The sequence below is a fragment of the Triticum aestivum genome, chromosome 1A (assembly GCF_018294505.1).
Source record: "Triticum aestivum cultivar Chinese Spring chromosome 1A, IWGSC CS RefSeq v2.1, whole genome shotgun sequence".
Lineage (NCBI taxonomy): Eukaryota > Viridiplantae > Streptophyta > Magnoliopsida > Poales > Poaceae > Triticum > Triticum aestivum.
In genome coordinates, this window is record NC_057794.1 from 133,258,009 (window position 1) to 133,330,097 (window position 72,089).

Here is a 72,089-nt window from a genome sequence, read left to right on the forward strand (position 1 = left end):
ATGAACACAGTCATGTAATGTCGGTCTAGGCCACTACATCCAACAATACCGCCGAATCAAAGTAAGACATTGTTGGTAAGCAATATGACTATTATCACCCACAACTCATTGTGTTCTACTCGTGCATATAACATCTATGCATAGACCTGGCTCGGATGCCACTGTTGGGGAACACAATATTTCAAAAAAGTTCCTACGATCATGGAAGATCTATCTAGGAGATCCATAGCAATGAGAGGGGAGAGTGTGTCCACGTACCCTCGTAGACCGAAAGCGGAAGCATTTAGTAACACGGTTGATGTAGTCGAACATCTTCGCGATCCAACCGATCCAAGCACCGAACGTACAGCACCTTCGTGTTCAGCACACGTTCAGCTCGATGACGTCCCTCGATCTCTTGATCCAGTTGAGGATGAGGGAGAGTTCCATAAGCACGACGGTGTGGCGATGGTGATGAAGAAGTTACCGATGCAGGGCTTCGCCTAACCACCACGACGATATGACCGAGATGTGTAATTGTGGAGGGGGCCATCGCACATGGCTAAAAGATCAACTTATCTGTTCTAGGGTGCCCCCCTCCCCATGTATATAAAGGAGGGGGGATGGGAGGGCCATCCGGCCCCTAGCGCATGCCCAAGAGGGGAGTCCTACTAGGACTTCCACCAAAACGGAGAGAGGGGAAGGAAGGAGAGGGAGAGAAGGAGAAGGAAGGAGGGGGGCACCGCCCCCTCCCTAGTCCAATTCGGACTAGCCCATGGGGGCGGCCTGCCCTTGTGGCCCTTCCTCTCTCTCCCCCTAAGGCCCATGAAAGCCCATTAGTTCCCCCGGGGATTCCAATAACCCCCCGGCACTCTGATAGTCATCTGGTACCCCTCGGATCTCATCGTTGTCCGCATAACATCGTCTAATACATCATTCTTTATGTCTCAACCATTTAGAGACTCCTCGTCATGTCCATGATCTCATACGGGACTCCGAACAAACTTCCGTTCATCAAAACACGAAACACATAATACAAATCGTCATCGAATGTTAAGCGTGCGGACCCTACGGGTTCAAGAACTATGTAGGCATGACCGAGACACATCTCTGGTCAATAACCAATAGCGGAACCTGGATGCTCATATTGGCTCCTACATATTCTACGAAGATCTTTATCGGTCAAACGGCATAACAACATACGTTGTTCCCTTTGTCATCGGTATGTTACTTGCCCGAGATTCTATCATTGGTATACCTAGTTCAATCTCGTCACCGGTAAGTCTCTTTACTCATTCTGTAACCATCATCCTGCAACTAACTCATTAGTCACCTTGCTTGCAAGGCTTATAGTGATGAGCATTACCGAGAGGGCCCAGAGATTCCTGTCCGATACACGGAGTGACAAATCCTAATCTCGATCTATGCCAACTCAACAAACACCATCAAAGACACCTGTAGAGCATATTTATAATCACCCAGTTACGTTGTGACGTTTGATAGCACACAAGGTGTTCCTCCGGTATTCGGGAGTTGCATAATCTCATAGTCAGAGGAACATGTATAAGTCATGATGAAAGCAATAGCAATAAAACTAAATGATCATTATGCTAAGCTAACGAATGGGTCTTGTCCATCACATCATTCTCTAATGATGTGATCTCGTTGATCAAATGACAACACATGTCTATGGTCAGGAAACTTAACCATCTTTGATTAATGAGCTAGTCTAGTAGAGGCATACTAGGGACACTCTGTTTGTCTATGTATTCACACATGTACTAAGTTTCCGGTTAATACAATTCTAGTATGAATAATAAACATTTATCATGATATAAGGGAATATAAATAAAAACTTTATTAATGCCTCTAGGGCATATTTTCCTTTAGTGGCTGCTTCGTGGCTCTTCTGACTTGCACTCCAAGTCTCCTGGGTGTCTTCTGGTCCACGAAAAATCATCACGAAAGTTTTATTATGTTTGGACTCCGTTTGGTATTCCTTTTCTGCAAAAACTCTAAAACAAGGAAAAAACAGAAACTAGCATTGGGCTCTATGTTAATAGATTAGTCCCAAAAATCATATAAAATAGCATATTAATGCATATAGAACATCCAAAACAGATAATATAATAGCATGGAACAATCAAAAATTATAGATACGTTGGAGACGTATCAAGCATCCCAATCTTAATTCATGCTCGTCCTCGAGTAGGTAAATGATAAAAAACAAATTTTTTGATGTGGAATGCCACCTAACATATTTATCCATGTAATTCTCTTTATTGTGGCATGAACGTTCAGATCCGTAAGATTCAAAACAAAAGTTTAATATTGACATAAAAATAATAATACTTCAAGCATACGAACAAAATAATTATGTCTTCTCAAAATAACATGGACAAAGAAAGCTTATCCCTACAAAATCATATAGTCTGGCTATGCTCCATCTTCATCACACAAAATATTCAAATCATGCACAACCCTGATGACAAGCCAAGAAATTGTTTCATACTTTTGATGTTCTCAAACTTTTTCAATTTTCACGCAATACATGAGCGTGAGCCATGGACATAGCTATATAGGTGGAATAGACGATGGTTGTGGAAAAGACAAAAAGAAGGAGATAGTATCACATCAACTAGGCGTATCAACGGGCTATGGAGATGCCCATCAATAGATACCAATGTGAGTGAGTAGGGATTGTCATGCAACAGATGCACTAAAGCTATAAGTTTATGAAAGCTCAAAAAGAAAACTAAGTGGGTGTGTATCCAACATGCTTGCTCACGAAGACCTAGGGCAATTTGAGGAAGCCCATCATTAGAATATACAAGCCACGTTTTATAATGAAAATTCCCACTAGTATATGAAGGTGATATCATATGATAACCTCTATCATTTAGATCATGGTGCTACTTTGAAGCACAAGTGTGGTAAAAGGATAGTAATATTGTCCCTTCTCTCTTTTCTCTCATATTTTTTTGTTGGGCCTTCTCTCATTGTGTTGGCCTTTTTATTTTATTTATATTTTTTGTCCGAAGTCTCATCCTGACTTGTGGAGGGATCATAGTCTCCATCATCCTTTCCTCACTTGGGACAATGCTCTAATAATGAAGATCATCACACTTTTATTTACTTACAACTCAAAAAATACAACTCGATACTTAGAACAAAATATGACCCTATATGAATGCCTCTGGCGGTGTACCAGATGTGCAATGAATCAAGAGTGACATGTATAAAAATGATGAATGGTGGCATTCCCACAAATACGATGTCAACTACATGACCATGCAAAGCAATATGACAATGACGAAGCATGTCATAATAAACGGAACGGTGGAAAGTTGCATGGCAATATATCTTAGAATGGCTATGGGAATGCCATAATAGGTAGGTATGGTGGTTCTTTTGAGGAAGGATATGTGGTGGGTTTATGGTACCAGCAAATGTTGTGCGGTACTAGACAGGCTAGAAATGGTGGAAAGGTGTGAGTGCGTATAATCCATGGACTCAACATTAGTCATAAAGAACTCACATACTTATTGCAAAAATTATTAGTCATCAAAGCAAAGTACTACATGCATGCTCCTAGGGGGTAGATTGGTAGGAAAAGACCATCGCTCGTCCCCGACCGCCACTCATAAGGAAGACAATCAATAAATAAACCATGCTCCAACTTCATCACATAACGGTTCACCATACGTGCATGCTACGGGACTCATAAACCTTAACACAAGTATTTCTCAAATTCACAACTACTTACTATCATGAATCTAATATCACCATCCTCATATCTCAAAACAATCATAAGGAATCAAACTTCTCATAGTATTCAATGCACTTTTATATGAAAGTTTTCATTATATCCCTCTTGGATGCCTATCATATTAGGAATAATTTTATAACCAAAGCAAATTACCATGCTGTTTAGAGACTATCAAAATAATATAAGTGAAGTGTGAGAGTTCATCAATTTCTATAAAATAAAATCACCGCAGTGCTCTAAAAAGATATAAGTGAAGCAATAGAGCAAATATGCCTAGCTCAAAATATATAAGTGAAGTGCATAGAGCATTCTAATAAATCACGATTCATGTGTGTCTCTCCCAAAAGGTGTGTACGGCAAGGATGATTGTGGCAAACTAAAAAGCAAAGACTCAAATCATACAACACGCTTGTCGGTGTCAAAACCGGCGGATCTTGGGTAGGGGGTCCCGAACTGTGCGTCTAGGCGGATGGTAATAGGAGGCAGGGCACACGATGTTTTACCTAGGTTCGGGCCCTCTTGATGGAGGTAATACCCTACGTCCTGCTTGATTGTTCTTGATAATATGAGTAGTACAAGAGTTGATCTACCACAAGATCGAAGAGGCTAAACCCTAGAAGCTAGCCTATGGTATGATTGTTGTTGTTAGTCCTACGGACTAAACCCTCCGGTTTATATAGACACCAGAGGGGCTAGGGTTACACAGAGTCGGTTACAAGGAAGGAAATCTACATATCCGTACTGCCAAGCGTGCCTTCCACGCCAAGGAGAGTCCCATCCGGACACGGGACGAAGTCTTCAATCTTGTATCTTCATAGTCCAACAGTCCGGCCAAAGGATATAGTCCGGCTGTCCGGATACCCCCTAATCCAGGACTCCCTCAGTAGCCCCTGAACCAGGCTTCAATGATGATGAGTCCGGCGCGCAGATTGTCTTCGGCATTGCAAGGCGGGTTGCTCCTCCGAATACTTCATAGAAGATTTTGAACACGAGGATCGTGTCCGGCTCTGCAAAACAAGTTGCACATACCACCGTAGAGAGAATAATATTTTCACAAATCTAATCTGCCGACGCATTCCCAGTGTGACATCACACCACAGCCAGGTCTTTATTTGAATCATTTTTCATAACCAATCTCAACGTGTTTCGCGAGGCGATTTCCTTGGCACGTCTGGTCGAAGCAGAGATCGTGTCCCCTTTATTACAGGATTCTCATCAATGCGGACGTGGGTAACCCAACCGTGCTTATTGGTAGGACCCCTAGATCTTAGGCAAGTCCCAAACGGCTACGAGGAGGACGCTTGATATTCACCCTCTTTATAAAGGGGGACAAGGCTTTTTCTTTTTTCCCTCTCGTGCTCAATCAAATCCTTCCCCCGCCTCGAGTTCTAACACCCAAAGCTCAGGTCAGGTGCTTCAGACCTTCAACTATGTCCAGATCCAACCTTCAAGGTCGGTGGATGCCTTCCTCCGTCACGGAGGAGGACATCAAGAGGTTGAGAGAGGCCAGATATTTGACCGCCAAAATTTCGCATCGGCTGCCCGCTCGAGGGCAGGTCGTCCCTACTCCCGAACCCAACGAGAGCATCGTGTTCGTCTCCCACTTCCTCCGAGGACTAGGCCTCGCTCTGGATCCCTTCGTTAGGGGTCTCATGTTCTATTATGGGCTAGATTTTCAAGATCTGGCCCCGGATTCCCTTCTTCACATATCGACATTTATTGTCGTATGTGAGGCCTTCCTCCGCATTACCCCTCACTTCGGCATGTGGCTCGACCTTCGATGTGAAGCCGAAGATGATCGAGGGGCAGCACGCAGCGTGCGGAGGTGCTTTAATAAGCAAAATCGCTGATGCTCCATGGCCTGAGGGCTTATTCCCAGAGGTGTCCAGATTATGGCAGCAGAAGTGGTTCTACATCACAGCTCCCCGAAGTGCCAAGTGGGTAGCTTCCCCCACCTTTTGCTCAGGCCCCCCACCACAACTGATGTCATGGATCAGCAGGGGCTGAGCTGGGGTCCAGCCAAGGACGTGCCAATACTGCAAAGCCGTATCCGAGATATCTTTGAGGGAGATTTCAGTCTGGTATGGTAGTGCAAGTTATGCTAGTCCGTCAAGTCCAGCCTTGCAAACGTCGGCCCCTTCGCATGTGGGAATTCAACCCGGAAGGACCGCGAGCTATTCAACATTTCCTCGGCATGAAGCACGAAGAGATGTAAAAATTGTTCTTCAGACCACAAATAATGTGTCCGGACATCACTGAGGATGCAGGTCTGAGATGCAATCGCCCGGATACCCAAGTAAGTAGCCCTGCATCCGAACACACTGTCTGTTTATTTATTGCAACATTGCCCTAAAAAGCCGCTCTTTGACCCAGGATTGGATAGCGAAGGCAAAGTTGATCAGGTGTCCGGCCCCCCTCCCTGAGACCTCACCAAATCTTGTGCTAACCAGGATGCTGGAGATTGCGCCTTGTCAAGCGCCCTCAGGAGAAGATAAAGGGGGGAACAAGAAGGCTAGCTCCTCCGTGAAGGAGGTTAGCCGGGGAGGAGGAATTGCAACTTCCTCTCCTCGGGGAAGGAAGAGAACCGCCTCTAAGGACCCGGAGACAATGATCTCCAAACGGGGGAAGAAATCTCCGCTGGAGGTTCCTGCCCTGGGGGATACCCTGGCCGCACTATTCCCTCAAGGGGATCAGCCCTCCACCAAGCTGTAAGTAAAAGGGTACTTCATAATGAAAATATCTCGCTTTACTTTTGTGGAAAATAATCGAAGCGTTTATCTTGCAGTTCGGATCTTAGCCCTTCCCAGTAGAGCTCGTCTTTAGGGGATCTTCTTCTAGAGATGACGGAGAGCGAAACGCCTCCCCCTGCCACACCGCCTCACGAGGCGGGCGACCCCGAGGTGTCGTCGCGGATGGTTTCTCATGATCTGGCAAGGCCAGAAGGTAATCCTATGGCCACCCGAAGTCCTCAGTATCCGGCTCTTGAAGAGAGCAATCAAAAGAGTCCGGCACCGTCTGGTGTGCGGTCGGACGTACTGAGGGATCTGCTAGAGCAAGCGGCTATCTCATAAGAGCACCACACGTTGATGGGTACGGTGATTGAAAGGATTTCGTCCGCCGAAAGCGGGTTGCATGAAGCCTTTATGAGTCTACTGTCGGGTTTTGAGGTACACGCAACGATGTACATTGTTGACAGTACCGCACATTTTTAGATGTGCCCTGTGTAGAAAGTAGCCCCTGAGACTCTGGTTGTCGTCAAAAACGGCGGCAAACAGAGGATCATAGTCCCAGGTAATAACCAAACCGCCTTTATGTGCAGGTGGTTGAAGCTCCGATGGCTAGCCGGACTGATGGGTTTGCCGAACTAAAGCGGCAGCTGGATGCGGCAGATGCCGACATCGTGCTTGCTAACAAGCGGCTTGACGAGGCACGGGGTAAGTGATTTTTCTGGTGATTGTCACATAATAAGAGTTGCATGATGCCAGTGTCTTTAATATGTTGTGACTGCAGATGGAGCTACCAGCATGGAGACCCTTCGGGCAAAGCTTGCCCGGGCCAAGGAGCAAGCAAGGAGTAGCAATGCGGCCGCTTTAAAGGCGACCGAAGAGTTAAGGGCCCAACAAGCCGCGCATTGCGAGACCAAAGAAAAAATAGCCAAGATGGCTATAGAGTTAAAAGATGCTGCTGACCGTTACCAGCTTCTTGAAGAAGAAAACCGGGCGAAGGCGACGGACCTGGAGAAGGCCTGGGTTGCTGCCAAGGAAGCCCGCTCCAAAATTAGAGCGACGAAGGAGGAGCTGCATCAAGCTGCGGATATTGTATCTGGGAAGCCCTTCTTGTTGCGGACTAAGTTCGGGGATCCAAAGTATGCACCTCTAGACCGGCTATGGAGCTCTGCGGACGCCTACGTGGATTTGGCTGCAAGTGCTGCTGATGCGGTCGAGTACTTCAAGGATCAGAAACATCACGAAGTGGAAAAATTGTTTTGGTCACAGTTTCATGCTCCAGCCCGTTTGCTGCTGTTGAATGAGCAAATGGCCGAGTGGGCCGGGCTCCATAGATTATCCAGACTTGCCATGAGGTCCGTTGTGGATCATCTGTGGCCGAAAGGGCCAAGGCCGAATAGCTACTTTAGCTTAGTGCAACAATTCCTTGGTGTTGTGCCACACATCGATGCTGTAAAGAGGTCGGTATGTATAGAAGGCTCGCGGATGGCCCTTGCCCGTGTCAAAACATACTGGGCGGAGATGGATGCCACCACTGTTACGGCACAGGGTTCGTCCATAGGACAAGTGGCTGCCGAGCACTACTTTGAAGAAGTTCTTGAAGGCGCTCGTTCGATAGAGGCTCAGTGCTCGAAGAATATTATGTTTGAGTGACATGTATTCCCATTGTAAAAACAATGTTTTATTGAGTTTATCAAGGTTGTATTTATACTTTTGCCCGAAAGTACTATGATGCCTCCTGTGCGGCCATTTATGTATATATGTATATAACTTGAAAGATGGCAGTCATCGGCTTCAGCCCCCACGCATATAATGCGGGGGTGTTCGTAGAAGACGCATGTTCACACTTGATCCAACGTCTTGGTCCATTAAGGAGGTGATAGCGCAGCGAACTAGGCAATCAGACTATAATGCTTTAACACTTTCACTTAGCCAGAGGAGTTTGACAGTGGGACTACTATATAGGCCTTGGTGGCTCCGCGCTCATCCGAATTCGGGGTGCGTACATGCTTGGCCGGGAAATGGCCCTTCGTTAAGGCGGAGGAATCCCGAAGATTCAGCTAGGTCATCGAGTGGTTGACCAGTCTCACAATATATCATGACAGTCAGTTTTCGGCTTTCTTTACTGAGGTGCTCGTCCGGATGAACCAGGGCACAATTGCAGTAGTTCTCCTGGTGCCGCCTTAGCCGATAGAGGGGAATGTAAGGCAGCAAAACACAGGAGCCGGGCAAACCCAACATTTGACCAAAGACATGATTTGGAGCTGATGCATATAAGGCCAAACTCGCGACGTCGAACACTCCCTAAGGTATTTGGTCTTTATGATGTAAACTGGGCTAGACAGTGCCCTTTGTAATAAGCCCGTAGTGTCCAGGTACATGCAATATTCTGACGTGGCCACATGCCAATACGTCAACATCCTTCTCAATTATACCGAGAATCCGTGGGATGTGTATCAAAAAGAGACAGTAAAAAAGGTTTACGCAGGGTCTTAATCTAAAAAGAATCCTTGGAACGGGTCCCTGCTGCACGTCTACGCCTGTGTCTCCGTTGTGCCGTATCCTGGACGGGTGTAGCACGATGGTCATCTGTAAAAGAGAGGAACTTAGTTGAAAAGTTGTCGTGCAAAAGGTAGGTTATACTAAATAAACCATGTACAGTTCAAGATGAGTAAAGTTGAGCCTAATTGTCACTTGTTTACACGCGTTGAGCCCCTTGTATTGTTATAGGGGTATAGCCATCAAACCTGTATCAATTATATATAGCTGCACCGGACTCGTCTAACCGTGTCCGTGGTCTTAATGACCTGTCAGATGCTCTAGTTGGTGAGGCCGTTTAGTGTGCGGCTGCCAAGGCAGCCGCACGGTCTCCCGCGTGCAAGGAGCACTCAATAGTTCCATTTACTGTAATGATGCCACGTGGACCGGGCATCTTAAGCATGAGGGAAGCGTAATGCGGTATTGCGTTAAAGCGAGCGAAAGCTTCGCGTCCGAGTAGTGCTTGATAGCCACTTTGGAACGGAGCGATGTGGAAGGTTAAATTTTCGCTGTGGAAGTTATCGGGAAAGCCGAATATAACCTCTAGTAGCAGGGAGCCCGTGCATTGGGCTTCTAGGCCTATCGTTACTCCTTTAAAGGTAGTATTGCTATGGCTAATTTTTGTTGGGTCTATCCCCATTTTGCGGACTGTGTCCTGATATATCAGGTTGAAACCACTGCCGCCGTCCATCAGGACTTGTGTGAAGTGGTATTCGTCAATTATCGGCTCTAACACCAAGGTAGCCCATCCTGCATGCCGGATACTTGCCGAGTAATCCCGATGGTCAAAGGTGATCGGTTGGGACGACTAGTGGCAGAACTCCGCGGTGATAGGCCCTGGGGCACGTGTCTCTAGGAGTTCTCCCCTTCATCACGTGTAATACGTTTACTGTTTTGACTTCTGGTGGGAATTTCTTCTGTTCCCCAGTGCTTTGCTTGCGAGGCTCGTCCTCGTCTTCGCTTGGTGTATCCTGCCCCTTGTGTTCGGTGTTGAGCTTGCCGGATTGCTTGAAGACCCAACATTCTCTATGGGTATGATTTGCAGGTTTATCGGGGTGCTGTGGATCTGACATATTTTGTCTAGAATCTTGTTCAGGCTGGACAGTTCATCTCTGTTGCCTTTGGAGGGCAGCTTTTGCTGACCTGGCCGAGAGCTTCTGAATCCGGCGTTTACCGTTGTGCTCTTCGGGCTGTCTTCTTTATTCCGGCGCTTGTTTTTGATGCGTCGTGGTTTCCCTTTTCCGTCCCTGACTTCGGATGTACTTGGGTCGCTGGTGCTGCATCGGGCTAACCAGCTGTCCTCGCCCGCGCAAAAGCGGGTCATGAGGCTTGTTAATGCTGCCATTGTTCTCGGCTTTTCTTGGCCGAGGTGTCTGGCAAGCCATTCGTCTCGAACGCTGTGCTTGAAAGCTGCTAAGGCTTCGGCGTCCGGACAGTCGACTATTTGGTTCTTTTTAGTGAGAAACCTGTTCCAAAGCTTTCGGGCTGACTCTCCGGGCTGTTGAGTTATATGACTTAAATCGTCTGCATCCGGTGGTCGGACATAGGTCCCTTGAAAATTTGCCCGAAAAGCGTCTTCGAGCTCTTCCCAGCTTCCAATGGAGTTTTCGGGGAGGCTTTTAAGCCAGTGCCGAGCTGGCCCTTTGAGCTTGAGGGGTAAGTACTTGATGGCGTGGAGATCGTCTCCTCGAGCCATGTGGATATGGAGGATGTAGTCCTCAATCCAGACCCCAGGGTCTGTCGTTCCGTCGTACGCCTCTATGTTTACGGGTTTGAATCCCTCTGGAAATTCATGGTCCAGCACCTCATCGGTGAAACATAGGGGGTGTGCGGCACCCCTGTATTTGGGTGTACCGTGGTGTTCGGATTTTTGTTGTGTTGCATTGCGTGCTGGAGCGCGCTTGCTTGGCTCGTAGATGGATCTGGTTGCGCCGTCCTTTTGATGCGAGCCCTCACGTGGATCGTGTACTGGCTTGTGTGTGGTGTCGTTTGCCGCTCTATGTTGGCCACGAGGTCGTCTATCCGACCGGATGGCTGTTTTGTTTTTTGATTGCGGGGGATCTAAGGCCTCCTCATCGAATTCAGGTAGCAGCTTTCGGTTCGGGTAGATCTTTGTGTGGCGACTACCGCCGTACTTTGCTGCAGTGTTGAGTACTTCACTCCATCTAATTCTGAGTGTGTCTTGTGCGGCCATGAGCCTTTGCTTCTGCTTTTTCAGACTCCTCGCAGTGGCAACAAGCCTTTGATGGGTATTCTGTTGCTCCGGGTGCCTGTCCGGTGTGATGTCATCCGGACTGTTATCTTCGCCGGAGTCGGGTTGTTCAGTTTGATTCTCCGTGTTGCCGTGATCGGACAGTGGTTCAATGCCGTGTTTGTCGTCCGCTGGCTCACCCTGCTCTATCGTTGGGTCTATATGATCGATGTTTCTGCTGAGGCGGGATTTGGAGTGGCGCTTACGTCGCCGCTTTGACTGCTTCTCGAGGGATCGATCCTTCGGTGCGTCCTTCCGTTCCTCGTCGTCGTTTTCTTTGGGTGTGTACACCATGTATACATCATATGATGAAGTGGGCATCCAGTGCCCTGTGGGCAGTGGCTCCTATTCGTCTCCTGCATCGTCGTCCATACCGTCGACGTCTTCGGAGTCGAAGTCGAGCATGTCGGTCAAATCGTCGACAGTGGCTACTAAGTGGGTGGTTGGTGGGTGGCAAATTTCTTCGTCAGCCGCATCCCAATCCTGCCGGACATAGTTCGGCCAGGACTCTCCTGACAAGGAGAGAGACCTTAATGAGTTCAGTATGTCACCGAAGGGCGAGTGCTGAAAGATATCCGCGGAGGTGAACTCCATGATCGGCGCCCAGCCAGATTCGATGGACATGGGCGCAGGCGGTTCGGAGTCCGTGGTCGGGGAAGAATCCAGCAGTTTAGCGTCACGGCTCCAGTGAAGGGTAAGGTCGATACTCGGCTCGATCGCCGCTGAGAATGCGACCTCCGTGATGGGGTCTATCCACCCGTCAATGGATGGCGCAATTGGCTCCGAATTGAGGGTCGGAGAGGTTGCCGGTGCGGTCTCCTGAACACTGTCTGATGGCAGAGCTAAATCATGCTCATCGTGATCGTGCGGCGCACTTGGCAGGGGCTCGAATCTGTCGAAGATCAAGTCTCCATGGATGCTGGTCGTGTAGTTTAAGCTTCCAAACCTAACCTGGTGGCCAGGGGCGTAACTCTCGATCTTCTCCAGATGGCCAAACGAGTTGGCCCGCAGTGCGGAGCCGCCGGATACAAAGATCTGTCCGAGGAGAAAAGTCTCACCCCGGACTGCATCGCTGTCGATGATTGAAGGAGCCATCCAGCCTAACGCTGACGACACAGAGGAACTCTCAATGAAAGCACCAATGTCGGTGTCAAAACCGGCGGATCTCGGGTAGGGGGTCCCGAACTGTGCATCTAGGCGGATGGTAACAGGAGGCAGGGGACACGATGTTTTACCCAGGTTCGGGCCCTCTTGATGGAGGTAATACCCTATGTCCTGCTTGATTGTTCTTGATAATATGAGTAGTACAAGAGTTGATCTACCACGAGATCGAAGAGGCTAAACCCTAGAAGCTAGCCTATGGTATGATTGTTGTTGTTGTCCTACCGACTAAACCCTCCCGGTTAATATAGACACCGGAGGGGCTAGGGTTACACAGAGTCGGTTACAAGGAAGGAGATCTACATATCCGTATTGCCAAGCTTGCCTTCCACGCCAAGGAGAGTCGCATCCGGACACGGGACGAAGTCTTCAATCTTGTATCTTCATAGTCCAACAGTCCGACCAAAGGATATAGTCCGACTGTGCGGATACCCCCTAATCCAGGACTCCCTCAACGCTCCAAGCAAAACACATATCATGTGGTGAATAAAAATATAGCCTCAAGTAAAGTTACCAATAGATGAAGACGAAAGAGGGGATGCCTTCTCGGGGCATCCCCAAGCTTAGGTTCTTTGGCCTCCTTGAATATTACCTTGGGGTGACTTGGGCATACCCAAGCTTAGGCTCTTGACACTCCTTATTCCATAGTCCATCAAATCCTTACCCAAAACTTGAAAATTTCATAACACAAAACTTCAACAGAAAATCTCGTAAGCTCTGTTAGTATAAGAAAATAAATCACCACTTAGTACTGTTGTGAACTCATTATTTATTTATATTAGTGTAATATCTACTGTATTCCAACTTTTCCATTGTTCATACCCCCCGATACTAGCCATAGATGTATCAAAATAAGCAAACAACATGCGGAAAGCAGAATATGTCAAAAATAGAATAGTCCATAGAAATCTGAATATTTTGAATACTTCTGTAACTCTAAAAATCCTGAGAAAATAGGAAGTCCTAGGCAATTTGTTTATAAATCTTCTGCAAAACAAATCAGTATTTTATCACTTTCTTGTTAAAAAGGATAATTGTTTTCGTGAGCGCAAAAGTTTCTGTTTTTCAGCAAGATCAAATCAACTATCACCGTAGGCTATCCCATAGGTCTTACTTGGCACAAACACTAATTAAAACACAAAACCACATCTAACTAGAGTCTAGATGAAATATTTATTGCAAAGCAGAACCTAAAAATCAAAAACAAAAATAAATTGGGTTGCCTCCCAACAAGCGTTATTGTTTAACGCCCTTAGCTAGGCATAAAACATGAATAGATCTAAGTGTTATCATCTTTGGCATGCAAATCTTTAATCACACACTTATGAATTTTAGGAGATTCTTTAGTTTTATAAATGATCAAACCCTAAGCAAGAAATCAAGAGATTCATTCATGACAATAGGTTCCCTAAAAATATCGAGAAAATTGGGGTGAATACTAATTAATTTGAGATCTTCATTTTCTTTACTAGAAGATTCACCCTTATTCTTAGGAACATAAGTAAACTTGGCAATCTTAGTAGGAGGAAGATTTTGAGTAGTTTTAATGGAGGAAAAAGTGGAACCCAGATTGGTAATAATATCTTCTAGCTTGTCAATTCTAGTAGAATCTTGATCTATCTTTTCGTTAACTATTGGTTCCTTTTCCCTAAGATTCTTTAAAGTAACTCCTACCTTAGATCCATATTGAGTAATCTGATTATGAATTTTTTGTCCAAATTTTCAATCAACTCTACGGTAGCAATTTTTTTATCAATAATATCCAATCTTTGCATTACATCTTCCAAGGTTAAAACGGTTCCATTAACCAAAAGAGGTGGTGGGCCTAGCAAATCTATCATGGCATTGTAAGAATCAGAAGTATGGCTCCCCAAGAAATTTCCCCCAGTAATGGTATCTAGAACATATCTATTCCAAGGAGTAATGCCTACGTAAAAATTGCGAAGAAGAATGGAAGTAGATTGCTTTTGAGTAGATCTATTTTGAGCATTGCAAATTCTATACCACACATCTTTTAAATTATCTCCTTACCTTTGTTTAAAATTGAGAACCTCATTATCGCGAGTGCGAACAAGGATAGGAGGACTAGCCATAGAAGCAAGATAAGCACAAAAAAGCCAAATGAATGAAAGAGGGGCGAAAAAAAAGGCGAAACTTTTCGAAAATCGTTTTAGAAGTGGGGGCGAGGAAAACGAGAGGCGAATGGCGAATAATGTAATGCGAGGGATAAGAGTTTATGATGGGTACTTGGTATGTCTCGGCTTGGCGTAGATCTCCCCGGCAACGGCGCTAGAAATCCTTCATGCTACCTCTTGAGCTTGTGTTGGTTTTTCCCTTGAAGAGGAAAGGGTGATGCAGCAAAGTAGAGTAAGTATTTCCCTTAGTTTTGAGAACCAAGGTATCAATCCAGTAGGAGACAACGCGACAAGCCACCGAATACCTGCACAAACAAACACCAACTTGCACCCAATGTGATAAAGGGGTTGTCAATCCCTTCACGGTTATTTGCAACGTGAGATCTGATAGAGATGGATAAACGGTAAAGTAATATTTTCGGTATTTTTGGTTTACGGAACAGAAAGTAAAAGATTGCAAAGAAAGTAAATAGGAAACTAGAATTGTAGATCGGAAATTTATAAGATGGAAAATATACCCGGGGACCATAGGTTTCACTCGAGGCTTCTCTCAAGATAGAAATTATTAAGGTGGGTGAACAAATTACTGCCGAGTAATTGATAGAAAAGCGCAAAGTTATGACGATAGCTAAGGCAATGACCATGAACATAGGCATCACGTCCGTGTCAAGTAGACCGAAACAATTATGCATCTACTACTATTACTCCACACATCGACCGCTATCCAGCATGCATCTAGAGCATTAAGTTCATAAGAACATAGTAACGCTTTAAGCAAGATGACATGATGTAGAGGAATTAACTCAAGCAATATGATGAAAACCCCATCTTTTTATCCTCGATGGCAACAATACAATACGTGTCATTTCCCCTTCTGTCACTAGGATCGAGGACCACAAGATTGAACCCAAAGCTAAGCACTTCTCCCATTGCAAGAAGTACCAATCTAGTTGGCCAAACCAAATTGATAGTTCGAAGAGACTTGCAAACATATCAAATCATGCATATAAGAATTCAGAGAAGATTCAAATAATATTCATAGATAAGCTGATCATAAATCCACAATTCATCGGATCTTGGCAAACACACTGCAAAAGAGTATCACATCGAATATCTCTCCAAGAACATCGAGGAGAACTTTGTATTGAGAATCAAAGAGAGAGAAAAAGGCATCTAGCTACTAGCTATGGACGCGTAGGTCTGTGGTAAAATACTCACGCTTCATCGGAGAGGCAATGGTGTTGATGTAGAAGCCCTTCGTGATAGAATCCCCCTCCGACAGGATGCCGGAAAAGGCCCCTAGATGGGATCTCACGGGAACAGAAGGTTGCAGCGGTGAAAAAGTGGTTTCGCGGTTCCCCAGGAAGTTTTTGGGGTATATGAGTATATATAGGAGGAAGATCTAGGTCAGTTGGTCATCGAGGGGCCCACAAGGTTGGGGGCGCGCTGCTACCTCTTGAGCACTGCGTTGGTTTTCCCTTGAAGAGGAAAGGGTTATGCAGCAAAGTAACGTAGGTCTTTCCCTCAGTTTTTGAGAACCAAGGTATCAATCTACTAGGAGACTACACGCAAGTCCCTCATACCTGCACAAACAAATAAGAACCTCGCAACCAATGCGATAAAGGGGTTGTCAATCCCTTCACGGTCACTTACGAGAGTGAGATCTGATAGAGATAATAATAAGATAAATATTTTTGGTATTTTTATGATATAGATTGGAATATAAAGATTGCAAAATAAACGGCGCCAGAAATAGCTAGTTGACGGGAGATTAATATAATGGAGAATAGACCCGGGGGCCATAGGTTTCACTAGTGGCTTCCCTCAAGATAGCATAAGTATTACAGTGGGTGAACAAATTACTGTCGAGAAATTGATAGGAAAGTGCATAATTATGAGAATATCTAGGCATGATCATGTATATAGGCATCACGTCTGCGACAAGTAGACCGAAACAATTCTGCATCTACTACTATTACTCCACACATCTACCGCTATCCAGCATGCATCTAGAGTATTAAGTTCAGAAGAGCAGAGTAACACATTAGGAAAGATGACATGATGTAGAGGGATAAACTCAAGCAATATGATATAAACCCCATCTTTTTATCCTCGATGGCAACAATACAATATGTGCCTTGCTGCCCCTGCTGTCACTGGGAAAGGACACCTCAAGATTGAACCCAAAGCTAAGCACTTCTCCCATTGCAAGAACGATCAATCTAGTAGGCCAAACCAAACTGATAATTCGAAGAGACTTGCATAGATAACCAATCATACATAAAAGATTTCAGAGAAGAATCAAATATTGTTCATAGATAAACTTGATCATAAACCCACAATTCATCGAATCTCGACAAATACACCGCAAAAAGAGTTATATCAAATAGATCTCCAAGAAGATCAAGGAGAACATTGTATTGAGATCCAAAGAGAGAGAAGAAGCAATCTAGCTAATAACTATGGACCTGAAGGTCTGTGGTAATCTACTCACACATCATCGGAGAGGCTATGGTATTGATGTAGAAGCTCTCCGTGATCGATTCCCCCTCCCGGCAGAGCTCTGGAAAAGGCCCCAAGATGGGATCTCTTAGGTACTGAAGGTTGCGGCGGTGGAAATAGGGTTTAGTGGTGCTCCCGGATGTTTTTGGGGTAAATGGACATATATAGGATGAAGAAGTAGGTCGGTGGAGCCACGAGGGTGGGGGCGCGCCCAGGGGGCAGGCGCTCCTCCCTGCCTCGTGGCCTCCTTGTTGATTTCTTGACGTCCACTCCAAGTCCTCTGGATCACGTTTGCTCCGAAAATAACTCTCCCGAAGGTTTCATTCCGTTTGGATTCTGTTTGATATTCGTTTTCTGTGAAACACTGAAATAGGCAAAAAAACAGCAATTTGCACTGGGCCTTGGGTTAGTAGGTTAGTCCCAAAAATAATAGAAAAGTGTATAAATAAGCCCATTAACATCCAAAACAGATAATATAATAGCATGGAACAATCAAAAATTATAGATACGTTGGAGACGTATCAAGCATCCCCAAGCTTAATTCCTGCTCGTCCTCAAGTAGGTAAATGATAAAAACAGAATTTTGGATGTGGAATGCTACCTAGCATAATTCTCAATGTAATTTTCTTTATTGTGGCATGAATGTTCAGATCCGAAAGATTCAAGACAAAAGTTTAATATTGACATAAAAATAATAATATTTCAAGCATACTAACAAAGCAATTATGTCTTCTCAAAATAACAAGGCCAAAGAAAGTTATCCCTACAAAATCATATAGTCTGGCTATGCTCTATCTTCACCACACAAAATATTTAAATCATGCACAACCCCAATGACAAGCCAAGCAATTGTTTCATACTTTTGATGTTCTCAAACTTTTTCAATCTTCACGCAATACATGAGCGTGAGCCATGGACATAGCACTATAGGTGGAAAAGAATGGTGGTTGTGGAGAAGACGAAAAGGAGAAGATAGTCTCGCATCAACTAGGCATATCAACGGGCTATGGAGATGCCCATCAATAGATATCAATGCGAGCGAGTAGGGATTGCCATGCAACGGATGCACTAGAGCTATAAGTGTATGAAAGCTCAAAAAGAAACCAAGTGGGTGTGCATACAACTCGCTTGCTCACAAATACCTAGGGCATTTTGAGGAAGCCCATCATTGGAATATACAAGCCAAGTTCTATAACGTAAAATTCCCACTAGTATATGAAAGTGATAACACAGGAGACTCTCTATCATGAATATCATGGTGCTACTTTGAAGCACAAGTGTGGTAAAAGGATAGTAACATTGTCCCTTCTCTCTTTTTCTCTCTTTTCTTTTTTTATTTAGGCCTTTTCTCTTTTTTGTGGCCTCCTTTTTTCTTCTTTATTTTCCGTCCGGAGTCTCATCCCGACTTGTGGGGGAATCATAGTCTCCATCATCCTTTCCTCACATGGGACAATGCTCTAATAATAATGATCATCACACTTTATTTACTTACAACTCAATTCTTAGAACAAAATATGACTCTATGTGAATGCATTCGGCGGTGTACCGGGATGTGCAATGACTCATGAGTGACATGTATGAAAGAATTATGAATGGTGGCTTTGCCACAAATATGATGTCAACTACATGATCATGCAAAGCAATATGACAATGATGAAGCGTGTCATAATAACGGAAGGGTGGAAAGTTGCATGGCAATATATCTCGGAATGGCTATGGAAATGCCATAATGGGTAGGTATGGTGGCTGTTTTGGGGAAGGCATATGGTGGGTTTATGGTACCGGCGAAAGCTGCGCGGTACTAGAGAGGCTAGCAATGGTGGAAGGGTGAGAGTGCGTATAATCCATGGACTCAACATTAGTCATAAAGAACTCACATACTTATTGCAAAAATTTATTAGTTATCGAAACAAAGTACTATGCGCATGCTCCTATGGGGATAGATTGGTAGGAAAAACCATCGCTCGTCCCCGACCGCCACTCATAAGGAAGACAATAAATAAATAAATCATGCTCCGACTTCATCACATAACGGTTCACCATACGTGCATGCTACGGAATCACAAAGTTTAGAACAAGCATTTCTCAAATTCATAACTACTCAACTAGCATGACTCTAATATCACCATCTTCATATCTCAAAACAATCATCAAGCATCAAACTTCTCATAGTATTCAATGCACTTTTTATGATAGTTTTTATTATACCCATCTTGGATGCCTATCATATTAGGACTAATTTCATAACCGAAGCAAATTACCATGCTGTTCTAAAGGACTCTCAAAATAATATAAGTGAAGCATGAGAGATCAATAATTTCTATAAAATAAAACCACCACCGTGCTCTAAAATATATAAGTGAAGCGCTAGAGCAAAATTATCAAGCTCAAAAGATATAAGTGAAGCACATAGAGTATTCTAATAAATTCCAATTCATGTGTGTCTCTCCCAAAATGTGTGTACAGCAAGGATGATTGTGGTAAACTAAAAAGCAAAGACTCAAATCATACAAGACGCTCCAAGCAAAACACATATCATGTGGTGAATAAGAATATAGCGTCAAGTAAAGTTACCGATAGAAGAAGACGAAAGAGGGGATGCCTTTTGGGGCATCCCCAAGCTTAGGCTTTTGGTTGTCCTTGAATTTTACCTTGGGGGTGCCTTGGGAATCCCCAAGCTTAGGTGCTTGCCACTCCTTATTCCATAATCCATCAAATCTTTACCCAAAACTTGAAGACTTCACAACACAAAACTTAAACAGAAAATCTCATGAGCTCCGCTAGTATAAGAAAACAAACCACCACTTAAGGTACTGTAATGAACTCATTCTTTATTTATATTGGTGTTAAAACTACTGCATTCCAAATTCTCTATGGTTCATAACCTCCGATACTAGCCATAGATTCATCAAAATAAGCAAACAACACACGAAAAATAGAATCTGTCAAAAACAGAACAGTCTGTAGTAATATGTAGGTTTATAATACTTCTGTAACCCCAAAAATTCTAAAATAAATTTCTGGACGTTGGGAATTTATCTATTAATCATCTGCAAAAAGAATCAACCTAATCTCACTCTCCAGTCAAAAATGGCTGCAAATCTCGTGAGCGCTAAAGTTTCTGTTTTTTACAGCAAGATCACAAAGACTTTCCCAAAGTCTTCCCAAAGGTTCTACTTGGAACAAACACTAATTAAAACCATAAAACCACATCTAAACAGAGGCTAGATTAATTATTTATTACTAAACATAACCAAAAAGAATTGGGTTGCCTCCCAACAAGCGCTATCGTTTAGCGCCCCTAGCTAGGCATAAAAGCAAGAATAGATCTAAATATTATCATCTTTGGTATGCAATTCTTCAATAGAACACTTATAACCCTTGGGAGTTTCCTTCTTTTTATTAATGATCAAACTCCTAGGCAATAAATCAAGAAATTCATTTGTAGCAAAAGGTTCTTTAATGATATTGAAGAAGTTGGGGTGAACACTTATAGATTTGAGATCCGCAATTTCCATACTAGAAGTTTCACCCTTATTTTTAGGAACATAGATAAATTTGGCAACCTTGGTAGTAGGAGGATTTGGAGTATTTTTAACGGATGAAAAGGCAGATCCTAAATTAGTAATAATATCCTCAAGTTTACCAATTCGTATGGAATCTAGATCTATTCTTTCGTTAACTATAGGTTCTTTTTCCTTAAAAAAATTCAGAGTAGCTCCTACCTTAGATCCATATTGAGTGATTTGGTTGTGGATCTTTTTATCCAAATTTTCAATCAACTCCACAGAGGCAACTTTATTTTCGATAATTTCAAGCCTTTGAATCACATGTTCCAAAGTTAAAATAGTTCCATTAACCAAGAGAGGTGGTGGGACAAACAAATCTATCATAGCATTATAAGAATCAAAAATATGGCTACCCAAGAAATTCCCTCCGGTAATGGTATCAAGAATACATCTGTTCCAAGGGGTGATGCATACATAAAAATTACAAAGAAGAACGGAAGTGGATAGCTTCCTGGTAGATCTATTCTAAGCATTGCAAATTCTATACCAAGCATCTTTTAAATTTTCTCCCTCCCTTTGTTTAAAATTGAGAACTTCATGCTCGAAAGTACTAAAAATGATAGGAGAATTAGCCATAACGACACACGGCAACACAAGAAGCAAGCAAAAAAGAGGCGAACAGAAAAGAGGGTGAATAAAACGGCAAGGGTGAAGTGGGGTAGAGAAAACCGAGAGGCAAATGGCAAATAATGTAATGCGAGGGATAAGTGTTTGTGATAGGTACTTCGTATGTCTTGACTTGTGAGTAGATCTCCCCGGCAACAGCGCCAGAAATCCTTCTTGCTACCTCTTGAGCACTGTGTTGGTTTTCCCTTGAAGAGGAAAGGGTGATGCAGCAAAGTAGCGTAAGTATTTCCCTCAGTTTTTGAGAACCAAGGTATCAATCCAGTAGGAGACTACACGCAAGTCCCTCGTACCTGCACAAACAAATAAGAACCTCGCAACCAACGCGATAAAGGGGTTGTCAATCCCTTCACAGTCACTTACGAGAGTGAGATCTGATAGAGATAATAATAAGATAAATATTTTTGGTATCTTTATGATATAGATTGGAATATAAAGATTGCAAAATAAACGGCACCAGAAATATCTAGTTGACGAGAGATTAATATAATGGAGAATAGACCCAGGGGCCATAGGTTTCACTAGTAACTTCTCTCAAGATAGCATAATTATTACGGTGGGTGAACAAATTACTATCGAGCAATTGATAGAAAAGTGCATAATTACGAGAATATCTAGGCATGATCATGTATATAGGCATCACGTCCGCGACAAGTAGACCGAAACGATTCTGCATCTACTACTATTACTCCACACATCGACCGCTATCCAGCATGCATCTAGAGTATTAAGTTCATAAGAGCAGAGTAACGCATTAGGCAAGATGGCATGATGTAGAGGGATAAACTCAAGCAATATGATATAAACCCCATATTTTTATCCTCGATGGCAATAATACAATACGTGCCTTGCTGCCCCTGCTGTCACTTGGAAAGGACACCGCAATATTGAACCCAAAGCTAAGCACTTCTCCCATTACAAGAACGATCAATCTAGTAGGCCAAACCAAACTGATAATTCGAAGAGACTTGCATAGATAACCAATCATACATAAAAGATTTCAGAGAAGAATCAAATATTGTTCATAGATAAACTTGATCATAAACCCACAAATTCATCGGATCTCGACAAACACACCTCAAAAAGAGTTACATCAAATAGATCTCCAAGAAGATCGAGGAGAACATTGTATTGAGATACAAAGAGAGAGAAGAAGCCATCTAGCTAATAAATATGGACCCGAAGGTCTATTGTAAACTACTCACAAATCATCGGAGAGGCTATGGTGTTGATGTAGAAGCCCTCCGTGATCGATTCCCCCTCCCAGCGAAGCTCCGGAAAAGGCCCCAAGATGGGATCTCTTGGGTATAGAAGGTTGCGGTAGTGGAAATAGGGTTTCGTGGTGCTCCCGGATGTTTTCAGGGTATATGGACATATATAGGAGGAAGAAGTAGGTCGGTGGAGCCACGAGGGGCCCACAAGGGTGGGGGACGTGCCCAGGGGGCAAGCGTGCCTCCCTGCCTCGTGGCCTCCTCGTTGATTTCTTGACATCCACTCCAAGTCCTCTGGATCATGTTTGTTCCAAAAATAACTCTCCTGAAGGTTTCATTCCGTTTGGATTCCGTTCGATATTCCTTTTCTGCGAAACACTAAAATAGGGAAAAAAACAGCAATTTGCACTGGTCCTTGGGTAAGTAGGTTAGTCCCAAAAATAATATAAAAGTGTATAAATAAGCCCAATAACATCCAAAACAGATAATATAATAGCATGGAACAATCAAAAATTATAGATACGTTGGAGATGTATCACACGCCCTCCACACTTGTGGTCGTCTCGTGGCTCTTCTGACTTGCACTCCAAGTCTCCTGGGTGTCTTGTGATCCAAGAAAAATCATCGCAGAAGTTTTATTCCGTTTGGACTCCGTTTGGTATTCCTTTTCTGTGAAACTCTTAAACAAGGAAAAAACAAAAACTGGCACTGGGCTCTAGGTTAATGGGTTAGTCCCAAAAATCATATAAAATAGCACATTAATGCATGTAATACATCCAAAACAGATAATATAATAGCATGGAACGATCAAAAAATATAGATACATTGGAGACGTATCATCCGCCCTCCTGGATGCCCTGGCGGGGCGTGGGGAATCCGTGACCGGGTGCTTGTTGATACGTCTCCAACGTATCTGTAATTTATGAAGTATTCATGCCGTTATATTATCACTCTTGGATGTTTTACAATCATTTTATAGCAACTTTATATCATTTTTTGGGACTAACCTATTGACACAGTGCCCAGTGCCAGTTGTTATTTTTCGCTAGTTTTTTACATTGCAGAAAATCAATATCAAACGGAGTCCAAACACCGAGAAACTTTTTGGAGATTTTTTTGGACTAGAAGGAACCCAATGGGCCAGAGCTATACCTGGGGGTGCCCCGAGGGGGCACAACCCACCAGGGCGCGCCAGGGCCCCCTGGCGCGCCCAGGTGGGTTGTGCCCACCATGGTGGCCTCCCGTACCCCATCTTTGCACTATAAATTCCCAAATATTCTGAAACCCTTCGGGGTTAATCTAGATCAGAAGTTCCGCTGCCGCAGGGCTCCGTAGCCACCGAAAACCAATCTAGACCCGTTCTGGCACCCTGCTGGAGGGGGGAATCATCTCCGGTGGCCATCTTCATCATCCCGGCGGCCACCACGATGAGGAGGGAGTAGTTCACCCTTGGGGCTGAGGGTTTGTACCAGTAGCTATGTGTTTAATTTCTCTCTCTCGTGTTCTTGAGATGTCATGAGCTTGATGTATCGCAGGATTTGTTAATATAGTCGGATCATATGGTGTTTTCCCCTCTCTATCTTGTTGTGATGAATTGAGTTTTTCCCTTTGAGATTTCGTGGTTATATGATTGAATACTTTTATGAATTTGAGAACACTTGATGTATGTCTTGCAATTGAATACTCGTGGTGACAATGGGGTATCTATTGATTCACTTGATATATGTTTTGACACTCAACTTGCGGATTCCCGCGGTGACATTGGGGTAATCTATCCATAGGGGTTGATGCACGTTCTTGTCCTTGTTTCTTCGGTAGAAATCTTGGGGCACTCTTGTAGTTCTTTGTGTGGATTGAGTATTATGAATATGAATATGCTTTGGTGTTATTCTAGTACGATCTCTAGGATAGATCGAATGGAAAAATAGTTTTGCGTTATTTTAGTACGAACTCTTGAATAGATCGAACTGAAAGAATAGCTTTGAGGTGGTTTAGTACCCTACAAACAATTCCTATCTTTTGTTCTCCGCTAATAGGAACTCGGGAGTGATTCTTCATTACACTTTGAGGGATAATCATATGATCCAACTATGTTAGCATTGTTGAGAGATTGCACTAGCGAAAATACGGACCCTAGGACTTGTTTTTAAGCATTGAAATACCATTTTTGTGCCCGTTTACTATTTTCTAACTTGATGTTTTTATTTATTCAGATTATAAAAATATATTTCTACCATCAATATTACACTTTTATCACCATCTCTTCACCGAACTAGTGCACCTATACAATTTGCCATTGTATTGGGTGTGTTGGGGACACAAGATATTTCTTGTATTTGGTTGCAGGGTCGTTTGAGAGAGACCATCTTCATCCTACACCTCTCACGGATCGATAAACCTTAGGTCATCCACTTGTGGGAAAATTGCTACTGTCCTACAAAACTCTGCGCTTGGAGGCCCAACACGTGTCTACAAGAATAAAGTTGCGTAGTAGACATCAAGCTATTTTCTAGCGCCGTTGCCGGGGAGGTGAGTGCTTGAAGGTATATCTTTAGATCTTGCAATTGAATCTTTTAGTTTCTTGTTTATCACTAGTTTGGTTTATAAAAGAAAACTACATAAAAATGGAATTGAGGTTGCATCATATTATTGATCATCTTTATCATATCTTTCTTGAAAATGATGGTTCGCAAAATTGTGCTCAATTTTTAGAAGAAAAAGTCAATAAAATGTTTGGCATAAAATATCTGAATTATGAGCATGATTGCAATGTTGTTAGTATGAACTCTTTGAATATCCATGATGCTAATGATATGCAAAGCCACAAGCTTGGGGATGCTATGTTTGATGAATATGATATTTTTAGTCCCCCAAGTTTTGATGAGAAAATTTATTATGATGATTGGACACCTCCTATTTATGATGATTATATTGATGAAAGTGGATTCGGAGGTGTCATGACTTTATTTGATGATGAATCCACTATTTTGTAAGAGGTTGCAATTGATTATGAAAACAAAGTTGCTATCTATGATGATTATGGTGATGACATGTATGCTATATTGAATAATGATAACCATGAAACTTGTCATCATGATTTTAATTTTCAATCCCATGATAGTTATTTTGTTGAGTTTGCTCCCACTACTATTCATGAGAATAAATTTGCTTGTGTGGAGTGTGAGGAAATTTCTATGCTTATGCATCATGAAAAACAATGATTTATGTGATAGCTATATTGTTGAATTCATTCATGATGTTACTGAAAATTATTATGAGGGAGGAACATATGCTTGTAGGAATTGCACTAATATCAAGTTCCCTCTCTTTATGTTGAAAATCTTGAAGTTATGCTTGTTTTGCCTTCCTATGCTAGTTGATTCTTGTTACCATAAATTGTTTCCTCACAAAATACCTATGCATAGGAAGTGGGTTAGACTTAAATGTGCTTTTCATATGCTTCATGATGCTCTCTTCATGTTTCAATTCTTATCTTTTATGCGAGCATCATTGAAATCATCATGCCTAGCTAAAAGGCATTAAAGAAAAGCGCTTGTTGGGAGACAACCCAACACTTTTACCTACTGTTTTTGTGTGTTCACATGATTATGCTACTGTAGTAATCATGTTTTATTGCTTTTGTTTCAATAAAGTGCCAAGTAAAGCCTTTTGGATCTTGTTGGGTGATAGTTACTTTGATCTTGCTGAAAAACAGAAACTTTTGCGCTCAGGAAAACAATTCTCATTTTTAACAGAAGTGTGATAAAATGCTGATTATTTTTTCGGAAGATTAATAGACAAATTACTCAAGTTTTCCTAATTTTTCAGAATTTTTGGAGTAGCAGAAGTATGGTTTGAGCACAGATTACTTCAGACTGTTCTGTTTTTGACAGATTCTGTTTTCAATGCATAGTTTGCTTGTTTCCTAGTTTCTATGGCTTATATTGCTCAATATAAATTGTGTAAATGATATGCTACAGTATACATTGTGTGGAAACAATTATGAATCTTTTCTTTGAAAGTACCAAAAGTGGAATGGTTTTCTCTTTATCATACTAACCTATCTCACATAGTACCATTAAGTTTTGTGTGATTGAAGTTTTCAAGTTTTGGGTGAGATATCGATATGAGGAGAATAAGGAGTGACAAGAACCTAAGCTTGGGGATTCCCAAGGAACCTCCAAGGAAATATTCAAGGAAGATTCAAGCAACTAAGCTTGGGGATGCCCCGGAAGGCATCCCCTCTTTCGTCTCCAACATTATCGGTAAACTCACTTGGAGCTATGTTTTCATTCGTCATGTGATATGAGTTTTGCTTGGAGCATCAATTTATTTTGTTAGTATTTTCTTGCTATTATTTATAATAATTCTTTGCACCTTTTATTTCAATAAAAGTGGCAATGATAGCGTTTATCATGCCTATTTTGCAAGTATACATGTTGTTGTTTGAAAACAGAAAGTTTACTGTTGTTGCAAAAATTCCCTAGAAAAGTCAGAATGCGATAAAATGTTAAAACTTTTTGCAGAATGAGCTCTGATAAATTTTATAGTGTGGTAAATTTTCATAATTTTAGGAGTTGAATAAGTATTGATACTCTTGCATTCTTTACAGAATGTACTGTTTTGACAGATTGCTGTTATGTTTGCATTGGTTACATATGTTTGCTTGTTTAATGATTCTATTTGAGGATAGGGGTATTAAATATGCAGAGGCATTTAGTATGCAATGTTGAATAATAATTTTACTGATTTTCTACAGTAGAGAATGATAAGGTTTTTGCATTGGTTTATACTAACTTATCTCACGAGTTCTTGTTGAGTTTTGTGTGGATGAAGTTTTTGAGATTTAGGAAAACCACGATATGAGAGGAATTAAGGAGACACAAGATCTCAAGCTTTGGTGATGCCCAAGGCATCCCAAGATAATATTCAAGAAGTCTCAAGCATCTAACCTTGGGGATGCCCCGGTAGGGATCCCATCTTTCTTCTTCAACAATTATTGGTTAGTATCGGTTGAGCCTAAGTTTTTGCTTCTTCACATGATGTGTGCTATTCTTGGAATGTCATTTTATTTTGTTTTTCTTGATGTTTTGATAAAGTACTTAGATCTGAAAGTTTTGAAATAAAATAGAGTCCTCAAATAATTTCCAATGAGGCTAAGTAAGCGGCATTCACATCCCATCAACGAAGCTCGTTTCTATGTCATTTACTCTTGTGCTTCACTTATATCCTATGAGTAAATTGTTGAATAAATTGAATGCCATGAAGTTGAAATCATATCATGCCTACCGGTAGCTTCACATTGGGTTTTGAAAGTGAAATCTTTTGAGGCAATATTGGTCATACAAGGAATTCATGAATAATTAGTATAACAAAGAGAACTTTCACATATAAATACACTATCCTGGAAATATTTTGTGATTGTGAGCCCCCATCAAATTATTATATGCCAAAATTGTTGACGTTGGACAAGGAAGACAACGTAATGGTTTATGTTTGTTCATATTCAAATAGAAGTTATATTGTCATAGATCCTTCAACATGTGGTGCTTGCCCCCCATCTTTGCTAGCCAAAAATTCCTCACCAAGTAGAGATACTACTTGTGCATCCAAAAACCCTTAAACCCAAATCTTATTTTCAAGAGTCCACTATATCTACATATATGCGGTATTCTTTTGTCGTTCTAAGCAAATTTGTATGTGCCATCTCTAATATTCAAAATAAATTTCTCTTTTGTGTGCTCATACCGCTCGCGAGGCGGTGAGGGGTGGCCAATAGTTTCCATGCTAGATGTGTTATTTTCACGATGAGTGTTTATTCACTTGTCATTGCACGAGAGTAAGGCAAATGTATTAGGGATGCCCAGTCCCGAAATAAAAAATGAATTTACTTTATGTTGTCAAATAATAAATTCCTTGGAAAGTGTTGGTATGGAGGGCACCCGTGGATACGGTTAGCCATGGAAAGTGAAAGTATGGTGGAAAAAGGAATAAACTTTGTTTTCTGTTTGGGAACCACCTATGATATATCTAGCATGGAAAGTGTTGGGAACTCTAAGTCATTTTCGTTAGTGGGATGGATACACCTCCCAAAATGTTTTTATCTCTATGTTTTTCGCTTTGAGCTCTGGCACCTCTACAAATCCCTACTTCCCTCTATGAAGGGCCTATCTTTTACTTTTATGTATTTACTTTTATGCAAAGAGTCAAAGTATTCCTCTCTATTCTTTTTTATTTTCTCTTTTGGTAAGCATCATGTGGTGAGGAAAGATCTAGGCACATATGTCGAGTTAAATATGGGTAGCATGAATTATTATTGTTGACATCACCCTTGAGGTGACTACGTTGGGAGGCAAAACAATAAGCCCCTATCTTTCTATGTGTTCAGTTGAAACGTTTTGCTCATGTGTATGCAGTGAGTGTTAGCAATCATAGAAGACTATATGATGGTTGAGTATGTGGATCTCTTACTTAAACTCTGTTGAATAAGTTGAATTGCAATTGCTTGCTCACTGAGAACATAGATTGTTGGGTTTCAAGAGAATTCATTGTTTTAACCTTAACATGTGAATTGGTTGCCACTATAACATGAGAAGTTTCAGAAGAAAAAATTGTTGTTATGATGCTAGGGAAAGTGATTGAAATTATCATTGATCAAACTTGTGCCCTTTGCTAACATTCACACTTCATAAATTATTTCTTTTATCATTTACCTACTCGAGGGCGAGTAGGAATTAAGCTTGGGGATGCTGATACGTCTCCAACGTATCTATAATTTATGAAGTATTCATGCCATTATATTATCATTCTTGGATGTTTTACAATCATTTTATAGCAACTTTATATCATTTTTTGGGACTAACCTATTGACCCAGTGCCCAGTGCCAGTTGTTGTTTTTTCTTTGTTTTTCACATCGCAGAAAATCAATATCAAATGGAGTCCAAAGACCGCGAAACTTTTTGGAGATTTTTTTGTACCAGAAGGAACCCAATGGGCCAGAGCTGCACCTGGGGGATGCCCCGATGGGGGCACAACCCACCAGGGCGCGCCAGCGCCCCCTGGCGCGCCCAGGTGGGTTGTGCCCACCTCGGTGGCCTCCCGTACCCCTTCTTTGCACTATAAATTCCCAAATATTCCGAAACCCTTCGTGGTTAACCTAGATCAAAAGTTCCATTGCTGCACGGCTCCGTAGCCACCAAAAACCAATCTAGACCCGTTCCAGCACCCTGCCGGAGGGGGGAATCATCTCCGGTGGCCATGTTCATCATCCCGGCGGCCACCACAATGAGGAGGGAGTAGTCCACCCTTGGGGTTGAGGGTTTGTACCAGTAGCTATGTGTTTAATCTCTCTCTCTCTCGTGTTCTTGAGATGTCACGATATTGATGTATTGCGGGCTTCATTAATATAGTCGGATCATATGGTGTTTTCCCCTCTCTATCTTGTTGTGATGAATTGAGTTTTTCCCTTTGAGATTTCATGGTTATCGGATTGAATACTTTTATGGATTTGAGAACACTTGATATATGTCTTGCAATTGAATACTCGTGGTGACAATGGGGTATCGTATTGATTCACTTGATATATGTTTTGGCACTCAACTTGCGGATTCCTACGGTGACATTGGGGTAATCTATGCATATGGGTTGATGCACATTCTTGTCCTTGTTTCTCCGATTGAAATCTTGGGGCACTCTTGTAGTTCTTTGTGTGGATTGATTATTATGAATATGAATATGTTTTGGTGTTATTCTAGTACAAACTCTAGGAGATCGAACGGAAAAAATAGATTTGCGTTATTTTAGTACGAACTCTTGAATAGATCGAACGGAAAGAATAGGTTTGAGGTGTTTAGTACCCTACAAACGATTCCTATCTTTTGTTCTCTGCTAATAGGAACTTTGGAGTGATTCTTCGTTACACTTTGAGGGATAATCATATGATCCAACTATGTTAGCATTGTTGAGAGATTGCACTAGTGAAAGTACGTACCCTAGGCCTTGTTTCTAAGCATTGAAATACCATTTTTGTGCCCGTTTACTATTTGCTACCTTGCTATTTTTTATTTATTCATATTATAAAAATATATTTCTACCATCAATATTACAGTTTTATCACCATCTCTTCGCCGAACTAGTGCACCTATGCAATTTGCCATTGTATTGGGTGTGTTGGGGACAAAAGTGATTTCTTATATTTGGTTGCAGGGTTGTTTGAGAGAGACCATCTCATCCTACACCTCTCACGGATTGATAAACCTTAGGTCATCCACTTGAGCAAAAATTGCTACTATCCTACAAAACTCTGCGCTTGGAGGCCCAACATGTGTCTACAAGAATAAAGTTGTGTAGTAGACATCACTTGTCAACATCATTGTTGTCATCAAGAACAAGGAGGAGCTAGTGTTGTGATGGTAAGGACTCCCTCCCGAGGTCGTCCTCCTCCTTTCCTCAGTCCTCGTCGCCGTCACTGTCGCCGAGGACAGCACTACAGGTGAATCAGAATGGTCGCGTGCCTCAAGCCCCCACTCATTGAAAGTGGGCATGGACGCTACCAGCTCGTCCTTGTTGTCGTGGCCATACAATAGGGCGATGTCCTCGAGTATGTCTCCCGGGTTGCAGCCAAACAAGGTGAACAAGGCCACGTCCAGCTGCTCACCTGTCAAGCCAGTGGTGTGCAACCTCATCGCATCCCCCACGCCTTTGTACTCCCACAAGGGTTTCGAATGCGATTAGAGCGGCGCAAGACGCTGCGCCTGGAACTCCTTCAAAATCATCGCCCCCATCAATAGCTTTGCCTTCATGTGCGAAGCTATCTTCTTCAGGACGGGTTTAGCTCGGGGGTCGGTAAGCTTGGCGGAGCCCCACTCAGCGGTTTGCTCGGGCAGCTCCTCTGGGAGCGCCAAGCGCGGGTCTGTAACATCCCAAATTTTCAATTTGGAATGTTATACATAGGTCATTCATGCATATCATATTTTATTGCATCTCATTTTGCGATCCTCGAAATTCTAAGCAACTCAAGGACCCACGGAGAGAGTTGGGGATTTCATGTTTTTCATATTTGAATTTTATCAAATATCGAAACAAGGATCACTTTGGTTTTTAATTATTTTTCTCTCCGAAAATATTTCATATTAAAATATAAGAGAGGAGATAATATGACTTCTCCAAAATAAAGGGAATCTTGGAGGAAAAATATTAAAAATCAAATAAATAATTCTTTTGGACTTTTAGTGCTATTTTATTTGAATTAGGAAAAATATGCATTTTTCAAAATTGCATTAGAGGCCCAAATAAATGTTCACTTTGTCTGCAATACTATTAGAGGACCGTGAAAAATTATTTTAGGACTTTTGGACTCCCTTTAGTATATCTTTTATTTGATTTTCCGTGTCAGGATTATTTAAAAATATGCACCGACCTAACGGGCCATGCCCGACTCGGACACCGCCCGGCCAGCCTTTAAAGGGCGAGGCCCGAAGCCCTCAGCGCCGCCAGCCCCGCCCCGAAACCCTAGCACCGCCGCCGCCGCCACTTCCCACCGCCGCCACCTCGCGACGCCGCTGCCCGACACCGACGCCTCCCCGTCGCGCCGCCGCCGCCAACCGCCCGCCCACTGGAGCCGCCGCCACCGATCCCACCGCCGCCACTCGCCGGAGGTAGAAACTGTTGCCGCCGCTGTCTCGGTTTTTCTTAGAAAACTTATCGGTTTATTTATTTTTAGTAAACCCTAGTTTCAGTTTTTTAGATCAGTTCGGCTTTTTTTCGTCGGTTTATTATTTAGTGGACGTTCGTCCGTACGTTCGTTTTAACGAACGTTGTTTGTCAGTTAGCCGCAGACAGCGAACGTTCGGTCATTAGCCTATTCGTCTCGTTTTATTTTCCAGGGTTTTTCCGCGATTATTTTCGATCGTGATTTCTGCCCTAATCTTCGTTCTAGTATATCTTTTTGCTTGTTTATCGGAATCATGTGAAACAAGCGCCTAAATCTTCATCTTGAAGCCCTCTTTCTATTTAACCAACTTGAACAAGATTTTGGTATTCTAAAATTTGACTTTAGTCCAGATTAGTAAACGGATCTTGTTTCTTTCGTAGCTTGAGTTTCGTTGCTCCGTTTGATTTGATTCTTTTTGCAAAACGAATCTTTTCAGTTGAGTTTTCAGATTCGATCTTCTTATCTGAGTTTACCGTTGCATCTTAGCTTGAGTTCTTATATATGCTATTTCTTGTTTGCGATAGAATTCCCGGAGTGCGAAGCATGCTACTACGAGTCTTCAGGATTTGCAGATTGTCAGCAAGGCAAGTAACACATTGATCGTACCCCTTTATTACCCAGTTTTTATGCATTAGTTTCAACCCTCACACATTGCATGAGTAGGATCTCTTAACATGTAGGTCTGGGAAGTAGCTGATGAGGTAGAACCTATTACCTATTTTATTATCAAACCCTTGGGAGTTACTTCTACGTTATGCTTTGATACATCTCCAACGTATCTATAATTTTTGATTGCTCCATGCTATATTATCTACTGTTTTGGACTATATTGGGCTTTATTTTGCACTTTTATATTATTTTTGGGACTAACCTATTAACCGGAAGCCCAGCCTAGAATTGCTGTTTTTTTTGCCTATTTCAGTGTTTCGAAGAAACGGAATATCAAACGGAGTCCAAACGGAATAAACCTTTCTGGAACATGATTTTCATCCCGAATATGACCCAGGAGACTTGGACCCTACGCCAAGGAAGCTTCGAGGTGGGCACGAGGTAGGGGGGCGCACCCTATATCCCCAGGCGCGCCCCCCACCCTCGTGGGCCCACCGAAGCTCCACCGACGTACTTCTTCCTCCTATATATACCTACGTACCCCCAAACGAATAGGGACGGAGCCAAACACCTAATTCCACCGCTGCAACTTTCTGTATCCACGAGATCCCATCTTGGGGCCGGTTCTGGAGCTCCGCCGGAGAGGGCCGTCATCACGAAGGGCTTCTACATCATCATAGCCTCTCCGATGAAGTGTGAGTAGTTTACCTCAGACCTTCGGGTCCATAGTTATTAGCTAGATGGCTTCTTCTATCTTCTTGGATATCAATACAAAGTTCTCCCCATCTCTTGTGGAGATCTATTCGATGTAATCTTCTTCTTTTTTGCGGTGTGTTTGTTGAGACCGATGAATTGTGGGTTTATGATCAAGTCTATCTATGAATAATATTTGAATCTTCTCTGAATTCTTTTATGTATGATTAGTTATCTTTGCAAGTCTCTTTGAATTATCAGTTTGGTTTGGCCTACTAGATTGGTTTTTCTTGCCATGGGAGAAGTGCTTAGCTTTGGGTTCGATCTTGCAGTGTCCTTTCCCAGTGACAGAAGGGGCAGCAAGGCACGTATTTCATTGTTGCCATCGAGGATAACAAGATGGGGTTTATTTCATATTGCATGAATTTATCTCTCTACATCATATCATCTTGCTTAAAGCGTTACTCTGTTTTTAACTTAATACTCTAGATGCATGCTGGATAGCGGTCGATGAGTGGAGTAATAGTAGTAGATGCATAATCGTTTCGGTCTACTTATCACGAACGTGATGCCTATATGCATGATCATGCCTAGATATTCTCATAATTATGCTCAATTCTGTCAATTGCTCAACAGTAATTTGTTCACCCACCGTAGAATACTTATGCTCTTGAGGGAAGCCACTAGTGAAACCTATGGCCCCCGGGTCTATTCTCATCATATCAATCTCCATCCCTTTAATCTTGCTTTGCTTTTTTACTTTGCCTTTTACTTTTCACTTTGCATGTCTATACCAAAAATACCAAAAATATTTTATCTATCAGATCTCACTCTCGTAAGTGACCGCGAAGGGATTGACAACCCCTAATCGCGTTGGTTGCGAGTAGCTATCGTTTTGTGCAGGTACGAGGGACTTGTGTGTGGCCTCCTACTGGATTGATACCTTGGTTCTCAAAAACTGAGGGAAATACTTACGCTACTCTGCTGCATCATCCTTTCCTCTTCGGGGAAATCCAACGTAAGCTCAAGAGGTAGCAAGAAGAATTTCTGGCGCCGTTGCCGGGGAGGTCTACGCAAAAGTCAATATACCAAGTACCCATCACATACCCTTATCTCCCGCATTACATTATTTGCCATTTGCCTCTCGTTTTCCTCTCCCCCACTTAACCCTTGCCGTTTTATTCGCCCTCTCTCTCTATCCTCCCTCTCTTTCTCTATTTGCCTCTTTTTGCCCGCTTGCTTCTTGTTTGCTCGTATGGTTAGAATAGTTGTTTATTTATTACTAAACAGAGAACCTAAGATCTATGGATCCTCATCTAGTCGGTAATCTTTATAAGAGGTCCAATTATGATAAACCAATTGCTAGTGAGTTTTGTGCACTAGATTATCTTTATGAAGTTTTGCATGAAATTCGTGAATCTGAAAAGTGTGATGAATTACCTCATGAAGCGATTCACGATAGATCTTTGAATAGAAATCAAGATTGCAATGATTCTATTATAAATTCTATTAATGTCAATTGTGCTAATAATATGCAAAACCCTAAGCTTGGGGATGCTAGTTTTGCTATGTCCTCTACTTGTTGCAATGATCATGATTGGGGTGATTCTTCTTTTGATCTTGAAAATTTATTTAAACCCCATGATGAATATGAGATTGATTCTAATGTTTGCAATAATATTGAAAGTGGGTTTGGTAGAATGTCAACTTTAGATCCCACATATTTTGAGAATGTTCAATCTTATGAAGTTTTTGATAAAAGTGGGTTTGGAAAGGTCATGACTTTAGTTAATGTTAATCCCACTATTTTGGAAGAGTGTCAACTTTGCATGCATGTGGATCGTGTTGAAAATATTTTATGTGATAGCTATTTTGTTGAATTTGCTTATGATCCTACATATAATTATTATGAGAGAGGAAAATATGGTGGTAGAAATTTTCATGTTACTAAATTACCTCTCGTTATGTTGAGATTGCTATTGTTTCTTTCCGCTTCCTTGCATATGCTAGTTTTTGCTTGCCTTGATAATTTGTTTTCCTATAAGATGCCTATGCATAGGAAGTATGTTGGACTTAAATGTGTTTGTCACGTGTTTTATGATGCTCTGTTTGTGCTTCAATTCTTGTCTTTCATGTGAGCATCATTGAAATATTATGCCTAGCAATAAGGCTTTAAAAAAACGTTTGTTGGGAGTCAAAACAATATTTATCCTTGCTGTTATTTAATAAATAATTTATTTAGCCTCTGTTTTGGTTGTGTTTTTGTGTTTACTTAGTGTTTGTGCCAAGTAGGACCGTTGGGAAGACTTGGGGAAAGTCTTGTTGAACTTGCTGTAAAAAACAGAAACTTTAGCGCTCACGAGAACTGCTGTTATTTTTATTTGGAGAGTGCTATTTAGTTAATTCTTTTTGAAGATGATTAATAGCTAAATTTCTCACGTCCATAAATTTATTTTAGAATTTTTGGGGTTCCAGATCTTGCGCTAGCTACAGATTACTACAGACTGTTCTGTTTTTGACAGATTCTGTTTTCCGTGTGTTGTTTGCTTATTTTGATGAATCTATGGCTAGTAAAATAGTTTACAATCCATAGAGAAGTTGGAATACAGTAGGTTTAACACCAATATAAATAAATAATGAGTTCATTACAGTACCTTGAAGTGGTCTTTTGTTTTCTTTCTCTAACGGAGCTCACGAGATTTCTATTGAGTTTTGTGTTGTGAAGTTTTCAAGTTTTGGGTGAATTCTTTTGATGGATTATGGAACAAGGAGTGGCAAGAGCCTAAGCTTGGGGATGCCCATGGCACCCCCTAGATAATCCAAGGACACCAAAAAGTCAAAGCTTGGGGATGCCCCGGAAGGCATCCCCTCTTTCGTCCACTTCCATCGGTAATTTACTTGGAGCTATATTTTTATTCACCAACATGATATGTGTTTTGCTTGGAGCGTCTTGTATTATTTGTGTCTTTGTGTTTTAGTGTGCCACAATCATCCTTGCTGTACACACCTTTTGAGAGAGCCATACATGAATTAAAATTTGATAGAATACTCTATGTGCTTCACTTATATCTTTTGAGCTATGTAGTTTTGCTCTATGTGCTTCACTTATATCTTTCGAGCGTTATAATTTTGCTCTATGTGCTTCACTTAGATATTTTAAGAGCACGGTGGTGGATTTTTTTTAAAGAAACTATTGGTCTCTCATGCTTCACTTAAATTATTTTGAGAGTCTCTTAATAGCATGGTAATTTGCTTAATAATAATATGCTTGGTATTCAAGATTTGTGAAACTTTCTTTTGAGTGCATTGAATACTAAGAAAAGATTGAAGCATGCTAATTGTTTTGAGATATGGAGGTGATAATATTAGAGTCATTATAGTTGAGTAGTTGTGAATTTAAAGAATACTTGTGTTAAAGTTTGTGATTCCCGTAGCATGCACGTATGGTGAACCGTTATGTGATGAAGTCGGAGCATGATTTATTTATTGATTGTCTTCCTTATGAGTGGCGGTCGGGGACAAGCGATGGTCTTTTCCTACCAATCTATCCCCCTAGGAGCATGCGCGTAATACTTTGCTTTGATAACTTCTAGATTTTTGCAATAAGTATATGAGTTCTTTATGACTAATGTTGAGTCCATGGATTATATGCACTTTTTCCCATCCTTCCACCATTGCTAGCCTCTCTAATACCACGCACTTTTCACCGGTATCATACACCTACCATATACTTTCCTCAAAACAGCCACCATACCTACCTATCATGGCATTTCCATAGCCATTCCGAGATATATTGCCATGCAACTTTCCACCGTTCCATTTATTATGGCACGCTCCATCATTGTCATATTGCTAGCATGATCATGTAGTTGACATTGTATTTGTGGCAAAGCCACCATTCATAATTATTTCATACATGTCACTCTTGATTCATTGCATATCCCGGTACACTGCCGGAGGCATTCATATAGAGTCATATTTTGTTCTAAGTATCGAGTTGTTGAGTTGTAAGAAAAATAAAAGTGTGATGATCATCATTTTTAGAGCATTGTCCCAAGTGAGGAAAGAATGATGGAGACTATGATTCCCCCATAAGTCGGGATGAGACTCCGGACGAAAAATAAAAAAAGAGAAAAAAAGAGGCCATAAAAAAAGAGAGAAGGCCCAAATAAAAAAATGAGAGAAAAAGAGAGAAGGGACAATGTTACTATACTTTTACCACACTTGTGCTTCAAAGTAGCACCATCATCTTCATGATAGAGAGTCTCTCATTATGTCACTTTCATATACTAGTGGGAATTTTACATTATAGAACTTGGCTTGTATATTCCAATGATGGTGTCGGTGTTAAAACCGGCGGATCTCGGGTAGGGGGTCCCGAACTATGCGTCTAGGCCGGATGGTAACAGGAGGCAGGGGACACGAAGTTTTACCCAGGTTCGGGCCCTCTTGATGGAGGTAAAACCCTACGTCCTGCTTGATAAATATTGATGATATGGGTAGTACAAGAGTAGATCTACCACGAGATCAGAGAGGCTAAACCCTAGAAGCTAGCCTATGGTATGATTGTATGTTGTGATTGTTATCCTACGAACTAAAACTCTTCGGTTTATATAGACACTGGAGAGGGTTAGGGTTACACAAGGTCGGTTACAAAGGAGGAGATATCCATATTCGTATTGCCTAGCTTGCCTTCCACGCCAAGTAGAGTCCCATCCGGACACGAGACGAAGTCTTCAATCTTGTATCTTGATAGTCTAACAGTCCGACCAAGGGAGATAGTCCGGCTGTCCGGAGGCCCCCTAATCCAGGACTCCCTCAGTAGCCCCTAAACCAGGCTTCAATGACGATGAGTCCGGCGCGCAGTATTGTCTTCGGCATTGCAAGGCAGGTTCCTTCTCCGAATACATCACAGAAGAATTTGAATACGAGGATAGTGTCCGACCCTGCAAAATAAGTTCCACATTCCATCGTAGAGAGAATAATATTTTCGCAGATCTAATGACGTTGCGTCATGGCCCGGTGATTATTCGAACCATTTCTTTTAACCAGCCCCGCACATAACGTGAGGCAGTTTTTCGACATGTCTTGTCAAAGCAGAGATCGTGTCCCCTTATTACGGGATTCTCATCAATACGGGCGTGGATAACCCAACCGCACCATCAATTGCGGCGCTTGGGGGATAAGCGAGTTTTACCAGGCAAGTGGGGACGCTTAGTTTCGTCCGCCCATATAAAGGGATAATGATTCACCTTTCTATCCACGCCTTCTTCCTCCTTTGCTCGTCCGCTCCCGCACACTCGAGCTCTAGCGCCCAAGTCCTTACTTCCATCTCAACCTTCTCCAACCATGTTCGGAGCGGGAGGCAAGTGGATGGTCTCCTCCATCATGGAGGGAGAAATCAAGAAACTGAGGAGAGCCGGATACCTGCCCGACGACATCGCGCACCGGCTCCCAGATGAGGGGCAGCTCATCCCCACCCCCAGGCCCCATGAGAGGGTGGTATTCCTCACCCATTTCCTCCGCGGACTAGGATTCCCTCTCCATCCCTTCGTCCGGGGGCTCATGTTTTATTACGGCCTGGATTTCCACGATCTGGCCCCGAACTTCATCCTCAACATCTCGGTGTTTATCGTCGTGTGCGAGGCCTTCCTCCGCATCAAGCCCCACTTCGGCTTATGGCTGAAGACCTTCAATGTCAAGACGAAGGTGGTGGGCGGCTGCCAGGCGGAGTGCGGAGGCGCCATGGTGGGCAAGATGCCCAACATAACATGGCTCGAGGGCTCCTTTGTGGAAACAATAAAGGGGTGGAAATCGGGGTGGTTCTATATCACCGAGCCGTGCGACCCCGCATGGGTAGCGGCCCCCGAGTTCCGATCTGGCATCCCCATGCGGCTCACCTCTTGGAAAGAGAAGGGCCTGTCCTGGGGTAGTTCGAAAGAGCTGACCGGACTCCAAACATGTATTCAAAACATGGTGGACAAGAAGCTCAAGCTTGTTAACATAGTCCATGTTATGCTCATCCGCCGGATACTCCCGTGCCAACAACATGAGTTCACCTTGTGGGAGTTCAATCCGGCGCAACACCGGACTCTGAACAGGCTCTTCAACACGACTCATGAAGACACCTAGAGGGTGCTGTTCAAAAGTGCCGAGGTCCCTCCCCCTATCACTGAGGATCGTGGATTTAGCGCGAAGCGCCAAGCTAGTGCGGTAAGCTGCTTTACCTTTCACAGGATACTTATTTTTTATATAGATTGACTCTATGCGGGATCTAAACTCCCAGACCTTTGACAGGACTGGCAGAAGATGGCTGGATAGATCGACTGTCCGACTCCTTTGCCCGAAGGCCCCGCAGACGCTCTTCTGGCGAAGATGCTGACTCCGGCCCCTTATAAGGTGCCGGAGAAGACCAAGAAGGCCAAGGGAACTCGAAAGAGTTCCCGACGCCAGGCGTCGTCGGACTCACCGTCCGATGACTCTGTGGCACACTCTTCCCCTGAAGACGAGGAAGAGGAAGAAGATGCTCCCCCACCGACTGGGGGAGACAAGAAAAGGAAGCCCGCCCCAACTGGGGAGGCCGGAGGGTCCAAGAAGGGAAGGACTCTCCTTCCGGACAGCTCCACCGCCATCAACGAAAGCGAAGATGAGTGGTTTCCCAGGGCCAAGCCCCCGGGGAGATCGTAAGTATTCGGATACCAAAGTTACCCATAGGATTCCTTTGTCACAGTACTTTTCCTAACGCCAAACTCAATTGTGCAGGCCGCCCCAAGCCAATATCAAGGTATCATCGGACGGCTCCCTGGGCTCGTCGGACATGGATAGGGATCCAGTCCTGACCGCTACCTCCCCTCATCCTACCGACGACGCCGAGGTGTTGTCTCAAGAGGCACCGGATCGAGGGAAGACAGTCCCGGAGGCGCCTCAAGGCGACCTTCCGGACTTCGGGAGCCGCGGGGAGGGGGCCCCTGAGAGCTCCGAGTTCGGCCCTCAGCCGAACACCGTGTCGGACCCTCCAGCGGTTCCGGACTCGGGCAGGCGGCCTCCTTCTAAGGGGGGCAAAACGCCTGTGCCGATGACCTCTGTCCATTCGGAGGCACCGGACCATCTGCTGGAAGCGCTTCGCGGTGCTTCCATCGATGAGGAGCACCGCACTATCATGAGTGTGGTGATCCAGAAGGTTCAGTCCGCCAAGAGCGGATTGACTGAAGCCTGTGCCAGCCTTCTAACAGGCTTTGAGGTAAGTGTGTTTAAAATGTAGTAGAAATATTACCGCATAGACAGTAGCCCCTGATGCTTTGTTCGGTGTTCACAAAGAAAAGCCGGACAGAGGATCAAATAATATCGCAGGAGTCTAATATAAGTATGTCAATATGCATATGCAGGCTTCGCTGCTGGCGTCCGCCACACTAACTGCGGAGGTCGCCGTACTGAAGCAGGACCTCGAGGGGTCCAAGAAAGAGCTCGGCCTTGCCGAGAGGCAGCTCGAGAAGAACAAGGGTAAGTAATACCCCGTCTATAGATATGTATATATAAAAAGGATACGACTGCAAAATGACAGGATCGTTGTATGTTTGCCAAGGACCACGACCGAGGTGGCGACCCTGAAGCAAGCGCTAACCAAGGCTGAAGATACAGCAGCCAAGGAGCGCATAGAGCAAGAGAAGCACGAGTCTCGGGTGGGCGAGGTGCAGCAAGAGCTCCAGGCTCTCGTGACAAAGCACGAGGCGTTGGAGCTTGACTCGAAGACGCGAGAGCCTGAGCTTGCCGTGGCCCTTGAGAGTGCAAAGAGTGCCAAGGCCGAGGCCCAGAAGGCCCTCCAGGAGATCGACACGATGAAGAAGATAGCGGCGGGTAAGGCTTTCTATATGCAAAGCATGCATGTAAAAGTAAATTACCAATTACTTACCCAGATCCAGAGCTCTTTAGGAGCGTTTGCAGATTTACCCCGCAGTGTGTCCGATGCCGCACAATTTTACCAGGCCGAGGACGGAAGCTCGACGGAGAAGTTGTTCTGGTCTCAGTATGCTGAGGCCGAACATCCGGTGCCGATGAGAGACCAGCTGAAGCAGATGGTCGAGCTACATAAGGCGGCCGATCAGGCCATGAAGGGCTTTATAGTCCGGTTGTGGCTTGGCGACGCCCTTCCGAATAGCTTCTTCGGCCTGGTGAGGCGGCTTGTGGGTGCCTGCCCACGGCTGGAGGTCGTCAAGCGATCCGTCTGCATTGAAGGTGCACGTCGGGCTTTTGCCCGTGTAAAAATGCAGTGGGTCAAGCTAGACACCATGAAGCTGATCAAGGAGGGGCCGCCGGAGGGCAAGGAGCACCGCCATCCCGAGATGTATTATGAGGGTGTTCTGCCGGGTGCCCGTCTTATCGCGGATGAGTGTTCGAAAGATGTAATATTTGAGTAAACTTGCTCATTTTATCCTGTATTTATGAAAACTTGTTTCATATGCGCCATGCAACGCTTGTTTGAATTTAAAATATTACCTTCTGTTTGGCTGTTTATCCAATCTGAGAGATGGCTAGTCCTCGGCTTCTGCCCCCATACCGCTAGCGCTGGGGTGTTCGGGATAAACCCGAGCACTCTTGTTCCCATATTTGGGTCCTTCGAGGGAGGTGCTCAGTGCAACGAACAAGGCAACCAGACTAATATTGCTTTATCACTCTCACTTAGCCATAGAATTCTATAATTTTAAATTTCAGCGAAGCCCCTGGTATTTGGAAGGCCGAATTCTGGACGCGATACACGCCTTTAAGCCGGATAGGGCCGGCCCCTCGCCCTAAGTGGCATAAGTCTTTAGGGACTCGAAAAACGTCGCCGAACAGCGACCAGTCTCTCGCCTTATCATGACAGTCAGTTTTAGCTTTCTCTACTGAGGTGCTCAGCCCGGCAAAACCGGGGCACAATTGCAGTAGTTCTCCTAGCGCTACCTTAGCCGATAGAGCGGAACGTAAGGTACAAAAACATAGGAGCCGGGCAAACCCAACATTTGACCAAAGACATGATTCGGAGCTGATGCATATAATGCTATAAGTTCGGGGTGCCGCACTTGTGAAAGTGTTCGGACTTTTCACACCGCATTGTGGGGTACGTAAGCCCCTAGTGTATTGGCCGTACCAAAGTGTACGGTTGCAAGGCGTCGTTAATGAACACACACACACACACACACACACACACACACACACACACACACATATATATATATATATAAATGCAATAATGGTCGTAATGTAATGCATTGTTTATTAAAAAGATGCGTTAAAGCAGAGTGATACAGATAGTGCGATAAGCAAAAAGTAGGACTAAGTCCCTTCCAAGGGCGAGCTGAGGGATGATATGAAATCTGAGATCAACCTGGGAATTCCGTTGTATAACGTAGCTGTCTGCCTTCTTGGTTGCTGCATCATGTGTTCAGCAATAGTGCTGCCGGACAGTGTTTCCAGAGATTAAGGTCCTGAAAAAAAGAAAAAAATAACCAAACGGGAAGCCCCTAGTGCGGTTTAGGCCGCGTTTTGGGGCATGCCGCAGTTGTGCCCCCCTCCCCACCTGTGCACATGGTATTTTTAATGCGTAATTATGTACGCGCGGCACGAATATCGCCGTTGGCCTGGGATTGGGGTGGCTGCCGTATTGCTACGTGAGCTCAAATCACGCCAGGCGGTCTATTTGCCGATTGCCTCGAGCGCGCTTGGAGGTGTCCGGGCTTTGAAACGCCGAACTGGTTGATTGCCTTGAGAGGCTGCTTTGCGCTTCTGCTGCGAGGGCCGCGGTGTGCTCCTCTGTTCGGAGGGAGCGCTCTGTGTTTCCATTGACTGTAATAACTCCACGGGGTCCTGGCATCTTGAGCTTGAGGTATGCATAATGTGGTACCGCATTGAATCTAGCAAATGCGGTTCGCCCGAGCAGCGCGTGATAACCACTGCGAAATGGGACTATATTGAAGATTAACTCTTCACTCCGGAAGTTATCCGGGGGTCCGAAGACCACTTCCAGTGTAATTGAGCCTGTGCAATGGGCCTCTACGCCTAGAATAACGCCCTTAAAGGTCATTTTTGTGGGTTTGATCCTTGAGGGGTCTATACCCATTTTGCGCACCGTGTCCTGATAAAGCAGGTTCAGGCTGCTGCCGCCATCCATAAGGACTCGAGTGAGGTGAAATCCGTCGATGATTGGGTCTAGGACCAGTGCGGCAAATCCGCCATGACGGGTACTAGTGGGGTGGTCCCTGCGATCAAAGGTGATCGGGCAGGAGGACCAAGGGTTGAACTTTGGGGCGACTGGCTCCAACGCATATACGTCCCTGAGCGCACGCTTCCGCTCCCTCTTGGGGATGTGGGTTGCGTATATCATGTTCACCGTTCGCACTAGCGGGGGAAACCTCTTCTGTCCTCCAGTGTGCGGCTGCCGGGGTTCCTCCTCGTCATCGCTATGCGGCCCCTTGTCCTTGTTTTCGGCAATTAACTTGCCGGCCTACTTGAACACCCAACAATCCCTGTTGGTGTGATTGGCTGGCTTGTCTGGGTTGCCGTGTATTTGACATGAGTGATCGAGTATACGATCCAAACTGGATGGACCCGGCGTACTTTCTTTGAATGGCTTTTTCCGCTAACCAGGTTTAGAGCCTTTGAATCTGGCATTGACTGTTGTATCCTCAGTATTTTCGCTGTTAATGCGGCGCTTATGCTTGTTGCGACGTGACCTACTATTGCCGTCCTTGGTATCTAATGTACCATGGTTTTTTGATATGTTATTACTGCGAGCCAGCCAGCTGTCTTCTCCCGCACAAAAGCGGGTCATGAGCATCGTGAGAGCTGCCATAGATTTCGGCTTTTCCTAACCAAGGTGCCGGGCTAGCCACTCGTCTCGGATGTTGTGCTTGAAAGCCGCTAAGGCCTCCGCATCCGGACAGTCGACGATTTGATTTTTCTTTGTAAGGAACCGAGTCCAGAACTGCCTGGCCGACTCTTCTGGCTGCTGAATTATGTGGCTCAAATCATCGGCGTCTGGTTGTCGCACATAAGTGCCCTGAAAGTTGTCGAGGAATGCGGCTTCCAGATCTTCCCAACAGCTAATGGAGTCCGCTGGCAGGCTGTTAAGCCAATGTCGCGCTGGTCCTTTGAGCTTTAGTGGGAGGTATTTGATGGCGTGTAAGTCATCACCGCGGGCCATGTGGATGTGGAGGAGGAAGTCCTCAATCCATACTGCGGGATCTGTTGTGCCGTCGTATGATTCAATGTTTACAGGTTTGAAACCTTCTGGGAATTGATGTTCCATTACTTCGTTTGTGAAGCATAAGGGGTGTGCGGCGCCTCTGTATTGGGCTATATCTCGACGCAGCTCGAATGGGTCTTGCCCACTGTGTTCGGCCTGACCGGGTTTGCTTTTACTATATTCGGCGTGACGTTTGTCATCTCATAGAGTGGTGCGCCCTCGTGATTTGTAGATCGATCTTGAATGCTTTGCCTTGTCCTCCAACATGTTTCGCAGGTCTAGCGTATCTCCGCATGTCTTTTTATTTGAATGGCGTTGGGGTGGAGGCTGAGTTTTTGGCTGGAATGCCTCTCTATCACGGCCACGAGGTGGCCGATCAGCCGTGTCATACGCTTCTTCCTCCAGTCGGGGTAGTAACCTGCACCTTGGGTAACTCTTGGAGGGGTGCTCGAGTTTATATTCCTCGGCCGTGAGGACTTCAGTCCATTTGTCAGCTAGCAGATCTTGATCAGCTTGAAGCTGCTGCTATTTTTTCTTTAGGCTATTTGTCGTGGCCAAAAGCCGGCGCTTGAAGCGCTCTTGTTCGACAGGATCCTCTAGGATGGCGAATTCATCGTCGCCGAGGCTTGCCTCGTCTTTGGAGGGGGGTGTAATTATCCTCCTCCTCCTCTCCATCTGCCGCTCTCTCAGGAGAGCTGGCTCCTTCATCCTCCTACTCTAAGTCTTGCTGGAGGGGATTGTTGTTGTCTTGGGCACTGTCCGGAGTATTATTATCTCGTGTGCCGGTATCACCACTTTTGCTTTGGCGGGACGTAGAGCGGCGCCGCTGATGTCGGCGCTTGGGTTGCTTCTTGGAGGGGTCATCCTCCGCTATCTCGTCGCCATTGCCTTCATTGGGTGTATCCACCATGTATATGTCATATGACAAGGTGGCTTTCCAGTGCCCTATAGGTGCTGGTTCATGTTTGTCTCCTACATCATCGTCCATACCGTCGATGTCTTCGGAGTCGAAGTCGAGCATGTCGGTTAAATCATCGACAATGGCTACATAGTGGGTGGGCGTCGAATTTCTTCGTCATCCGCATCCCAATCTTGTTGGCCATAATCCGGCCAGGGCTCTCCTGACAAAGAGGGAGACCTTAGTGAATTCAGAATGTCGCCAAAGGGCGGGTGCTGAAAGATATCTGCGGCGGTGAATTCCATAATCGGCGCCCAATCGGATTCGATTGGCAGGGGCGCGGGTGGTTCGGAGTCAGAAAAAGGGTCCGGCACCTTGGTGTCATGGGCTGCGCAGAGGATTATGCTGGTGTTTGGCTCGATCGCCATTGAGACTGCAGCCCCTGAGGCGGTGTCTAACCACCCATCCTCGATTGGCGCAGTTGGCTCCGAGCTAAGAGTCGGAGCTGATGCGGGTGCGGCCTCTGGGGTACTATTCGGTGGCAGAGCTAGGTCATACCCATCGCGACAGTGCGACGTGCCTGGCTGTGGCTCGAATCCATCGAAGATCCAGTCTCTGCGGATGTCGGCCGTGTAGTTCAAACTTCCAAATCTGACCTGATGGCCAGGGGCGTAGCTTTCAATTTGCTCCAGATGGCCAAGCGGATTAGCCCGCAGTGCAAAGCCGCCGAATACGAAGATCTGTCCGGGGAGAAAAGTCTCACCCTGGACCGTATCTCTATCAATGATAGTAGGAGCCATCAAGCCTAACATGAACGACATAGAGGAACTCTCAATGAAAGCACCAATGTCGGTGTCAAAACCGGCGAATCTCGGGTAGGGGGTCCCGAACTGTGCGTCTAGGCCGGATGGTAACAGGAGGCAGGGGACATGAAGTTTTACCCAGGTTTGGGCCCTCTTGATGGAGGTAAAACCCTACGTCCTGCTTGATTAATATTGATGATATGGGTAGTACAAGAGTAGATCTACCACGAGATCAGAGAGGCTAAACCCTAGAAGCTAGCCTATGGTATGATTGTATTGTTGTGATTGTTGTCCTACGGACTAAAACCCTTCGGTTTATATAGTCACCGGAGAGGGTTAGGGTTACACAAGGTCGGTTACAAAGGAGGAGATATCCATATTCGTATTGCCTAGCTTGCCTTCCACGCCAAGTATAGTCCCATCCGGACACGAGATGAAGTCTTCAATCTTGTATCTTCATAGTCTAACAGTCCGGCCAAGGGAGATAGTCCGGCTGTCCGGAGACCCCCTAATCCAGGACTCCCTCAGATGGGATTCCTCAAAATGCCCTAGGTCTTCGTGAGCAAGCAAGTTGGATGCACACCCACTTAGTTTCTTTTGACGAGCTTTCATATACTTATACCTCTAGCGCATCCGTTGCATGGCAACCCCTACTCACTCACATTGATATCTATTGATGGGCATCTCCATAGCCCGTTGATACGCCTAGTTGATGTGAGACTATCTTCCCCTCTTTTTGTCTTCTCCACAACCACCATTCTATTCCACATATAGTGCTATATCCATGGCTGACGCTCATGTATTGCGTGAAGATTGAAAAAGTTTTGAAAAAGTTAGAGTATGAAACAATTGCTTGGCTTGTCATCGGGGTTGTGCATGATTTAAATACTTTGTGTGGTGAAGATAGAGCATAGCCAGACTATATGATTTTGTAGGGATAACTTTCTTTGGCCATGTTATTTTGAGAAGACATAATTGCTCTGTTAGTATGCTTGAAGTATTATTATTTTTATGTCAATATAAACTTTTGTCTTGAATCTTATGAATTTGAATATTCATATCACAATTAAGAAGATTCGCATTGAAATTATGCCAAGTAGCACTCCGCATCAAAAATTCTCTTTTTATCATTTACCTACTCGAGGACGAGCAGGAATTAGGCTTGGGGATGCCTGATACGTCTCCAACGTATCTATAATTTTTGATTGCTCCATGCTATATTATCTACTGTTTTGGACTATATTGGGCTTTATTTTCCACTTTTATATTATTTTTGGGACTAACCTATTAACCGGAGGCCCAGCCCAGAATTGCTGTTTTTTTTGCCTATTTTAGTGTTTCGAAGAAATGGAATATCAAACGAAGTCCAAACGGAATAAACCTTTCTGGAACGTGATTTTCTTCCCGAATATGACCCAGGAGACTTGGACCCTACGCCAAGGAAGCTTCGAGGTGGGCACGAGGTAGGGGGCGCGCCCTATACCCCCAGGCGCGCCCCCACCCTCGTGGGCCCATCGAAGCTCCACCGACGTACTTATTCCTCCTATATATACATACGTACCCCAACGAACAGGGACGGAGCCAAAAACCTAATTCCACCGCCGCAACTTTCTGTATCCACGAGATCCCATCTTAGGGCCTGTTCCGGAGCTCCGCCGGAGAGGGACGTCATCACGGAGGGCTTCTACATCATCATAGCCTCTCCGATGAAGTGTGAGGTAACATCCCAAAATTCTAAATTTTGGAATGTTATAATAAATAGATAGATTGATTGATTGTTTGATTGTTGTGTGATTGATTGAGTGAAATTCGAAGCTTTTGAAAGTTAAATGAGAGGGAATAAAAGGACTTTCCCAAACTTTCACCTTTTTCTTTTGATCCCAGTGAATTCAAATGCTTTTCATCACAAAACCCTAGAGAGAAGATGACATGACTTCTTCCATTATTTAAATGACAAAGGGTTGTTGAAAATATTTGAATTTCATTTGAAAATATTCCAATTCTGGAACTTTATGCAACTCAATGATTTTCATGAGAGAAGATAAAACGACTTCTTCAAATTATATGAAATATGAGTTGGGAGTTTCAAAGAATTAAATTCAAAGTTCTTTTGAATTTATTTTCAATTTGGAGATATTTGAGTTTTATTCAAATTATTTTTCTCCAAAAATAAAATATATGGAAATTAGGGTAACATGATTCCCTACAACAGAAAATTGGAGAGAAATAAATTTGAAATCATTTTGATATTTTAAAATGATTTTTATTCGATTTTATTAGACCAGTAGCACTCTTTGAATTATCTAAATTTGTGTGGATTTTATTTGGCATTATAAAAATGTTCAACTTGTAGAAAATCTTTTTATGAAAATTTTGATCTATTATATGCCTATAGAATATTTTCTTTTATTTTGTTTTTATGATTATGTTTGTTTGAAAAAAATTTAAAAAAAAATTCCCCAGGGGCCAACTGGGCCGAAGCCCAGCCAGTCGGCCCAAGTTGGAGCCGCCTCCTAGCTCCCGCCGTGCCTGACAAGGACTCGTCGGAGTCCGGCCCCTCCACGGCGTCCGTCGCCCCTCCTCCACGCCACCACCTCCCCTCCCCTCGCCCTTTTTAAGGCCGCCGCCCCCTCCCGCAACTCGCCGCGCCACCCCGCATCTCGCCGCCGTCGCTCGCCGCAGACCCGTGCCGCCGCCGCCTTGCTTCTCCGCCCGCGCCGCTCCTCGCCTGTGCCGCACCCCGCCGCCCGCGCTGCCGTGGCCGCGCCGGAGCTCGCCGCCCTCGCCGGAGCCGCCGCTCCACCGATCTAAACCGCCGCCGCCGTCGGTTTATTTCCTCCGAACCGGTATAAACCAATTTAAACCGCCCGGTTCGCCGGTTTTTCTTTTAGTTTAGTTTCGTTTAAAATCGGTTTTGTTTAGGTTTAATTATATAGAGAACGTCCGCTGTTTAGATCTTATCAACGAACGTTCGCTTTTTAGTCTTTTTCTTTTTCTGTTATTTTCGGCCAGGGACCCATCTATGAATATTTTCTTTACAAATCAGCCCTTGATTTTCAAACGATTATAACTTTTTGCTCGTTAGTCGGGATTAGATGAAACCAATGCCCACATCTTCGTTATGATCTCCTCTATCCAGTAAAATAACTCAAATATGTTTTTGAAAAGTTTAAAATTTGAATTAGAACTGATTTGTATTCAAACTTCTTTTGATCATATCTTTTTATCCGTAACTCCGTTTGAGTTTATTCTTTTTGCAAATTAAAGCTCTTGACCTAAACATTCTAATAAGGCCAAATTCACATAATTTTGGTACTATTAAAAATTGTTTTATGTTGCAAGAGCTATTTGCTTGGTTTTGATGTTTTCCGAATCGTCTTCTTCGATCTTTCTGATATTTTGAGTGATTGCTTATGTGTGGTTACTATTGCTTGCTTACGATAGATTGACCGGAGTGTGACGAGTAGAGCTATCAAGAGTTTTGAGTGCGAATCATCTTCATCAACATTGCAGGCAAGTTCACACTTTGATCATACCATTTTCATACCTAGTTTTTATTGCATTTGATCAAACCGCCAACATTGCATGATTAGGATCTAATTAATGTGGATTGGGTTTGAGAGTATTTCATGACAGATGTGAGAGATTATTGTTAACTAAGGTTTAACTTAAGGTGGCTACTTTAATACACATCTGGGTGGATTGGTTGGGGCACCCTGGGGATATACCAGTGGACTTGCCCGGACACCTGGGGATATACCAGTGTTGTCCTAGGAGATCCCGGGGTTACCGTGTGATCCTCCTATGGTTCGCCACCCAGGCTCAAAGGGATCATGAGATTATTCATACTAGAAACTTCCGTGTGCAGCCACAAGCTATTATGGGCTCTAGCATACTTGATTAAGTCGTGTGAACTCTTATAGTGGTAGACTAGCAGATGTAGGGGTTGTAGGTGGTACGGTCTACCCATCGTAAGGTGCAAACGCTTCTGAAAGACTATGTCTTGGTCATCCGTCTTCTCAAACACCATGTAGTGCGAGAAACCAAACGGAGGCGATCGAGTCTTGTGGGGAAAAGTGCGCAAACCTCTGCAGAGTGTATAAACTAATCATGATTAGCCGTGTCCCCGGTTATGGACGTGTTGAGTATCTAGTTCTTGGATTATCCTGTTGATCTCATCATGTTACTTTAAATTAAGTTTGTTGGGTTTAATGATGTTACTTAATTGGGATTGAGAATGCTGTCAACCATTCTCAATGTTCAACAACCACCATGATAGTTAAATAAAATTTATTCCTTTGCAGTAGGGAAAAATTGGCTTTTCGCAAAAACCTTATACCCATAGAGCTTTTCCACCAGCCAAATATGCATGTAGTGATAGCCTTTATTCATCATTCTCTATGGTGTGAATTTGCCAGTACATTCAATGTATTGACCCTCTGTGGCTGCAACATCTCATGTTGCAGGATTATCTTACATTAGGGTTATGATTTCTACACTCAACTTTGCCGCTGGTGTTGATGGGAATCCACAACCTTGTTACTTCCGCTATTTGGATTGAGGTAATAGTATTTATGTTACTTATACATGTGATTTACCTCTGTTATAAATCCTCGAGTACTGTGTGTGTCAGCATACCGATCCAGGGATGACACTTAAGCACAGAGACTTGATCCATTTGGGTCGGGTCGCTACAAGATGGTATCAGAGCACATGTTGACTGTAGGACGTGACCCTAGAAACTGGCAAGCCCATAGCAAAGATTTTTCTCTACAACTTTCCCTTTCAAAAAGATCTTTTACCTCTCTTCTCTTCTGAGCTTATTCAAAAATTCCCTTTAGTGAGACTATACCCTTTCCCCCCCTTTTTGACCACCCGAAGATTTGACTGATGAGACGACTACAAGAAGTGCAAGACATCGGACAACTAAGACCACTTCGGAATGAAGAGTATTTTACCGAGCATTGGAATAATTGGAACTACAATGGTTGAAGACTCCGAAGACTAGGAGATTTTGAAGGCTCTGAAGAAATTCCCAGATTTTTATGACCTAGAAAGGCTATCCTTATGGAACTTGGCAGACTATGGAACTTGTCACTACCCGAGATCAGGGTGTATCGGAGAAAGACTGAAACAAGGAGCATGAGAACTCAAAGTTTTGTCAAAGAAAACCCTAATGCAGGAGATATCAACTATGTAATGATAGCTCATGGAAATGACAGGAGCAGAAACACGGCTATCCATGATGTTATCGCCCGCTTATGCTATTGTCACCGTGCTGAGTTAAGGATGCATTTCTTCAGAATGGATTTGATGGAAGAAGGCTGATGGAGCACCTATTAGTAAGATGAAGTTTTAACCTTAGCCGGTGTATCATCAGGATCTGGAGTAGTACATCAAGAAGTTTAAGGTGGAGCTCCATGAAGCCATATTATACAAGGAGCATTTCGTGAAGAACTTAGGACCCGGAAGTTGAAGTAGCCAAGCTGGAGGAGCTACGACCTCGAGATACTAGAGATTGTCAGGAACTAAAGGACAGTATGACCATGGCTCATGCCAAGGATGTTGAAACAGAAGTTTGGAATGAAACTCCAGAATATTAAAGGACGTCACAAGAGACTTCGCGTCAACAGAGTTGGTCTGGCAAAAGAACTTGAGAAAGACAAGCATGATCGGAAGAAGCCAGTGAGGCATGAACAAGGCTTGAAGAGTTTGGAGACGTTGAAGATTTATCGACCTTTAGAAGACCAAACCCCTGTTATATACCTACGTTAGATGCGACGTTTGTGAGCTGTCATTTGTTTGATGTTTTCCGACAGCCACAATAAAATCTGTCTTTTCAAAACTTTTGTTTGTATTGTGTGTATCCCTCTCTATCTCTCTTATCTCACCCCAAAACCTTGGAACCAATAGAGGATGAATGGAGATGAGCTTGTATTTTCTAGACCGATGAGTCAGTTGGAGACAGACCGATGTATTCAAAACATGGAGGATCACATGAAGAATAACCCTATAGTTGGAAATGATATGACCCAGCATGCTCTTCAGTGCTTTGCAAGAGGTGCTGCCACTTGGTGGAGGATGTACCAAACCATCAATGGATGGCAATGAGTAACCACTTGGAAAGAATTTAAGTTGACTCTGCCAAAGTCTCGGCTTGTGTCCCAGAAGTTGAAGCCTTATGGAAAGGATGTGAAGAAACCTTGTGCATGCAAGATTTGTGGAGAAATAGGACACACCCAAAGAAGAACCAATTAAACCCTGCACCAAGTCATGCTATTCATGTGGGGAAGAAGGACACATCTCCCAGAATTGCATGAATGGGGATCTCGTAGAATTCCCGACAGAGGAAGTAGAGTATGACCCACAAGAAATAGAAGCCATGATTGGCATGGAAAGGTCTAGGAAGAGAAGCAGATTGGATTTCAGGAAGGACCTGAGTCATATCACCTGTTACAGGTGCAAGGAGTCAGGGCACTACCTCAACAGTTGCCCAAAAAGGAAACCTCGAGACTTGTCAGAAGTAATATGTTTTCGTTGTAATGAAGCAGGGCACTTTGCCAGAGATTGTCCCAAGGAGAAGGAAACTTGTACTAGATAGTTGAGTTTGCAACAAAAGAAATGGAGTGGTAGAAGTGAGAACATTTTCTTTTATACTGAGGTGTTGAGTTGAGACATGTAATGGAAAAGCGAGAGATTGTAATCACTTGAGAATGAATAAAAGTTAGCATCGTTGGTACTGATATGGATTTTATGAGGTGTTACTCTATGAAGAAGAATTTTGGCCATTCTGAGGATATGAGAAATATGGTCTATGGAAGATTCGTGCATTTTAAGGGTGGTAGTACCCTGTAAGAACCGTTGACCCCTGGAAAAGATAAGGATACTCCACTGAGTGGATTTCGGATAAAATGAATACGAGTTTTGTCTCGATAAGTGTGATGCCCCAAGAGTATGTGGGATGAAGTTGGAGACCGTCAGTTGTTGGACCAAATGTGATCAAGGAGTCAGAAGAGAATGTTAAGTGGATTCGAGATAGACTGAAGGTAGCTCAGTCCAGGCAGAAGAGTTATGCAGACTTAAAACGCAAGGAGGTACTCTATGAAATTGGAGACAGAACATGTCTTCATGTGCCCCCTCTGCGAGGAGTTAAATGAATTGGAGTTAAGGGACAGTTAGCCCCGAGATTTGTAGGACCATACCGAGTTTTGGAGCGTATGGGAGAAGTGTCCAACAAGTTGGAGTCACCTAAAGGACCGTCATGAGTTCATGATGTGTTTCACGTTTCCCAGTTGAAGAAGTGCCATGCAGAGATGGCCAATATTCCCATGTAAGGATGCTTGACCCTAGAAAGGATAATGATGTTCCACGAAGTGGAATATGGACTCCATAAGTATAAGTTTATATCTCGGTATATGGGATAACCCACGAGGATGAAGAGATAAATTACTATTGGATATAAAGGAGGTATGATGTCGGAAATATGGATCAATGGAAACCCCATGATGAGTCTGAGTAATCATATCCTAGTTTGGTGCCAATAGAAGGAAGGAAGACAGTACAATTGGATGGATTTAAGAATACTAGGAAGTTGGAAGTTGAAATAATGATCAGTTGCCCGATGATAAGTTCAAGGACTACAAGTGATGAGGTGTGCCATAACCCACATGCCCCAGGACCCGCCAAGAAGCAAGCACATTCTTGCTGAAGGAAGAACCCTGGAAGAGGATATACCTTTGTTGACAGACGATTTTATAGGAGTAACGCAAAACCTGAGAGTTGTGAAGGAACGATAGATGTTTGTTTGGTTTGCAGAATCAATGGATTTATCCGAACCTTGGTTCATCGACAAGAGAAATTCTGCAATGCTTGTGAGGATGACCGAGTGTTAGTATGCGAGATTCGTTAAACTATATACAGGGTAATGATTTGGGTGCGGGATGGATTGATCACCATACCGACTAACTCTTATTATTCGCCTTGCTATATGGGATGGTAAATCTGAGTGACTTACCTATAGTAGAGAGACGACGATCACAATCCTGTTTAAACTTAGAATGGTATAAGTATTTTTCCCTTGTACACGGCAGCTTTGCCAACCGTAGGTTATACGGTGAGGATCAACCAGACCCATTTCCTGCAGGAGAAACCATAAATTGTTGACCACCATGAGATATCGATAGTTGTTTAGTAGTGGCGCCAGACCCGTCAGCTAAGAAAACTTAGTCACAGAAGAACCTTACCTAGATGAAGGACGGAAAAAAATGTGGTAAAGGTTATGCCACTACCGAAAGATGCCCAGATAAGGAATTATCCTGAAGATCTGAGAAGACCGACACTGTTAACAATATGGATGAAGTATATGAGTTTTGATGAAACCATAACAATGTTTCTAAGGGTGGTAGCACCCCAGACCCCGTGTAATGATTGATGGATTTTGAGAAGACCCCCAAACCCTAACCTTTTCTTTCTAGCCTCTCCGAATCTCGAGGACGAGATTCATTTTAAGGGTGGTAGGTTTGTAACATCCCAAAATTCTAAATTTTGGAATGTTGTAATAAATAGATAGATTGATTGATTGTTGTGTGATTGATTGAGTGAAATTCGAAGCGTTTGAAAGTTAAATGAGAGGGAATAAAAGGACTTTCCCAAACTTTCACCTTTTTCTTTTGATCCCCGTGAATTCAAATGCTTTTCATCACAAAACCCTAGAGAGAAGATGACATGACTTCTTCCATTATTTAAATGACAAAGGGTTATTGAAAATATTTGAATTTCATTTGAAAATATTCCAATTCTGGAACTTTATGCAACTCAATGATTTTCATGAGAGAAGATAAAATGACTTCTTCAAATTATATGAAATATGAGTTGGGAGTTTCAAAGAATTAAATTCAAAGTTCTTTTGAATTTATGTTCAATTTGGAGGTATTTGAGTTTTATTCAAATTATTTTTCTCCAAAAATAAAATATATGGAAATTAGGGTAACATGATTCCCTACAACAGAAAATTGGAGAGAAATAAATTTGAAATCATTTTGATATTTTTAAATTGATTTTTATTGGATTTTATTAGACCAGTAGCACTCTTTGAATTATCTAAATTTGTGTGGATTTTATTTGGCATTATAAAAATGTTCAACTTGTAGAAAATCTTTTTCTGAAAATTTTGATATATTATATGCCTATATAATATTTTATTTTATTTTGTTTTTATGATTATGTTTGTCTGAAAAAAATTAAAAAAAATCCCCGAGGGCCAACTAGGCCGAAGCCCAGCCAGCCGGCCCAAGTCGGAGCCGCCTCCTAGCTCCCGCCGTGCTCGACAAGGACTCGCCGGAGTCTGGCCCCTCCACGGCGTCCGTCGCCCCTCCTCCACGCCACCACCTCCCCTCCCCTCGCCCTTTTTAAGGCCGCCGCCCCCTCCCGCAACTCGCCGCGCCGCCCCGCATCTCGCCACCGCCGCCCGCCGCAGAACCGCACCGCCGCCGCCTTGCTTCGCCGCCCGCGCCGCTCCTCGCTTGCGCCGCACCCCGCCGCCCGCGCTGCCGTGGCCGCGCCGGAGCTCGCCGCCCTCGCCGGAGCTGCCGCTCCACCAATCTAAACCGCCGCCGCCGTCGGTTTATTTCCTTCGAACCGGTATAAACCAATTTAAACTGCCCGGTTTGCCGGTTTTTCTTTTAGTTTATTTTCGTTTAAAATCGGTTTTGTTTAGGTTTAATTATATAGAGAACGTCCGTTGTTTAGATCTTATAAACGAACGTTCGCTTTTTAGTCTTTTTCTTTTTCTGTTATTTTCGGCTAGGGACCCATCCGTGAATATTTTTTTTACAGATCAGCCCCTGGTTTTCAAACGATTATAACTTTTTGCTCGTTAGTCGGAATTAGACGAAACCAACGCCCATGTCTTCGTTATGATCTCCTCTATCCTGTAAAACAACTCAAATATGTTTTTGAAAATTTTAAAATTTGAATTAGAACTGATTTGTATTCAAACTTCTTTTGATCATATCTTTTTATCCGTAACTCCGTTTGAGTTGATTCTTTTTGCAAATTAAAGCTCTTGACCTAAACATTCTAATAAGGCCAAATTCACATAATTTTGGTACTGTTAGAAATTTTTTTATGTTGCAAGAGCTATGTGTTTGTTGAGACCGATGAATTGTGGGCTTATGATCAAGTCTATCTATGAATAATATTTGAATCTTCTCTGAATTCTTTTATGTATGATTAGTTATCTTTGCAAGTCTCTTCGAATTATCAGTTTGGTTTGGCCTACTAGATTGGTTTTTCTTGCCATGGGAGAAGTGCTTAGCTTTGGGTTCGATCTTGTAGTGTCCTTTCCCAATGACAAAAGGGGCAGCAAGGCACGTATTGCATCGTTGCCATCGAGGATAACAAGATGGGGTTTATTTCATATTGCATGAATTTATCTCTCTACATCATGTCATCTTGCTTAAAGCGTTACTCTATTTTTAACTCAATACTCTAGATGCATGCTGGATAGCGGTTGACGAGTGGAGTAATAGTAGTAGATGCAGAATCGTTTCGGTCTACTTATCACGGACGTGATGCCTATATACATGATCATGCCTAGATATTCTCATAATTATGCTCAATTCTGTCAATTGCTCAACAGTAATTTGTTCACCCACCGTAGAATACTTATGCTCTTGAGAGAAGCCACTAGTGAAACATATGGCCCCCGGGTCTATTCTCATCATATCAATCTCCATCACTTTAATCTTGCTTTGCTTTTTTACTTTGCCTTTTACTTTTCACTTTGCATCTCTATACCAAAAATACCAAAAATATTATATCTATCAGATCTCACTCTCGTAAGTGACCGTGAAGGGATTGACAACCCCTAATCGCGTTGGTTGCGAGTAGCTATCGTTTTGTGCAGGTACGAGGGACTTGAGTGTGGCCTCCTACTGGATTGATACCTTGGTTCTCAAAAACCGAGGGAAATACTTACGCTACTTTGTTGCATCATCCTTTCCTCTTCGGGGAAATCCAACGCAAGCTCAAGAGGTAGCATGCATATTTCTATGCTATGCTCGTAGACGTGGATTGGGTTTGAGTGTATCCATGACAGATATGAGTTTGTAAATTAATGGTTCAACTTAAGGTGGCAACTTTAATACACATCTGGGTGGATTGCTTGTGGGCACCTGGAGAATCCAGTGTTGTCCTAGGATATCCCGGAGTACCCGTGTGATCATCCTACGGTCCGCCACCTAGGTTCAAAGGGATCATAAGATTATTCATGCTAGAAACTTCCGTGTGCAGCCACAAGCCATTATGGGCTCTGGCATAGTTGAGTATGTTGCGTGACATCTTTCAGTGGTAGGCTAGCAGATGTAGAGGGAAAGTAGGTGTAACTGTCTACCCAGAGTAAAGAGTTGATGCTTCTAAAAGACTGTGTCTCGGTCATCCATTTCTCAAACACCATGTAGTGCGAGAAATCAAATGGAGGAGATCGAGTCTTGTGGGGAAAAGTGCGCAAACCTCTGCAGAGTGTATAAACTAATCATGGTTAGCCGTGTCCCCGGTTATGGACAACTTGAGTATCTGGTACTTGAATTATTGATTTGATCTCATCACTCTAAATTAATTTGACGGGTTGTAAATGATTACTTTAATTGGGATTGAGTCGGAGGAACCTTCTCAATGATGTTTCAACCACCATGATAGTTAAATAAAATATGTTCCTTTGTTGTAGGGAAAATTTGGCTTTTTGCAAAACAATATAACCATAGAGCCTCCACCAGCCATATATGCATGTAGTGATAACATTTATTCTGTTCATTGCTCTATTGTGTTATATTGCCAGCATATTCCATGTGCTGACCCATTTCGGGCTGCAACATATCATGTTGCAGACTTTTCAGACGACAAGTAAGGTGCCATAGGTCGTTTGGCATGCACTCAGCTATGCCGTTGGAGTTGATGGACTCACTTTATCTTCCAAGCCTTCCGTTGTTATCTTAATTAGATGGCCTTAAGCCATATTTATTGTAATAAGTTCTCTTTTGAGACATTCGATGTAATAACTGTGTGATTACTACTCTGTTATAAATCCTTCGAGTACTGTGTGTGTCAGCATTACCGATCCAGGGATGACACTGAACACAGAGATTTGACCGTCTGAGGTCGGATCGCTACAAGATGGTATCAAAGCACACGGACATGACCACTAAGATGAGCCGCAAGTCACTCTTCTCTACTCATTTCTGACTCCTCTCCATTTTCTACTCTTTAGGATGGCGGACTCAAGGAACAAGTTTGCACAACCGGATGAAGACACACCTTTTGGGAGACACTTGAAGGAAGTCACTAGGTACCTGAACATCGGAATACCAAGCATCACCGGAGCCTACTCCCCCACTTTACCAGAAGAGGAGCGTTGGATGATTCGAGTTCAAGTTCCAGGAAGGACATTCACGCCAGTCACTAAGCCCATAGAGTTTTCCTTTGATGCACCAACCTGGAGTTTATGCAAGAGCATGGCAGCCCACATTGCTATGGGATGTATTGGAGAAGTCTACAAACAGGAGCTGAAGGACACTATCTATCAGATATGTGGGCGCCGAGACGAGCAATGGGAGATGATCAGCACCAGGAAGGACAGGTCCATTGCAGCTTTCATCCAGGAGCTAAACCAACACATTCGACGCCAGGAGAACCAGATGTGTGCAGGCATGATAGATTTGAAGAAGGCGATGACCAGGATCACAGAGCTAGAAGAGAAACTCAAGTCTACACGCGATGGATATGAGGAGGAAATGATGATACTCGTCGAGAAGAATGACGACCTGACAAGGAAGCTAGGAGTTTTCATGGGAGACCCCGCGCTAGGAGGAGAAGACGACAAACCCAAGGAAATTCGTTCTGAAGACTACATCATCATCGACGACACCGACTCTGACCCCGACGATAGTGACGATGATTATGAAGATGAAGCTGGAGCAGACATCATGGGGTCTTCCACCGATCAATATTTCTAGATGACCACCATATGATTAGTAGCACCCCCCCCCCGTATATAGTATTAGTCCGATCACTTTTGTAACGATAGTTCTAGACCGATTGTATGCCCTTGCTTGATTGATTGAGTGATATGATATGATTGTGTTTGTCACATGTGCATATGGGTAGTGTTTTCTCACTAGACCTCATTCTATTCTAATCTCTCCCCTCTAAACCCATCAGATGCCTCCGAGACATGACCCCAAATTTGCCTTCCCACCGGAGCTCACTCAGTTGATCCAGGAGCAGAATGCCTTGATGCAGTTGTTAGTTCAGAACCAAGGCAACAATAACAACAGCAATCCACCGCCACCACCTCCAGTTGACAACTTAGCCCGATTTTTGAGGTTGCAGCCGCCAGTGTTTTCTAGTAGCACCGAGCCGATAGTTGTTGATTATTGGCTATGTAGGATTGGAAGGGAGTTGACCTGTCGAGACCAGACCTCAAACGGTCCAATCTCTATGCTCAGGTGTCATCCCTGGATCAGTAATGCTAACACCACACAATACTTGAAGGATTTATAACAGAGTAGCAATCACACACTTATTACAACGAGTGTCTCAAGAGAGAGCTTATTACAATAAATATGGCTTAAGGCCATCTAATAACGATAACAACAGAAGGCTTGGAAGATAAGTGAGTCCATCAACTCCAACGGCATCACTGAGTATCGAACCACGACCTAAAAGCACCTTAATCATCGTCTAAAAAGTCTGCAACATTAACGTTGTAGCCCGAAACGGGTCAGCACATGGAATATGCTGGCAATGTAACGCATAGAGAGTAATGAAAGAATAAGACTATACTATATGCATATTTGGCTGGTGGAAAGCTCTAGGGTTACAGTTTTTGCGTAAAGCCAATTTTTCCCTACTGCAAAGGAATAAATTTTATTTAACTATCATGGTAGTTGTTAAACATTGAGAATGGTTGACAGCATTCTCAATCCCAATTAAGCATCATCATTAAACAAAACCCGACAAATTAATTTTAGAGTAACATGATGAGATTCACATGATAATCCAAGTACTAGATACGCAAGATGTCCATAACCGGGGACACGGCTAACCATGATTAGTTTATACACTCTGCAGAGGTTTGTGCACTTTTCCCCACAAGACTCGATCTCCTCCGTTGGATTTCTCGCACTACAAGGTGTTTGAGAAACGGATGACCGAGACATAGTCTTTCAGAAGCGCTAGCACCTTACGAACGGGTAGACCATACCAACCTACATCCCCTACATCTGCTAGTCTACCACTGTAAGAGTTCGCACGACTTAGTCAACTATGCTAGAGCCCATAGTAGCTTGTGGCTGCACACGGAAGTTTCTAGCATGAATAATCTCATGATCCCTTTGAGCCTGGGTGGTGGTCCAAAAGAAAATAGGAAATCGCTGGAATACCCAGGTGCCTCAATCCACCCAGATGTGTATTTAAGTTGCCACCTTAGATAAACCATTAATTTAACAATCTCACATCTGTCATGGATACACTCACCCAATCCACGTCTACTAGCATAGCATGGCATAATAAGCAAACGTAGAAGTAACTCCCAAAGGATTGATAATAACAGGTAATAGGTACTACCTCAACTACTTCCCAAACCAACAATTTAATTAGATCCTAATCATGCAATGTGTGAGGATTGATCTAATGCAATAAAACTGGGTAGTAGGAGGTATGGTCAAAGTGTTACTTGCCTTGCTGATGATCCGCAAAACCTAGCGATTCGAAGTAGCAAGCGGCGCACTCCGGGTACTCTACCGCAAACAAACAAGCATACAATAAGTACTCAACTAATGCACAGGTAATACTCAAATAAGAGATATAGCCAGAAAGTTCAACTTAAGAACTCCGGTTGGCAAAAAGAATCAAATCAAACGAAGCAACGAAAGACAAACGGCAAAAGAAACAAGCTTCATTTACTATTCTGTATCTAGGGCAATTTTATAGTGGCAAAATCTTGTTTGAGTTGGTTAAACGGAAAGAGGGTTTCAAGACAAAACTCCAGGCGCTTGAATCACCTGATTCCGATAAATGAGCGAAAAGTTATACTAGAACGAAAACGGATCAAGAAACGCGATCAAAAAAATCGCGGATTAAATCCGAGAAAAAGAAAAACGACGAACAGATTAACGAACGAACGTTCATTATCTGGACCTAAAAGAAGAACGTGTTCGTTAAAACGAACGAACGGGCGAACGCTCGCTAAATAAATAAACCGGAGAAACCGATCTATTTAAAAAAACGAAACTAAAAAGAAACCGGACGAAACCGACGGAAAACCGATCGGTTTACTAAAAAGACCGGCGGCGAGATCTACCTCCGATGGCGGCGGATCCGGCGGTACAGCGGCGGGGCGGCGCGGCGGCGGTGGTGGGCGGTGGGGCGGCGAGGCGACGTGGCGCGGCGGCGGGCGGCGAGGCGGCACGGCACGGCAGCGACGCTCTAGGGTTAGGGTTTGGGGGCGGGGGCGCGGCTGGGCTGTCGGGCCTCACGCGACACTATTCAAAGGCTTGGCCAGGCGGAGTCCTGGCCGGTTACGGCCCAGAGTCGGTTCGGACTTTAAAAAAATTACGCTCAGAAGAAAAAACAAAAGGAATTCTAAATGGACTCCAAAAATCCCGAAATAAATTTTCCCCGGCTTCTAAAATGAAGCCTCACAGGATGAACATTTATTTAGGGCAATTTTGAAAAACGCACATTTTTCCTAAATTCAAATAAAATAGCAAATAAATCCAAAATAAAATCTTATTTGATTTTTTTATTAAGTCCTCAATATTTCTTTATTTTGGGAAAGTCATTTTATTCCCTCTCTCATATTTTTGTAATAGAAATAATTGAGGATAAAATAAATAAAATCAAATGATACTATTTTCAAAATTTGAGAAAACTCAAATATGAAAATAACGAAATCCCCAACTCTCTCCGAGGGTCCTTGAGTTGCGTAGAATTTTCTAGGATCAACCAAAATGCAGTAAAATATGCTATGCAATGATGATCTAGTGTATAACATTCCAAATTGAAAATTTGGGATGTTACAAACCTACCCCCCTTAAGATGAATCTCGCCCTCGAGATTCGGGTTGACTAGAAAATAGGTGAGGGTGGTCCTTCAGCAATTCTTCCTCTCACTCCCACGTGGCTTCATCCTCCGTGTGGGGACTCCACTGAACTTTGCAAAACTTGATAACCTTGCTGCGGGTGACTCGACTGGCATACTCTAGAATCTTAACTGGTTTCTCCTCATAGGTCAAATCACTATCCAACTGAATGGCTTCCAGTGGCACTGTATCTCTCAGCGGTATATTAGCCATTTCTGCGTGGCACTTCTTCAACTGGGAAACGTGGAACACGTCGTGAACTCCTGACAATCCTTCAGGCAATTCCAACTTATAGGCTACTCCTCCCATACGCTCCAAAACTTTGTATGGGCCTACAAAACGTGGCGCTAACTTTCCCTTAACTCCAAAGTGCTTAACTCCTCGAAGTGGAGATACTCGAAGATAAACTCGGTCTCCGACTTCGTAAACTGTCTCCTTGCGTTTAGAATCTGTGTAGCTCTTCTGCCTGGACTGGGCTACCTTGAGCCTATCGCGAATCAATTTTACTTTCTGTTCACACTCCTTAATCAGATCTGGTCCAAACAACTGGCAGTCTCCAACTTCATCCCACGACAATGGGGTCCTACACCTCCTTCCGTACAAGGCTTCGAAAGGGGCCATCTTCAAACTGGATTGATAACTGTTGTTGTAAGAGAACTCTACATATGACAAATTCTCATCCCAACTAGATCCATAATCTAGTGCACAAGCTCTCCACATATCCTCCAAAATCTGGTTGACTCTCTCGGTCTGTCCATCTGTCTGTGGATGGAAAGCTGTACTAAACTCCAGACTGGTACCCAAAGTTTCATGCAACTGATTCCAGAACTTTGAGGTAAACTGGGTTCCTCTATCTGACACAATGCTCCTTGGAACTCCATGCAGACATATGATTCTGGTCATGTATATCTTTGCCAACTTTGCACTGGTATAGGTAGTCTTCACTGGAATGAAATGAGCTACCTTTGTCAAACGATCGACTACAACCCAAATAGAGTCATAGCCTGAACGAGTTCGGGGCAAACCCGTAATAAAATCCATGCCTAGCTTATCCCACTTCCATTTGGGTATTGGCAATGGCTGTAGCAATCCTGTTGGCTTCTGATGCTCTGCCTCTACTCTCTGACATACATCACAAACTGCTACATACTCCGCAATATCCTTCTTCATTCCGATCCACCAGAAAATATCTTTCAAATCCAGATACATCTTGGTATTACCTGGGTGAATCGAATAGGGTGAATCATGGGCCTCTTGCAGAATTAACTTCCTGATCTCCGAATCATTAGGCACATAAACACGGTCTTCAAACCATAAGGTATCATGCTCAGCTTCACGAAATCCCTTAGCTTTTCCTTTGCTCATTTTCTCCTTTATAGAGGCAACCTCCTTGTCAGTCTTTTAGGCGTCTCTGATCTTATCCATCAAAGTAGACTGAATCTCCAATGCTGCTACATAGCCTCTTGGTACTATTTCCAAACATAGCTCACGAAGGTTTTCTGCTAACTCCCTTGGTAAATCTCCCGTCATTAGTGTGTTGACATGGCTTTTACGACTCAACGCGTCACCTACTATGTTAGCCTTTCCGGGTGATAATGCAATCTCATATCATAATCCTTGATGAGCTCCAACCATCTCCTTTGCCGGAGATTCAACTCCTTCTGTGTGAAAATATACTTCAAACTCTTGTGGTCCGTGTACACCTCACAATGATTTCCAATGAGAAAATGTCTCCAAGTCTTCAACGCATGCACTACGGCTTCTAACTCCAAATCATGCATAGCATAATTCAACTCATGAGGCTTAAGTTGTCATGAGGCATATGAAACAACTCTTCCTTCCTGCATAAGCACTGCTCCAAGTCCTCGACGTGAAGCATCGCAATACACCTCATAATCCTTGGTCTGATCTGGCAAAATCAACACTGGTGATGTAACCAAACGTTTCTTCAACTCCTGGAAACTAGCCTCACATTCCTCAATCCATATGAATTGGGTATCCTTTTTCAACAACTCCGTCATAGGCTTCGCAATCTTCGAGAAATTTTCAATAAACCTCCGGTAGTATCCTGCAAGTCCAAGAAAACTCCGGATCTCTCCAACTGTACTTGGTGCTTCCAAATTTGTCACGGTGTCAACCTTAGTGGGATCTACTGCTATACCTTCTCCGGATATAACGTGTCCAAGAAATCCAACTTCCTTCAACCAAAACTCACATTTGCTAAACTTGGCATATTGTCGGCGTTCTAGGAACGGGGGTCCCCAGACTTGCCTGCCTGCGGCCTGCGGCGTGGCTCAAGCGGGGGCCCAGCGCGGCCCATCTTCATCAGCTCAAGCTCAAGACCCTCGCGAGGCGGACGACAGGATGCTTCCTCAGAGGCAGCCTCATTTGGCAGGCTCGCGAGGAGGCGGAGAGATCAAGGCAGGGGTACCTCGCGAGGAACCCGTGACGCAAGCCATGGCGATCAAGACCAGGCGGGCGCCAGGCGAGCGCCGGCCTGCGCAGTGTCCTTGTTTCCCCTTTGGTGCAAAGGGGGCAAGCACATGCCAAGGTATCAGGCAAAGGTTACCATTCCGGTGCAATGAGACCAAGACCAGCCGGACGGCAGGACGGAGGTCACCGTGGAGCCCAAGACGGCGTCATCGCCAGTGCTTTTGGCAGCCGAAGACCACCTTTGGTCAGGATAACTTGTACTAGATGTTCCCCTTCGAAATGGCCAATTGTTGGCGCCCTTCCCGCTCATTATTTGGGGAGAGGCCTAGGGCCTCTATAAATAGAGCTAGCCACCACAGAAGGAGGGGATGGCTGGAAATCTGGTAGAACCATAGCAGAGAGAAAGGCGACTAAAATCACCCTAGCAGTTCATCGCACCAGCTCAAGAACACCTCTCGCGAGGCTGTTCTTCCCTTGTACTGTCCATCATCAGCCCCAGAGGCAATCCACCACACCACACACTGGAGTAGGGTATTACACCACAACGGTGGCCCGAACCAGTATAAACATCGTGTCCCTTGTGTTGTTCATCATTTTCATCTTAGTTCGCACGAGAGGATCGGGCGTAGATCGGTAGGGGAGAGATCTCCGCGCGCACCCTAGTGTTCGAACCTCAAGGGTCTGTCGGAACCCGAAACCCGACATTTGGCGCGCCAGGTAGGGGTGCGCCGGAATATTCCTTCCGCTGTTCGCGTGTGATCTTCCGTCGTGTCCATGGCTGACGCTCGTCGGGCTCGCGCCGAGCACCGGGCTGCTCATGCCGCTCGCGTCGCCCAGACGGCGCCCGTCGGTGGCCCCCCTCGTTGTTCCCCGTCGCTCGCCGCTAACACAGCCACCGGCCCGGCGAGGAATGAGCAGCAGGCCTCGTCCCAGCACCCCTCGGTGCAGCGAGATGGCCGCACCGCCACCACATCGCTGACTCCAGCTGGCTCATCATCCCACGCCCGTCGTGCACCCATGGATGCGCACGCCTCACTGCTCTTGGCATGGGAGATCCTGCACTATCGCCCCGTCGACGACCTCTACGAGGACTGGCTCGCCCGCATCACCGAGCTCGTCAGTGCCGCAAGGGGCTCCCCCTTGCGGTCCCTCTCGCTGCCTCGCCCTCCGTCCCATGCAGGGGGCGAGGATCAGGAGGCGCCTCCGCTGCCTCCTCCCCAAGAAGGTGCCTTGGCTCCAAGGCGCGCAGCCCCAGGGCGAGACCCTCCACGTCCGGCACCTACGCAGCAAGATGGGAGCCGCCAAGAGATCCCACGTCCCCGGGAAGGTGCTCGCGCGCTCCCAGCGCCGGCGCGCCAAGATCGCGCCCCAGCGCCTCCACGACAAAACCCCGCACTGCTCCTAGTGGCGGCGCATGGTGACCCGCAAGAACGGGTCCAGCACCAGCAAAGGGCGCCAGTGGCCACGGCGGGCTGCCTCGCCTTCACCCACGAGCTGCGCGGCATCACATGGTCAGTCAAGTTCAAGCATGACCTCCCTCCCTGCTATGATGGCACAGCGGACCTCGCGGAGTTCCTGCAGCTCTATGAGCTGGGCATCGTAGCCGCCAACGGAGATGAGAGGGTCATGGCGAATTGGTTCCCCATGGCGCTCAAGGATGCTGCCCGCACCTGGCTCCTGAACCTGGCTCCCGGCACGATCTCCTCCTAGAGCGAGATGCGCACCCGCTTCATCGCCAACTTCCAGGGCACTCGCGACCGGCCCCTGGCCGTGAGCGACCTGCGCCGCATCAAGCAACAGCCAGGAGAAACCCTGCAGAAGTACATCCAGCACTTCAACTACGCTCGCCTCAAGATCCCCAAGGTGACTGAAGAAGCCATCATCTCAGCCTTCTCTGACAGCGTGCGCGACGTCAAGATGAAGGAAGAGCTAGCAATCCATGAAGACCTGTGCACATCCCTGGAGTTGTTCAACTTGGAGACCAAGTGCGCCAGGGCTGAGGAAGGGCGTCTCTCCCTCCTCGAGCTCCCGGCAGCCGACCCGGAAGAAAAGAAGCTCAAGGCCAAGGACGTGAAGCGCAAGGGGGCTGTCGTGCTAGCAGCGGAACCGGACACCAAGCGAGGTAGGGATCAGCCTGAGTCATCCAAGGGCGGACGGTACTACGTGTACCACGACCTCCACACCCACAACACCAACGAACGTCAAGAGCTCAGAGCCGTGCGAGATGGACGAATCGGCCGACGCCCAGAGCACAACGACAGGGGCTATGGCCGAGGAGGAGGAAGAGGCGGTGGACGATGGGAAGACCGTGGCCTTCGCCGGGGATGGCGTGACCGCCCACGCGAGGACCGCTGGTAGAACCAGCCTCGCGAGGGAGGCTGGGGGGAACAGCCTCATGAGGACCGTCCCCACGGCAACGCAGGCCTCCCTCCTCTGCCACCTCCACCAAGGAGGAACGAAGACCAACACCAAGACGATGGGGCTGTGGGCTTCCAAGAGCAGCCTGCAATTGCTTGCGTCTTGGGCGGCGCCCAGGCCCCAGCCTCACAGCGCATCTTCAAACAGTTTGCTCGCGAGGTGAATGCAGTCCTTCCCAAGCTTGAGGCCACGCGCCCTCTCAAGTGGTCTTCGTGCGCGATCACATTCAGTTCCGCAGACCAGCTCAAGTGTGTGGCAATGGCCGGAGTCCTCCCGATGCTTTGCTCCCCAGTCATCAGCAACGTGCAGGTCACCAGGACCCTCATCGATGGCGGGGCAGGACTCAACGTCCCGTCCGTCCAGACGTTCGACAATCTCCAAGTGCCATACGACCAGCTTCAGCCGACCAAGCCTTTCTCAGGAGTCACCGATGGTTCCACTGTTCCAATTGGGCAAGTTCGCCTTCCGGTCACCTTCGGGCAACGCAACAACTACCGCACCGAGCTCATCGACTTCGACGTCGCTCACATCCGCCTACCGTACAACGGCATCCTCGGGTACCCAGCCCTAGCCAAGTTTATGGCAGTGACTCACCATGGTTAAAATGTCCTCAAGATGCCAGGAAGCGGTGGAGTCATCACCGTACCCTGTGAAGAAAGGGACGCAGTGTGCTCGCTCGAGCGCGCGTTCCAAGCCACAGCAATCGAAGACCCAGATCGCAGGAGCAGGAGGCCTCCCGAGGCGACCCTCAAGAAGAAGAAGACCTCACCTAGCCAGAGCCACAAGGAAGCAGGCACCTCCGGGGGTATTGTGTTAGGATTCGCGCCCGATCAGGGAGCGCCGCCCTCTCGCGCATAGGAAGGCACGCCCGGTGCCCTCCTCAGGCAGGGCTCAGGGGCTCTCTCTTGGAGAGCCAACGACCTTGCCAAGGTCGCGGGGGAGGCGCTCGGGCACCACTTGGAGGGGTGCTTTCAGGCACGCTTCCCTCAAAAAGGTACAAGTCAAAGGAGACAAAACCCTTAGGAGTTCATCGCAAGGAACACCCAAGAGCTACAAGAGTCCAGAGTCATGCACGGCAGCCGCCGCTTACCTGCCGTGGCCCCACATCCAGGCGAGGATGGAGGACTGCGCGTCTGCGTCGACGTACCAGGGCTCAACCGAGCTGCATCCCAGGAGCGCCTATGGCCTTCAACTGTAGGGCGCTACGTGGGACCACCCCACAGCTACGTTCGCATGCCCTTCGGCCTGCCGAGCGCGGTCGCCGCACATCAGCGCCTGTTGAGGAGCATTCTGGAGGCTCAGGAGGTCATGCATCGCGCGGTCCTGGCGGAGGTGGTGATGATCCCCGAAGACCTGCACGTGCCACCAGAGCCTCCCGAGGCCCCTGGGCCTTGGGGCTCATGAGGGCCGACGTCTTCACCGCGCATCACTCACTTCCTCAGCATCACTTCGTCTTCAACAGCACTAGGTGACATCTTTTAGAGTTCTACTTTCAGCTGGGAGCGCCCACAGGGCTGCACCATTTCCAGGCCGCGTGGGTCCGTCCCCGTGGCATGTATCCATTTTGGTTATGCTCTTTACTTACCCTGTTGGGGGCGCCCCTCGGGCTGCATCATCCCCACTCCGCTCGGGCCCGACCCAGCGGCGGTTGCTTTTACCTGCGCTTGCTTGAAAGTGGATTTCCTCCTATGTGCTTAACATACCTGACCTAATCACCTGCTCGATCGACGCCTATTTGAAGAGCCGCTCGCTCTGGCACGGCGCGTGCGCACGGGTCCGTCCCTGCAGCGTTGATAAACCTGAGTGGTCGAGCTCTGGCCGCGGTAGCCCCGCACGGCGCCACCTCACCAGGCCCTTAGTGCCCTGACCGCTCCCTTGGAGTGACCATAGGTTGGCCGGCAACCGTAACGATAGGCCTTGTTTCTCCTCATGATTGGTGTGTAGGACCTACTCCAGGAGCAACGTTGGGGGCATCGTGAGCTCTCTCTCCCTCTCTTCGGCACGGACCGCTTGCATGTTAAAAGGGGGGTACCTGAGCATCGCGACTCATGGGCTCCTACTGGCTCTCCAGCCCTCACCCCCTGGCCTTGACCCACAGCATCGCGACCTGTCATACCAGCAGTGGCTGAGCTTGCTCGAGGGCCGGGACCTGAGGACGTAGAGCATTAAGGAAAGTGCGGGGGAGTGGGAAGAAGCTCGCGAGGGCCTAACCCAGCAGTACCTCGACCACCGCCTCTCGGGCCAGGCGCCGCTCCGAGGAACTACGTCATACACACAAGATAAGTCGCGCTGTCGCAAAAGCTAGACCAACGCAGCGCTAAATCCCCGCCCAGTGCAACTCTGTCACGGTGATGGTATCTTCCTTTCTCACCCATCAAGGATTGCTTGAGCGCTAAAGGGGACCTCCCGAGCATCGCGACTCGGGGGCTCTTACCGGACCTCGGGCGCCTGACAACTGCATTCTGATTCTGGACTAGCAACTGCATTAATGTGTTCTGCTGCTGGATCAACTGGGTGAGCTCTGGTGGGAAGGTAAATCCGGGGTCACGTCTCGGAGGCATCTGAGGGTTTAGAAAAGATGAGATTTAAGAGTAGAGAGGGTCTAAAGAGAAAACACTACCCATATGCACATGAGGCAAAAGCAAACAATTCACTTCATTCAATCAAACAAACAAGGGCATACAATCGATCTAACTATCGCAAAAGTGCTCGGCCTACTATATTTACATGGTGGACTACTACTACTGATGGGGTGGTCTACTAAAAATATTCTTCGGTTGCAGACTCCATGATATCTGCTCCTACTTCATCCACATAGTCATCATCGCTATCATCTGGATCCGAGTCGGTGTCGTCGATGATGATGTAGTTTTCCGGGCGAATCTCATTGGGTTCTTCGTATTCTTCTCCTGGTGTAGGGCCTCCCATAAATCTTCCAATCTTCTTGATCAGATCGTCATTCTTCTCCACTAATACTTCGATTTCCTCTTCATAATCTTCACGTGTAGCCGTGAGTTCTTCCTCCAGTTCCTTGATTCTTGTCCTCGCCTTCTTTAGATCTATCATATCTGCGCACATCTGGTTCTCCTGTCGTCGTATGTGCTATTTTAACTCCTGGATAAAAGCTGCAGCTGATCTATCCTTCCTGGTGCTGATCATCTCCCAGCGCTCATCTCGGCGCCCACAAATCTGGTAGATAGTATCCTTGAGATCATTGCAGTAAACTTCTCCAATGCGTCCCACGGCGATGTGAGCTTGAAGGAAATATGCCCTAGAGGCAATAATAATGTTATTATTTTATTTCCTTATATCATGATAAATGTTTATTATTCATGCTAGAATTGTATTATCCGGAAACATAATACTTGTGTGAATACATAGACAAACTAAACGTCACTAGTATGCCTCTACTTGACTAGCTCGTTAATCAAAGATGGTTATGTTTCCTAACCATAGGCATGTGTTGTCATTTGATTAACGGGATCACATTATTAGGAGAATAATGTGATTGACATGACCCATTCCATTAGCTTAGCACCCAATCGTTTAGTATGTTGCTATTGCTTTCTTCATGACTTATACATGTTCCTATGACTATGAGATTATGCAACTCCCGTTTGCCGGAGGAACACTTTGTGCGCTACCAAACGTCACAACGTAACTGGGTGATTATAAAGGAGCTCTACAGGTGTCTCCAAAGGTAAATGTTGGGTTGGCGTATTTCGAGATTAGGATTTGTCACTCCGATTGTCGGAGAGGTATCTCTGGGCCCTCTCGGTAATGCACATCACATAAGCCTTGCAAGCATTGCAACTAATGAGTTAGTTGCAAGATGACGTATTATGAAACGAGTAAAGAGACTTGCCGGTAACGAGATTGAACTAGGTATTGAGATACCGACGATCGAATCTCGGGCAAGTAACATACCGATGACAAAGGGAACAAACGTATGTTGTTATGCGGTTTGACCGATAAAGATCTTCGTAGAATATGTAGGAGCCAATATGAGCATCCAGGTTCCGCTATTGGTTATTGACCGGAGACATATCTTGGTCATGTCTACATTATTCTCGAACCCGTAGGGTCCGCACGCTTAAGGTTTCGATGACAGTTATATGAGTTTATGAGTTTTTGATGTACCGAAGTTAGTTCGGAGTCTCGGATGTGATCACGGACATGACGAGGAGTCTCGAAATGGTTGAGACATAAAGATTGATATATTGGACGGCTATATTCGGACACCGGAAGTGTTCCGGGTGATTTCGGAGTAAACCAGAGAGCCGGAGGGTTACCGGAACCCCCCCCCCCGGACGGCTATATGGGCCTTAGTGGAGAGAGAGAGGGGCATCCAGAGTGGGCCGCGCGCCTCCTTCCCCCTGGTCCGAATTGGACTAGGAGAGGGGCGGCGGCGCCCCCCTTTCCTTCTCCCTCCCCACTTCCTTCCCCCTCCTAGTAGGAGTCCTACTCCTACTAGGAGGAGGACTCCTCCTTGGCGCGCCTATAGGGCCGGCCGGCCTCCTCCCCTTGCTCCTTTATATACGGGGGCAGGGGGCACCCTTAGACACACAAGTTGATCCACATGATCGTTTTCTTAGTCGTGTGCGGTGCCCCCTTCCACCATAATCCTCGATAATATTGTAGTGGTGCTTAGGCGAAGCCCTGCGACAGTTGAACATCAAGATCGTCACCATGCCGTCGTGC